The 69,666-nt window shown below is 41.2% G+C and overlaps 1 protein-coding gene across 1 annotated transcript; it reads left to right on the top strand.

The window, feature by feature from the left end:
• The first annotated feature begins 43,709 nt into the window (after window positions 1–43,709).
• Window positions 43,710–63,264, top strand: LOC132820852 (chloride intracellular channel protein 4). Its single transcript, XM_060833197.1, has 5 exons — window positions 43,710–43,780; window positions 47,562–47,687; window positions 58,455–58,561; window positions 60,350–60,531; window positions 63,103–63,264. Exons 1-5 carry the CDS (start codon window positions 43,725–43,727, stop codon window positions 63,262–63,264), a joined length of 633 nt encoding a protein of 210 aa, XP_060689180.1. The 5' UTR covers window positions 43,710–43,724.
• Window positions 63,265–69,666: the final 6,402 nt, after the last annotated feature.

The following is a 69,666-nucleotide window of genomic DNA, read 5'->3' as shown; positions in this document are numbered from 1 at the left end:
GTTTGGGTGATTTTTGAGTGATCATGAGTAATTGTGTTTGCTAGTCTGCCCCAACTCCATTTTTCCCACAGGCCCCATTATTTATATTGAGCGATTTTCTAGTAAGCAGCGGCACGGTGGCTCAGTGGTTAGCACTGCTACCTCACAGCATCAGGGACCTGGGTTTGATTCCAGCCTCAGGCGACTGTGTGGAGTTTGCACATTCTCCCTGTGTCTGTGTGGGTTTCCTCCGGGTTCTCCAGTTTACTACCACTGTCCAAAGATTTGCAGGTCAGATGAATTGGCTGTGCTAAATTGCCCATAATGTTCAGGGATATGTATGTTAGGTCCGTTAGTTAGGGGTAAACGTAGAGTAGTAGGGCAATGGGTCTGGGTGGGTTGCTCTTCAGAGGGTCAGTGTGGATTTGTTTGGCCAAATGGCCTGTTTCCACACAGTAGGGATTCTAATTATAAGTGAGTTTTCGCTGGAAAGCAACTATGGCATTAAAGGAGAACTACCTGTAATCCTGTCTGTCCTGATTTGTTTCCTCTATTCCCTGAAACTTGCTATAACCTTTGGCAACCTTCTACACTATCCACAACTCCACGAATATTTCCTGTCATCTGTAAATTTACTAAATGTCTGACTAATTGCCTTTTAAACATTACTACCATATTTGCTTCTACCACCTGCCCTGACTGTATTTTCTAGGCACTTACCGCCTTCTGTGTGAAGAAACTTGCCTCATATATCTCCTTTAAACTTCCCTCATTTACTTTAAACTTATGCTGCTGAGTATCTGACATGTCGAAAACAAACTCCCACTGTTCACCCTGTCCATGCCTCTTACAGTTTTATATACTTCTATTTTGTACTTCAATCTTTGACGCTTTAGTGAAAATAATTCAAGTTTTCCAACCTCTCCTTTTAGCTAATGCATTCAATCAGGCAACCCTCTTTTGCACCCTCTATAAAGCCTCAACATTCTTCTAATGTGTGATGACCAGACTCCAAATGTGTTCTAACTAAAGTCTTACGCATAGAGTCACAGAGTCATAGAGATGTACAGCATGGAAACAGACCCTTCGATCCAACCCGTCCATGTCGACTAGATATCCCATCGCAATCTAGTCCCACCTGCCAGCACCTGGCCCATATCCCCCCAAACTTCCCATTCATATATGCATCCAAATGCCTCTTAAATGTTGCAATTGTACCAGCATCCACCACATCCTCTGGCAGCTCATTCCATACACGTACCACCCTCTGCATGAAAAAATTGCCCCTTAGGTCTCTTTCATATCTTTCCCCTCTCACTCTAAACCTATGCCCTCTAGTTCTGGACTCCCTAACCCCAGGGAAAAAACTTTGTGTATTTATCATGCCCCTCATGATTTTGTCAACCTCTATAAGGTCACCAGCAGCCTCCGATGCTCCAGGGAAAACAGCCCCAGGCTGTTCAGCCTGTCCCTGTAGCTCGGATCCTCCAAACCTGGCAACATCCTTGTAAATCTTTTCTGAATGCTTTCAAGTTTCACAACATCTTTCCAATAGGAAGGAGACCAGAATTGCTTGCAATATTCCAACAGTGGCCTAACCAATGTCCTGTACCGCTGCAACATGACTTCCCAACTCCTGTACTCAAATCTCTGACCAATAAAGGAAAGCATACCAAACGCTTTCTTCACTATCCTATCTACCTACGACTCCACTTTCAAGGAGCTATGAACCTGCACTCCAAGGTCTCTTTGTTCAGCAACACTCCCTAGGGCCTTACCATTAATGTATAAGTCCTGCTAAGATTTGCTTTCCCAAAATGCAGCATCTCGCATTTATCTGAATTAAACTCCTTCTGCCACTTCTCAGCCCATTGGCCCATCTGGTCCAGATCCTGTTGTAATCTGAGATAATCCTCTTCGCTGTCCACTACACCTCCAATTTTGGTGTCATCTGCAAACTTACTAACTGTACCTCTTATGCTCGTATCCAAATCATTTATGTAAATGACAAAAAGCAGAGGGCCCAGCACTCCACTGGTCACTCCCCCAGTCTGAAAAACAACCCTCCATCACCACCCTCTGTCTTCTACCTTTGAGCCAGTTCTGTATCCAAATGGCTAGTTCTCTCTGTCTTCCATGAGATCTAACCTTGCTAATCAGTCTCCCATGGGGAACCTTGTCAAACGCCTTATTGAAGTCCATATAGATCACATCTACTGGTCTGCCCTCATCAATCTTATTTGTTACTTCTTCAAAAAATTCAATCAAGTTTGTGAGACATGATTTCCCATGCACAAAGCCATGTTGACTATCCCGAATCAACCCTTGCCTTTCCAAATACATGTACATCCTTTCCCTCAGGATTCCCTCCAACAACTTGCCCATCACTGAGGTCAGGCTCACTGGTCTATAGTTCCCTGGCTTGTCTTTACCGCCATTATTAAACAGTGGCACCATGTTTGCCAACCTCCAGTCTTCCGGCACCTTACCTGTGACTATCGATGATACAAATATCTCAGCAAGAGGCCCTGCAATCACTTCTCTAGCTTCCCACAGAGTTCTCGGGTACACCTGATCAGGTCCTGGGAATTTAGCCATCTTTAACCATCCCAAGACGTCCATCACTTCCTCCTCTGTAAGCTGGACATTTTGCAAGGTACCACACACAGCTGTAACACAACTTTTATTCTTATGGCCTTGGCTGATGAAGGCAAGCATGCTGTACACCTTCTTTCCCACCTTATCCACTTATGTTACCACTTTCAGGGAGCTATGGACTTACATCCAATATTCCATTGTATATCAATGCTCCTAAAGATCCTATTATTTACTGTACATGTTTGTCTTGCATTTGACCTCCCAACATGCATCACCTCACATTTGTCTGGATTAAATGCCAGCTATCATTTCTCTGTCCAACTTTCCAACTGATCTAGATCCTGCTGAATCCTTTGATAACCTTCCTTACATATCCACTGCTTCACCAATCTTTTTGCTGTCTGCAAACTTGCTAATCAGACCACCTACATTTTCATCCAGATCATTTAATAATATTACAAACAATAGAGATCCCAACACTAATTCTTGTCAGCACAGACCTCCAATCAGAAAAATGGCCTTCACAACTGTCCTCTATCTTCTATGACCAAGTCAATTTTGTATCCACATAACCAACTCACCGTAAATTCCATGAGACTTAATCATCGGGACCACCTTACCAAGAATGACCTTGTCAAATGCTTTAATAAAGTCCATATAGACAATATCCACTGCACTACCCTTATTAATCATCTTCATCACTTCCTCAATGTAGTGATTGAAACCAGCTAGATCTTGTTGATTATGAGATCCTTGATTGGGGTTGTTAACTGGGGCCAATCAGAAAAACCCTGGCTGACCAATATAACCAGGAGATTTAGAATCTCGTCAGTTCAGTGAACTGTGCATAAGTAAATAAAGGGTCTCTTGATGTTGGGATACCAGCCTCTGTGCAGTTATTTCACTCAAAAGAGTCAGATTTGTGAGGCATGACCTCCCCTGCACAAAGCCATGGCAACTATCTTGAATAAGTCCATTCTTATCCAAATGCTAGTAAATCCTGTCTCAAAGAATTCTCTCTAATAATTTCCACTGATATAAGGCTCACCAGTCTATAATTTGCTGGATTATCCTTGTTGCCTTCTTAAACAAAGGAACAGCACTAGCTATTCTCCGGCCTTCTGGGACCTCACCTATGGCTAAAGAGGATGCAAGAGATCTCTGTCAATGCCCCAGCGATCTCCTCCCTTGCCTTCTTCAGTATCCTGAGATAGATCAAACCAGGCCTTGGGAATTATCTACCTTAATTTTTTTTTACAAGGGAATCAACACTGCTTCTTTCTCAATATCGACACATCCTAGAATATGAACATGTTGCTCCCTAAACTTATTAACATCCATGAACTTCTCCTTGGTGAATATAAATGTGACATACTCGTTAAGGGCCTCATCAATTCCTCTGGTTCCATACATAAATTCCCTCCCTTGTCCATTAGTGGACTTACCCTTTTCCTAGCTATATCCTATTCCTAATAAATGTACAAAATGCCTTGGTTAGTTAGATTAAAACCTCTGTTAGCTTAGAATGTGCGCAGATATATAAAGAGTTATTTTGTGTGCGTGCGTACATGTATGTGTGAGAGTGCGTGCGTGTCTTTGTATGTGTGTGCGTGTGTGTAGATAGTTACATGCAACGCCCGATTAGTGTGTGTGCACCCAGTTACATTAAACGCTCAATGTCTGTGCAATGCTAAATTAAACGCCCAGTTGTTATGTGTGTGAATAGTCATATTAAATGCCCAGTTAATGTATGTGGGTAGTTACACGAAACACCTAGTTAGTGTGTCTGTGCACAGTTACGTTAAAATGCAGTTAATGATTACACTTTTATATTAAAGAAAGAACATAAAAGACGTATTTATATTGTACTTTTCATCAGTACCAGTTATCTCAAAGTTATAGTCAATGAGGTACTTTTGAATACAAGTCACTGTTGTAGGAGCTTCTCAGCAGCTATTCTTCACACCGTCATACCACACACACAGCAATGTCATACTGGCCAGCGGAATCTAGTTTTGTGATGTTGATTGGAGGATCAAAATTCGCCACACCCCAAGAATAACTCATTTGCTTTTCTGTGGAATGATGTCATAGGATCTTTTACATTGACTAAAGCAGGCAAATGGGCGTCAGTTTACAATCTCTTCAGTGGGTTGGCAACTTTGACAGTGTAGCACTCCTTTAGCACTGTAATAAAGTCAGCTTTGATGTCTGTGCACAAATCCTGGAATTGAACTTGAACCCAGACCCTGTGACTCAGAGGTGCAAGTGCTTTGAATTGCACCACAACTGCAACTTCAAACAAGGAATTCGTGTACGCGTGTTTATGTGCACGATTACATTAAATAATAGTTAAAGCATACGTACATAGTTGCATTAGACACCCAGAATGTGTATGCTGTTCCATATTCTATGAAGGACCACAGTGTGTTCCTGCTACACGTTCAATTTGTTGCTGTCAGTCATTATATAAATTTTATTTTTGCATTCCTCATTGCAATGCCTGCAATTTTTCCTGAAATTAAAATGCTCCCAGTAAAATGCAAGCTGTTCCTTGCAAAGAGGACAGCACAGCTTGGTAACTGACCTATCCAAAATTAAAATGTGCCTGGCAATTTGGAAATTTGCATCAATAAACAATCAATGTCTTCTGGTGTCCATTGGTTACAGAATGGAAAGAGGAAGGCATAAGAACATCTAGAAATGTTTCAAAATTTTTTGATAAATGTTGTTAACTAAAATGTACTATTTCTGTAATATGAAAAAGATACAAATTAAATTGAAGAAGAGAAAATATTTCATGCCAATGTCAACTGAGAACTGAGCTGCATGTAGAAATTCAGGGGGAAAATAGAAAAACAAATAACAAAAACAAGTAGTGAGTATGAAAAGAAACTGGCAGCAAACATAAAAAGGATACAAAAGTTTTCTTGAGGTAAATAAGTAGCAAAATGGCAGTGAAAAGAGGAGGAGTGCTATTTAGGTGCAAAATCACGATTTACAGATTGAGACATGGCTCAGGTATTAAGATAATATTTTGCGATTAGCTTTACTAAGGAAGAGGATGCTATGCAGATTGTGGTGTAACAGGAGTAGTTTGAACACTTGAAACTTTTAGTACTGATAAGGAGGAGGCACTAGATAGTCAGTCTATGCTTAAAGTTGATTAAGTACCAGGACAGGATGAGCTACATCTAAGCACACCAAGGGAAGTGAAAGTGGAAATTGTGGAGACAGTGAGCATAATGTTCTGGTATTCCTTCAACTCAGGGTGATACAAGAGTACCTGAGAAATGCAAATAGCACTAATGTTTGTTTAAAAAGGAATTTAAGGATGATTCCAGCAATGAAACACTTAACTAGTGGGGAAACATCTAGAAACAATGATTTAGAACATAATGAATTGCTACTTGGACAAATGCAGATAAATGAAGGAAAGACAGCAAGGGTTTGTGAAGAGCAAATTATGTCTAACAAAGTTGTTGGGAGGTTTTTCATGAGGGCAGATTCATGAAAGTGAGTCCAAGGTTGAGAAACTTGTGTTGTGTAGCTAGATTGTAAAAATTAGGACTATTCACTTACAAGAGGAGAAGTCTTGGAGAAAATTGGATCAAACTCATCCAGGATCTGGATAGAGTACATTGAGAAAAGCTGTTCTAACTCATGAAAGAGGCCAGAACAAGAGGTACAAATTTCAAGTAATTGGAAAAAGAAATAACGGAGAGATGAGGAGAAACTTCATAATACAACATGAGGTTAAAATCAGATTAAACTACCTAAGAGTATCATGGAGGCAGGTTCAATGGAGCAATTAAATAATGATCTGAAAAGGAAGAATGTGCACAGTCAAGGGGAGAAAATGGGCAAGAGATATGAGTAAATTGTTTCTTTAGAGAACCAGCCCAGATACAACTGCCTGAATAATCTCTTTCTACATTATAACAATTTTGTGATACTGTCATCATATTTTTCCAAACAGACCATGTTGGAACATATAAAGCACATACCAATGCTCAAAGTGTTTACTGATGAAAGGTTTGAAGGTAGAAGGCAGAGGGTGGTGGTGGAAGGTTGCTTTTCAGGCTGGTGGTCTGTGACCAATGGTGTGCCACAAGAATCAGTGCTGGGTTCACTGCTTTTCATCACTTACATAAATGATTTGGATGTGAATGTAGGAGCTTTGATCAGTAAATTTGCAGGTTACACCAAAATTGGAGGTGTAGTTGACAGCGGTGAAAGTTACCTCACAATGCAAGATCTTGATCAGATGGGTCAATGGGTCAAGGAGTGGCAGATCGTTTTTATTTGAGATAAATATGAGGTAAGGCAGAAGTGGGTACTGCAGATGCTGGAGATGAGAATCAAGATTAGAGTGGTGCTAGAAAAGTACAGCAAGTCAGGCAGCATCCGAAGTCAATTTTCCTGCTCCTTTCGGACAAAAGCCCTTCATCAGGAAATACGAGATGATGCATTTTAGAAAGGTAAGTCAGGGCAGAACTTATACACTTAATGATAAAATCTTGGAGAGTGTTACTGAACAAAGAGACCTTGGAGTGCAGATTCATAGTTCCTTGAAAGTGGAGTTGTAGGTAGATAGGATAGTGAAGAAGGTGTTTGGTATGCTTTCCTTTATTGTTCAGTGCATTAAGTATAGAATTTGTGAGGTCATGTCGCTGTGCAGGACATTAGTTCGGCTGTTTTTGGAATATTCCATGCAATTCTGGTCTCCCTCCTATGGAAAGGATGTTGTGAAACTTGAAAGGGCTCAGAAAAGATTTACAAGATTTTGCCAGGGTTAGAGCATTTGAGCTATAGGGAGAGGCTGAATAGGCTGGTCTGTTTTCCCTGGAGTGTTGGAGGCTGAGAGGTAACCTTATAGAGGCTTATATAATCATGAGGGGCATAGAAGGGTAAATAAACAAGAACTTTTCCCCAGGGTGATGGAGTTCAAAACTCGAGGCCATAGGTTTAAGGTGAAAGGGGAAACACTTAAAAGGGACCTGAGGGGTACCTTTTCCATGCACAGGATGGTGTGGGTATGGAATGAGCTGCCAGAGTAAGTGGTAGAGTACAACATTTAAAAGACATCTGGATGAGTATATGAACAAGAAGGGTTTAGAGGCATATGGGCCAAATGCTGGAAATTGGGACTAGATTAATCTGGGATACTTGGTCGGCATGGACGAGATGGACCGAAGGATCTATTTCCGTGCTGTATATCTCTATGACTCTATGACCCAGTCATTCCTTTATTATAAGGAAATCTACTTTGGATGTTTATCTAGTGACAATTTGTTGAAGGATAATGCCACTGGGTTTATTTTAAGCATTGTAATTAATGTTTAAAGTCTTTTTTTTTGTTCTTTTTTATTGATATGCTTATCCATATAGGGTGTGACCTGTAGGATCAGAGATTTGTTATAAAGTTTGCACAATATAGTGGATTTTTTCAATGAATTTAATTGAAATAATATTTTCTGACAATCTTGCTATCTGGTTTGAAAATCGAATTTAGCTTCACGCCCCACAAGTTATGATGGAGTTGATATTAATTTATGTCTAAATTATGGCTCTTCATTGTAGCACCAAAGTAGTCTTAATTTCAGATACTTATTTTGGAATTATTTTTGTGAGATTTAGAAACATTTCACAGGAGCAAAATTGGCTCAGCCTGGCAGGGTTTTTTGTGACAGTTTTGTCATGCTTTTATCTGCATAATTTATCCCTAGTATCTTTCTGCCTCTCTTCATGACATTATGATTTACCAAGGTTGTAGTTAGTTATTCTATAGCTACCAGTCTTGGATTGGAATTTCTTGAATCCCGTGCTCACTTGGTAGAAGCAGAGATACAATTGATTTCAGATTATGGTGGCCTCATGGAGCCAAGAATCTGCTTGTCCCCTCCAGCTTAATCTGTGAAGTTTCTCTCACCACTGGGAGCCTGACATGTGCCCTCTCCCATGATTAAGTGGGCCTCATCATCAAGGTTCCTGCTGCAATGAGTGGTGCATTAAATCCAGCCTCATAACCTTAATGAAAGAGTGAAACTGCAGACGCAAAATTCTTGTCCGGGTAAGTCTTTATTGCATACTTCCTTAATGCTTCCATTTATTTCTTGTTTTTGTTCCTCACCTGAATATGAGGATTATTTTGAATACCTAACACCTTTGCAGTATGTCTGTGTCTTTCTTTTCAAAAAGCTAACAAAATAAAGAGAAACTCCAAGGATATTGTGATCCCATTATTTTTCAAAATATTCAGAATATTTTTTTCAATGCAGAGATAGTTGTTTTTTTAATTAAGGTTAATGTTTGATTATGCGCAGTTCACATCATCCACTGTGATATTGTCTTGGGCAGAGTAAAGAAGGAGGTCACAGGAGACAGACTTGGGACATGTATGCTCCTAACAGTCTGGACAGTAATGCAGGCTGTGTTCATGTACTCTGTAATAGTTGCAGCAATACAGTAACTTTCATATTGTTTACTCAGCAAGATTCTTCCATTTAAGTGAGAAGGATGGATATCCTAATCCACACTGGATTAATTCAGGCTCAAGGAGCCCTCACATAAAGCACCAATGGAAACAATATGTTGTGGCTCTATTTGCTTTCCAGTGTATTTTTATGCAAATCTGTGCATTTAGGCTTTTTATGACCTCACATGATTCCATCCACATGTTTAAATCTGGACAAAAGTTTCTCGAGGATTTCAATGAAGCAGGATATTTCAATCACTGCCTTTCTCCTAATTACACTCACCTTCCCCTTCCATCATCAATATTCCTTTAATTTCATCCGTGCACTAAAGGTCATTACAAGATAGGGATAAGATCGTAAGAACTAGGAGCAGGAGTAGGCCACTCCATCCCTTGAGACTGCTCTGCCATTCAGTGAGATCATGGCTGGTCCAACATTCCTCGTGCCCACTTTCCTACCTTATCCCCAAGACCCTTGATTCCAATACTGATCAATAATCTATCGCTGTCAGCCTGAAATTTATGCAAGAACTCTGCCCGCATAGCTCTCTGTGACAAGATGTTGTAAAGACTCACAACTCTCAGAGAGGAAATACCTCCTCATTGTAATCTTCAATTGGCACCTCTTTATTCTGAAACTTTGGTCTCTGGTCTGAGACTCTCCTATGAGAGGAAACTTCCTCTCAGCATTTATCCAGTTAATACCCTTAAGAACCCTATTTGTTTCAATTAGACTGCCTCTCATTCTTCTAAACTCCAGTGAGTGGAGTCCCAAACGGTTTAGCCTTTGCTCAAAATAACAATCCCTCCTTGCCAGAGATCATCCCAGTGAAACGTCTCTGAACTGCCTCCAATGAAATGGTATCTTTTCTTAAATAAGGGCACCAAAACTGTTCACAGTGTTCCAGATGTGGTCTCAACAGCACCTTGTACATTTGCAGTAAGCCTTCAACCCCCTTGAAAATAAAGGCCAACATTCCATTAGCCTTCCTGATTGTCTGCTGCACCTGTGTGCTAACTTTCTGTGTTTCATGCACAAGTACCCACAATTCCAAAGGTGTGCAGGATAGGTGGATAAGCCACAGGAAATGCAGGATTACAAGGATAAGGTTGAAGGGGGTGGGTGGGAGTGGTGGTCTGGATGGGTTGCTTTATGGAGTGTCAGTGTGAATTCGATAGGTCAAATGGCCTGCTTCCACACTGTAGGGATTCTAGGATTCTATGGTAAGTCCCTTTGTGTCACATGCCACGTGCACAATCTATTTCTATACCTTTGCCATTGCCATTCTGCCATCACTGCTGAGGATGTGCATAAGAAGTTCTGTTTTACCTTAATTAATATCACAGCACTTTTGAGCAGAAGCATAGCTGCACCTGCACCTGATAGGCCTAGATTGGGACTTTACCATGTGGTAATCTTGGTGGACATATGTCTTAAAACTGGTGAGACACAATGCTTCCTTTATGTACGGTACTGAGGAGAGTGGATTTCATGCATATTAACAAGTAAATGAATTATTCATCCAATGCAAGGTTGCAACTTTCCATGATCAATTATTTCTGTATTTGCAACACAAAGAGCATTGAATATAGATATAATAATCATCCTCTGCATTCAGGAGCAAAAGCCTCATTGTACAATGCTTGAGATAATGTCGCTGATCGAGGATTTTTCTGGAATTAGTTTTGATCTTAGTGTGGGCATAAAAGAGTGAGATGGTATAGCTAGTAAAACTGAAACAAATTGTTTGTCTTCAATCCACATGTTAGAATCAGATCATTCAAAACATTTTGTTTTGAGTGACTGTGCTGTCACTGATAATAGCATTAAAGATAGAACAACAACATTAACCATCCTAACACATCATGTACAATCCTGGCTAGCAATAGCAATGATGTATAATCCTGCAGTGTGATCTGGTAGATTCTGATTACATTTTTATAATAGTGATTATGATTACAACATGTCATAACATCATAGACATGGATTACATCGATTTTGTTACAGCTCATATTTGATATCTATCATGTAAATTGAGAATTAAGCAAAAAGCAATAAAATATCAACTGAAACTGCCCTATCAGTATTGATTGCTTCAGATCAAGAAGGTAGTTTTTATGGTTTAGTCCCAGACGGCTTTTAATAACTTGGACAGAATATTAAAAATCACACAACACCAGGTTATAGTCCAACAGGTTTATGTGGAGGTACTTGCTTTCAACGCACTGCTCCTTCGTCAGGTGGTTGTAAAGCAGGATCATAGGAGACAGAATTTATAGCAAAATATTATCGTGTCATGCAGCTGAAATGATATATTGAACAAACCTAGATTAGGTCTTTCAGCTTTTAGAATGGGAAGAAACTAGACTAAACATGTTGATCAACACTTTGGATCCAGTCCTTCAGAGTTCTCTTGGTGGTACTCTCATCCCACGTGCTTCTTGTGTAGGGGACTTCTGCTGCCTTCCAATGATACACAAAGCCAACACACCAGGACATCCCATCATATCGTGCATTGGGACCCTATGTGTGAGAACCTCTTTGGATATGTTGAAAGCATCTTGAAACATATTGTACAGGGGACCACCAGCTTCTGTTGCGACACAACAGATTCTTACAGAAACTCAGCACCCACGGATCAGTTGAACCAGAAACATTCCTCGTCACTATCCAGGCAAATTTGAGGTGAATCATTTTGGAAGGTCTAATTCTAGAGCAAACCATACTGTAAACGGAAGAGCCTTTAGGAAAAATTGATGAGCAGAGAGATCTGGGAGTTCAGGTGCATTGTACCCTGAAGGCAACTGCGCAGGTGGATAGAGTGGTCAAGGAGACATATATATGGTATGATTGCCTTCATCGGACAGGGTCTTGAGTATAAGAGCTGGCAAGTCATGCTAAAATTGTACAAACTTTGGTTTGATTGCATTTAGAATACTGTGTACAGTTCTGGTCACCGCATTGCCAAAACGATGTGGATGCTTTGGAAAGAGTGCAGAGAAGGTTTGCAAGGATGTTGCTGGTATGGAAGTTGCTAGCTATGAAGAGAGGTTGAGTAGGTTAGGATTGTTTTCATTAGAAAAAAGGGGATTGAGGGGGGAACCTGATTGAGGTGTACAAAATCATGAAGGGTATAGACAGAGTGAATAGAGATAAGCTTTTTCCCAGGGTGAAGGATTCAATAACGAGAGGCCATGCTTTCAAGGTAAGAGGTGAAAAGTTTAAAGGGATACACGCGGAAAGTACTTTACACAGAGGGTGGTAGGTGCCTGGAATGTGTTGCCAGCGGAGGTAGTAGAGGCAGGCACGGTAGATTCATTTAAGCTGTGTCTGTACAGATGCATGAGTAGGTGGGGTGCAGAGGGATACAGATCCTTAGGAATTGCTCGATAGGTTTAGACAATGGATTTGGATTGGCTCAGGCTTGGAGGGTCGAACTGTTCCTGAGCTGTAAATTTTCTTTGTTCTTTTCTTTGTTCTTTGTATAATGGATGTATCAGAACTCTACACTAGCATTCCCCACGATGATGGCATCGCGGCAACAGCCTCAGTAATTAACACCAACAACTGCTAATCTCCGAGCACAATCCTACAACTCATCTGCTTCATTCTTGACCACAATATTTTCACCTTTGACAACCAGTTCTTCAACCAGACACACGGAACAGCCATGGGGACTAAATTTGCACCCCAATATGCCAACATTTTCATGTACAGGTTCTAATAAGACTTCTTTTCTGTGCAAGACCGCCAACCAATAGTATACATTTTCTTCAACATTTTCTTCCTCTGGACCCATGATGAGGAGTCACTGAAACAACTACACAGTGATATCAACGAGTTTCATCTCACCATCAGACATACCATGGACTACTCTTTAGTATCTGTCTCATTTTTGGACACGTGCATTTCCATCAGGAATTGGTACCTCAGTACCTCATTGTTCCACAAACCCATGGACAACCTCACGATGCTAAACTTCTCCAGCTTCCACCCTAAACATATTAACACAGGCATCCCCTACGAACAAGCCCTACGCATACACAGGATCTGCTCAGATGAGAAGGAACGTGACGGACACTTGAAGGTGCTCAAGGAAGACCTCGTAAGAACTGGGTATGATGCTCAACTCATCGATCGCCAGTTCTAATGTTCCACAGCGAGAAATTGTAATGACCTCCTCAAGAGACAGACACAGGTCACAACTGATAGGGTACCCTTCATTGCCCAGTACTTCCTGGGAGCAGAGAACCTATGCCATGGTCTTCGCAGCCTGCAACACATTATCGATGAGGATAAGCACATCAACAAGACCTTCCCTACACCTTTACTTCTCGCCTTTAAACAACTGCCAAACCTTAAACAGATCGTTGTTCGCAGCAAACTGTCCAGCCTTCAGAACATCGACCACAACACCGTACAACATTGTCATGGCAACCACTGCAAGACGTGTCAGAGTGTCGACATGGATACCACATTACATATGGGGATACCCACCCACCATGTATGTAGCAGGTACTCATGTGACTCAGCCAATGTTGTCAATCTCATACACTGCAGGCAAGGTTGCCCCGAGGCAAGGTACATTGGTGAGACCAAGCAGATGCTAAGACAACAGATGAATGACACTTGCCAGACAGGAGTGTTCCCGCTCAGTCAGCAACACTTCAGCGGTCAGGAACATTCCGCCTCAGGTGACCATCCTCCAAGGCGGACTTCAGGATACACAACAATGCAGAGTGGCCAAGCAGAGACTGATTGCCAAGTTCGGTACCCATGAGGATGGTCTCAACCGGGACCTTGGGTTCATGTCACACTACAGGTGACTCCACTGCACTATACTCTCTCTCTCTCTCTCTCTCTCTCTCTCTCTCTCTCTCTCTCTCTCACTCACACACACACACACACACACACACACACACACACACACACACACAAATGTGTGAACACACAAATGCACACACACACACACACACACACACACACACACAGTCTTACATACTTACACACTCACACAGACTCTCTCTCACGCATAAGCTCGCTCTCATATGCATACACATACACCCCCACGCTCACACCCATCCAGGCATCCTCTCTCAGGCTTATACCCCATCACACTCACACACACTTTATCAAGCTTGCACACATGCAAGTACACAATCTCTCACAAGCACTCACACTCACATGCATGCACTCACATACACGCACTCACGGTATCTCTGTCTCCTGCACACACACAAACAAATAAATTTATGGGGTGAATTTATATTTACAGAATTCTATTTGCAGGTACATTCTCTTTTGCTCAAAAATGCATAACTTACAGGCAGGCAATCCATGTAATATTTTATAAATTCCACTTTAGAAATAGAACCAGTTTGACTCAAGATTGGGATACAGATAGACTTTAATCTCACACCTTTAATGCGTTGTCTGAGCTGAGATGGCACCTTTTATTATAAAACCTTAAGTTATCTCGAGAATGTGACTTAAAAGTTCTGGGATTTACATATTAAAGAACCGAAACTAGCAAACCCATTCTGAAGGATGAAAGACTTTGTCTAGATTTGTTCAATATGTCATTTCAGCTGCTTGACACTGTAATCTTTTGCTGTAAATTCTGTATCTGATGATCCTACAACACAACCACCTGAAAGCTAGTGCCCCGAAATAAACTTGTTGGACTGTAACCTGGTGTCATGTGATTTTTAACTTTGCCCACCCCAGTCCAACACCGGCTCCTCTGAATCCAATTTTGGTGTCAGTTGCAAACTTACTAACCATATCTCCTATGTTCACATCCAGAGCATTTATAGAAGTAATGAAAAACAGTGGGCCCAGGACTGATCCTTGTGGTACACCACTGGTCACAGGCCTCCAGTCTGAAAAGCAACCCTCTACCACTCCCCTCTGTTTTCTACCTTTGAGCCAGTTCGGTATCCAATTGGCTAGTTCTACCGGCATTCTGTGATCTAACCTTGCTAACCAGTCTACCATGAGGAACCTTGTTGACTCATTGAAACATTTCACTCTCTGTTGCAGGGTAAAGTGACCCACAGCTGCAGGCAGCAGCCTGTAATGGGTGATGATAGTGTTACAATAGGATAATGATTTGAAGAGTAAATGGTCATATTATATTGGCTACACCTATTCCACCTTTTATTAGATTAGATTCCTGACAGTGTGGAAACAGGCCCTTCGGCCCAGCCAGTCTACACCGACCCTCCGAAGAATAACCCACCCTCTGACTAATGCACCTAACACTATGAGCAATTTAGCATGGTCAATTCGCCTGACCTGCACATCTTTGGACTGTGGGAGGAAACCGGAGCACCCAGAGGAAACCCACGCAGACTTGTGCTACACAATCTGCAGGGGGAGATATGCTAGTTCCCAGAGATCATAGTTATGATGCCAGATCAAAATTGGTTGTATTTATTACTATCATGCAATGAACTGTTATCGACACAGCGGTGAGCCCCTGTGCTAGTTAATCTAATCTCCCAGAAGACCTCACCTTGCCTTGAAAGCTGTTAAAATGTGATTGACAGAGAAGATTTTATTGACAGAGAACTCCCAAATTCCACTATTTAAAGAAAATAATATCAAATTAATCTTTAATCTTAAAAGTGAACATTAAGCAACCATATTGTGTGCAATTCTGGTCTCCTTCTTATTGAAAAGATGCTGTGAAACTTGAAAGGGTTCAGAAAAGATTTAAAAGGATGTTGCCAGGATTGGAGGATTTGAGCTATAGGGAGAGGCTGAACAGACTGGGTCTGTTTTCCCTCAAGTGTCAGAGGCTAAGGGGTGACATTATAAATGTCTTACAAAATCATGAGGGGCATGTATAGGTGAAATAGACAGTCTTTTTCCTGGGGTGCAGGAGTCCAGAACTAGAGGACATAGGTTTAGGGTGAGAAGGGAAAGATATAAAAGAGACCTAAGGGGCAACTTTTTCACTCACAGTGTGGTACATGTATGGAATGAGCTGCCAGAGGAAGTGGTGGAGGCTAGTACAATTTAAAAGGTATCTGGACAGGTATGTGAATAGGAAGGGCTTGGAGGGATATGGGCCAGGTGCTGGCAAGTGGGATTGATTGGGTTGGGATATCTGGTCGGCATGGACAAGTTGGACTAAAGGGTCTGTTTCTGTGTTGTACATCTCTATGACTCTATAACTATTCACAATTCTAAGCCCCCCTTTTTCTTAACTGCCTATTACCTGCCTCCAACTCTATAATAATATACTGTTCCAATAAAACTCTTACTACAATTACATCAATTTAAGTTCGATACCATACAGTGTCGCCTTTGATGTCTGTCTTCTTCTGGCTGAAAATGTCCCTGGGCCGTCTTCTTCCTGTTTACTGTGAAGATGTTTCATATGAAAAGGTACCTTTGATAGAAAGTGTTCCTAAATTCTTGGCTCTCCATGGCAGTTGCTCTGTCTGATTTTCAAAATGCCTGCTTTTTTTTATTTCCCCAGCATTGGATAGTCTCAGTGGTTTGATGTTGACAAAACAATAAATTCAAACTCAATTGAGTTTTAGTATCTTGGGGAATAATTTAAACTAATTGCTAAAATTTAAATTTGTTGCCAAAACAGCAACCAACACAATCAGATGTTACATATTTTCAATTTTCCACTACACTCTGAAACTGTTTTCTCGTCGTATGACGCAGGTGCTTTTAAGCTCTCAGTGCAGAACAGCATTCACTCTCTCTTAAAGGTACAGTACACACCTTCAATTTCATAGCAAATTCTTCTAGTTACACTACACTCCCCCAACCACCCAGGCCATCCTTTAACTCTCCCACCCCATTTCTTGAAACCAGTCTCCCCATCCCTTATCCCTCCTAGCTGAGACCTTTGTTGTGGGTAAATAATCACAAATTACCTTTAATCCAACTACCTATTAAGAAATCTCACAGACAATCAAGTACTGAAACAATGATTTAACCCTTTTTGCATTTAACAACCAAAATAAGACACCTCAAGTAAGCAAGTTAAACCTCACAACCCAACTTGGCTATTACCCGATTGATGATGGAATCTGGCCAGGATTCCACCAATAGTGTCTGTCTCTGGATGTGTCCATGGTTCAATTCTTGTGCAGTTTTGTTTTTCGAAGTTCTGCTACTGACTGTTCTGGTGTGGATTCTTATACAATTTTCTGTCTTTCAAGTTTTTGGTGTGACATTATTGATGATTCAATAGATCTTTTCATCCCCAGCATTGATTATTCTTTCAGAAACCTCAAGTCCGTAAGATTACCTTCTTATCAAATTTGACTCCTCTATTCCTGTTACATTGGGGGTTAGTTTTTTTAAACACAATATTTCCTGCAATTTCCTCCTAAATTTCTTCTGCAGGCCAATCTTTATCCTTTGTGGCAATACAGCATCCAGTTTATCAAGCAGGTGCCAAAGCAGTTTTGTTTGTGTAATCGTGCCAAAACATGGCTAATTGCTTTCAATCTCTGTCTTTGTCCCTTTCACCTTGAGAAAAGTTTATTCCTGAAAGAGTTATTGCTGGTTCTTTCAATCCATTATCACACCTTTAACCAGGGCTCTTCTGTATAGACTCTATTGTGGTGTACCCTCTATCACTAATAACTAGATAGGCCCAGGAGACAGGAAAATGGAGGGTTGGTCACAGGAAATAACCTCAAATGTCTTCATCCAATACCACCTGCTGCCAGAGGCTGCAGATACCATAGGGCATCAGCAGTGGTCATCTGGGTGAATACCACAGGTACCATTGCTGCACGTCCATACACTACCAAGGAGACACCATTAGAGCAGCCATAACTGAGAGCATGATTGGGGGGAGTGGCTGAACCCATTGAAGATGGCAGTATCCACACATCTAATTCTCCTCCTCACATCCCACTTCACCCTCATCCCATGCATTCTTCTGATCTAGAAAATGCAGGATACACCTCTTCCACTGCCCTCCCCTTGCTACCCTCTGTCATTACCCTTTCAAAATCTCAAGGATCACAATCTGACCAAGAACTGGTGCAGGAACAAGAAATGGAAGAGAAACGAGAGTCTGACCTCTGAGCATGTGTAGGTACTCAATCTATCAGCTCAGATACTGACACTGTGCAGAGTGGTTTCAAGCAGTGGTTTCCAGATTTGGGTCAAGACCCCAATTGCAATTGCAGAAGCAATACATAAAATCGCAAACTCCCACCCCCCCCCCCCACCTCCCCCACCTCAATCTCTCTCTCTGTCTGCTAAACTGCAGCCTATCCGAGTACAATCCTCAGTGATGTGGAATGATCTGGGCTCCAACACCAGCCAGTTGCAGAACCTAACCTTGTGTTGTTGTTGCTGCTGCTTCCTGGCCAAGGTATTTTATGCTAGTCAGGAAGTGCGCTAGCTTTAGCTGCACTGGTTAAAGCTAAACAAGCTGGGTAAACTAATGGCAGTGACTTCTCTTGCTGTTTCCTGAGCCTGTCAAGCCCCAGCTATCCTTTAACCTTCCTGCCCCTGCTTCTTGAAACCAGCCTCCACCTCCCTCACCCTACCTTGCTGAGGTCTTGAGCCTTGGCTCTTCATCATGGTAGAACTGCCTGTAGTCCCAGCAGCGACCACCATTCCCAGTGGCGCTATTGGGAGCACAGAGTTGATGGCCATTTGTACAATTTTCTGTAGCAGGATCTCCTCCCCTCATTGGTGGAAATCTTGCCTTAAAGCAAGTAATATTTAACCGACTATTAAACTGCTGAGAAGCAGCTTTTTGGTTTGCAGGTGTTCACCCCCAAACCTTTCTGCTGACGTCTGTGGCACCTCATAAAATTAGCTCACAGCACTAAAAATCACTGAATTAGTCAGAGTATTTCATTTTGTCTGAATACCAGAGAAAATTCTCTGTGATTGCTTCTAATCCTTACTCCAGCAAGCACGCAAATATGTGGGCCATAATCCATTTATTGGTTTTTCTATACAAATTACGAAGAGATTAAGCCAACGTTTGAGGGTTTTCTTGTCTGAACATTTAACCATGAATGTGGATGATGTTCTGTTGAACTAGAGGTTGAAAGCTCATCCTGAGATAAATTTGCTACGTTAGTTTTATGTAAGCCACTGATCCAAATATTTTTGCAGTTGAACCTTGGATTTAGTGAGCAAGGAAGAGTATATAGTGCGTTGGTGTTGAGAATTTCATAATTGTATTCATGAATTCTGATAGGTTTCCTGTGACGTAGCTCCAAGTGAATTGGAAGTAATGTAAGGATAAGGGTACAGTATTCAGTGCCCTCAGGATATTTACATTGAGGGAACCTTGGGATCTGGGAATACAGCAGGCTGGTAGTATTAGGATGAGTAATATATGGAAGGAAGACTGGAAACATACAGAACAGATCTAGAAAGTTGTATTTGGTGATGGTGGCCTGGGAATCTGGGAACTTTGTCTTGATTCTGGGGTCAGGGTGCACTGGGAATGAATGTGAACATGGAAAAGGGGGAAACGCTTGGAAATTTGAATTAAAAAGGGTTAGTTTGAGACCTTGTTGTCCAGTTGGGAGGGAGGTTTTGGAGTGAAAGAGGGATATAGCAGAGTCAGGAGGCCTGATTAAAATGGAGTAATCAAAACCCGTCAACATTGTGGGTGGGAGAATTTGACCCAAGCTACCTTTGGGCCTTTTCAAATACAGTAATTGGATACAACCAACTCACCATATCACCATTGGTCAAACGCTTTTGTCTTCCTAACATTGTCAAAGTTAAAAATCACACAACACCAGGTTATAGTCCAACAGGTTTAATTGGAAGCACACTAGCTTTCGGAGCACTGCTCCTTCATCAGGCAATGACCTGGTGTTATGTGATTTTTAACTTTGTATCCCCCAGTCCAACACCGACATCTCCAAATCATAACACTGTCAACAATTCGTACCTTAATGTTTGTATTTGAAAGTGACAGAATAAATTTCTGCATGTGTGACTCATTACGTGAGCACGGAGAATCACATCTTCAACCTGTGTTTTCTATTTATTAAAATTAACTGGTTCCTTGTTGCTTTTTTAGCAATTTTTCCAACGCATGTAGCCATTAATAAGCACATAATTCCACAATTAACTGATTTTAAATAGTTCATTGTTCACAAGAGGGTTTATATCATTAAAAAATCAAACTGAAGCCTCAAAAATAGTTCAGAACTTACTGTCATCCTTCATGGAACATTGATCTGCCTACTTTCCCACTATTATGTAGCAATATATATGATCCTGAGAATTGGACTGGGATTCAAGATGTATCCACACGGTGCAGAGTGTGAGCCTCCTTTGTAATCCGTGGTAAGTCAATCAATAATGTCCCAAATGAGCAACAAAAAATAATAAGCTTTCATGTCACTGAAGTGTATAAAACATCAAAACGTTTTGATACTATGAAAGTGTTCTAGAAATGCTCACAATCCCTACATATATTTTCTCATCAATCTGTTCAGTGACATTATTACCATGATTCTGGGGCATACAGGGCCTGAACTCAGGTCTTCTATCACCAGAGGTCGAGGCATGACCACTATGCCACAGGAATCCCTTGACAATCGCCAATACACATTATTTTTCAGGAATGTCTTCAAAACATTAAGGTTTTGTATTGGTAAATATATCTATATGCACAGTCAGTGTCACTAGAGGGCAGACGCACAGTAGCTTCCATTGATAAACTGTACCAGCACAGGGGTACAGTAACATAACTGTTCCATTATGGGACTAGTAATCCAAAGGCTAGCACTAATGATTGGGAGATATGAGTTTAAATCCCACAACTAAAACTGGGACCTTAAGTTCATTTCTTTAAAGAAGTTCTGCAATTATAGGCTAATAGTGAATTAGTTATTAAAAATGCTAGCTCACTATGTCCTTTAAAATGTCCTTTACTGTCCTTTCTCTGATTTGGCCTATTTGTTTAATTACGAAATCAACGAGTGGTTGATTCATAAGTGCCTTCTGAACTTATTTAACAAGTCATTCAGTCATCTCATGGGGAGCTATGTATGGGTTGGCCATGCCAGGGACTTAAGAACTTCTGGGTAGCAGTTCAATTTGCCTGTTGAGTCAGCTATACCATCCTATTGGCTCACAGATGATGATTTACCTCAATGCTTTTTTCCTGTGCCAAAATCCTAGTTGCCATTATGTCAAATCTATCAATATTCATCTTGAACATGTTCAATGATTGAGCCTCCACAGCCTTCTTGGGTAGAGAATCCAAAGGTGACCACTCTCTGAGTGAAGAAATTCCTCATCAACTCAGACTTAAATGGCCTGCATTTAATTTTGAGAATATATCCCATAATTGTACTACTTAAAATATGAATATGTACAATTCCTCTTTCAAACAACTCGCAATAAGTTTCAGGATATTTTGCCAATGATTCCTTTTCTCGTGAAGAAGCAAGAATAAAGCATCATCAAAATGCCTCAATTCCTGTAAAAGCTGTACCTTCGTATCTACCATACCCTGTGTCGTGTGCTTTGCTAGTCGTCAAATGTTAGAACTTTGTGGGCAGATAGGGAAGTGATTGCTGGGCCCCTTGCTGAGTTATTTGTATCATTGATAGTCACAGGAGAGGTACCAGAAGACTGGTCATTGGCTAATGTGGCGCCATCATTTAAGAAAGGTAGTAAGGAAAAGCCAGAGAACTATAGACCAGTTGAGCCTGACATCAGGGATGGGCAAGTTGTTGGAGGGAATCCTGAGGGACAGGATTTACATGTATTTGGAAAGGCAAGGACTGATTAGGGATAGTCAGCATGGCTTTGTGCATGGGAAATCATGTCTCACAAACTTGATAAAGTTTTTTTGAAGAAACAATGAAGAGGATTTACGTGGGCAGAGCAGTGGATATTGTTTATATGTGATGCTGGAAAAGCACAGTAAGTCAGGCAGCATCAGAAAAGCAGGAAAATCGATGTTTTCGGCAAAAGCCCTTCATCAGGAATGAGGCTGAGAGCCTCGGGGGTGGAGAGATAAATGGGAGGGGGAATGGGGCTGGGGGGAAGGTAGCTGAGAGTGCAATAGGTGGATGGAGGTGGGGGTAAAGGTGATAGGTCAAAGGGGAGGGTCGAGCGGATAGGTGGGAAAGAAGCTGGACAGGTAGGACAGGTCATGAAGGTGGTGGTGAGCTGGGAAGTCAAAACTGGGGTAAGGTGGGGGGAGGAGAAATGAAGAAACTGGTGAAGTTCTACATTGAAGCCATGGGGTTGGAGGGTCCCAAGGTGGAAGATAAGGCATTCTTCCTCCAGCCATCGGGTGGTGAGGGAGTGGCAATGGAGGAGGCCCAGGACCTACATGTTCTCTGTGGAGTGGGAAGGGTAGTCAAAGTGTTTGGCCACAGGGTGGTGGGGTTGGTTGGTGCGGGTGTCCCATAGATGTTCTCTGAAGCACTCTGCAAATAGGCATCCTGTCTCCCCAATGTCGAGGAGATGACATCGGGAGCAATGGATACAGTAAATGACATGTGTGCAAGTGTCTGTATGAACTTCAGCAAGGCATTTGACAAGGTTCTGCATAGTAGACTGATTAACAAGCTTAGATCACGTGGAATAAATGGAGAACTAGCCATTTGGATGCAAAATTGGCTCGAAGGTAGGAGACAGAGTGTGGTGGTGGAGGGTTGCTTTTCAGACTGGAGGCCTGTGACCAGCGGTGTGCTGCAAGGGTCAGTGCTGGATGCACTGATTTTCATCATTTATATAAATGATTTGGATGTGAATATACAAGGTATAGTTGGTAAGTTTGCAGATGACACCAAAATTCATAGTGTAGTGGACAGTGAAGGGGGTTACCTCAGAATACAATGGGATCTTGATCAGATGGGCATTTGGGCTTAGGAGTGGCAGATGGAGTTTAATTTGGATAAATGTGAGCTGCTGTGTTCTGTTTGGGCAAATCATGGCAGGACTTAATGGTAAGGTCCTGGGGAGTGTTGCTGAACAAAGAGACTTTGGAGTGCAGGTTTGTAGTTCCTTGAAAGTGGAGTTGCAGGTAGACAGGATAGTGAAGAAGGCGTTTGGTATGCTTGATTTTATTGGTCAGTGACTTGAGTACAGGAGCTGGGAGGTCATGTTGCAGCTATACAGGACATTGGTTCAGCCACTTCTAGAATACTGCATTCAGTTCCCATCTCCCTGCTATAGGAAGAATGTTGTTAAATCTCAAAGGGTTAAAAAATGATTTACAAGGATGTTGTCAGTGTTAGAGGGTTTGAGCTGCAGGGAGAGGCTGAATAGGCTGAGGCTATTTTCCCTGGAGCATCAGAGGCTAAGGGGTGATGTTATAGAACTGTATAAAATCTTGAGGGACATGGATAGAGTAAATAATTAAGGTCTTTTCCTCAGGTAGGGGAGACCAAAACTAGTGGGTAAAGGTTTAAGATGTGAGGGGGAAGATTTAATAGGGACCTAAGAGGCAACTTTTCACACAGAGGGTGGTGCATGTATGGAATGAACTGCCAGAGGAAATTGTGAATGCTGGTGCAATTATGAAAATTAAAAGGCATCTGGATTGTAAATGAATCTGAAGGGTTTAGAGGGACATGAGTCAACTGCTGGCAAATGGGACTAGAATAGGTTAGGATAGCTGGTTGGTATATTACCAAAGGATCTGTTGTCAATGTTGTCCAGCTCTATGACTCTATGAATAAAGATATTCTCCTTATCCCCTAAATATCAGATCCCTTTTCTCTGAGACCGTGATCTTTATTTCTTGGGAATTCTCTATCAAAGACTATAAGGCCACAAGGTATAGGAGTAGAATTAGGCCATTCAGCCATTAAGTCTGATTTGCCGAATGATCATGGATGAAATATGTCACAACCCCATTCTCCTGCTTTCTCCCACTAACCCTCAATCCTCTTACTATTTCTGTCTTAAATACAGCCAATGACATGGCCTACATAGCCTTCTGTGGCAATGAGTTCTACAAGAGAAGCATCCTTACTCGCATCAGAAAGAAAATGTGATACAAAAAAATTAATCACTTTAAAATCTGAAAACGTAACAAAAGTCTACACAGTTCAGGTATGATCGATTCTAATCCTGGAGACCCCTTCTGTTATTCCATCTGTCCAATGGTTGTTGAATTGCTTAACAAAACACTTACTGAATTCAATATCCAATGTCTTTTTGTAAAAATGGAAATGAAGAACGAATTCTGATTTTAAGTATTTAGAAATTATCTTCTACAATGTCTTTGGCAATTATGCACAAACCACATCAAAAGAATGCGAGAAATGTTTAGTCATAAAGCTGTGGGAATCCACCTAACCCCACAGTGTAACCTTGGTAAATGATTGGTGGAATTGTCACCTCTAATATAATTTTTTGGGAGTTTTCATCAAAGTCGCAATGGGCTTGGCAAACCTGCTCCCCAGAGTCTTTCAATTGTTTCTTTGTTGATAAAAGGAATGTTTCTAAATGCAGGATCAGAAATGCTGGAATAGTTTGTAGAATGTGGAATGAGGGGAAAAGAATTATACAAACATGGGACCCATAAAGAATGGGTAATTTTTTTACATCTGATTTCCTCCATCATTTTATTTTGGTTCTCCTCTGCATTAATTTTTACTGTTATTGAATTTTTAAGGGCTTGTATTTATAACAACACCTTCATGCATGTTCTCCACAATTTCTATGATAGTATATTGTACTTCTCGGCTTTTTTTTATGCTTTGACTGTGTATCAATACGGTATAACAACTGAGCAATCTGTTTCAGTTTTTGTCCTTGGATTTAGTAAGTTTTGAAGAGAGGCGTGGGACTTGAAGTGAGAAGGGTCATTTGTTATGGTCACTAGATTTCCTGTAATACATTGTTTATGCTTTTGAAATGAATTGTTTCTCATTGACAACTACATTTTAATTGAAGGCATTTGACCCACTGACCTTCATTGGTCATAACATTGAGTATAGGAGTTGGGATGCCATGCTACAGCTGTACAGGACATTGGTGAGGCCACTTTTGGAGTACCGCATACAATTCTGGTCGCCTTTCTATGGGAAGGATGTTGTTAAACTTAGGAGAGTGCAGAAAAGATTTATGAGGATGTTGCCAGGGTTTGAGGTTTTGCGCAATAGTGAGAGGCTGAATAGGCTGGGGCTTTTTTCCCTGGAGTGTCAGACACTGCAAGGTGACCTTATAGATGTTTATAAAATCATGAAGACCTTGGATAGATTGAAAACCAAGGTCATTTTCCTGGGATTGGAGAATCCAAAACTAGAAGGTATTGGTTTAAGGTGAGAGGGAAAAAATTTAGAAAGGACCTGAGGGATAACTTCTTCACACAGACGGTGGTGCATTTTAAATTACAACATTTAAAAGGCATCTGGATGGTAATATGATTAGGAATGGTTTAGCGATATGGGCCAAATGCTGGCAAATGGGTCAGATTGAGATGTCTGGTCAGTGTGAATGCATTGGACCAAAAAGGTGTGTTTCTGTGCTGTGTGATTCGATGACTCTATGTGAATGCTGTGTAAATCAGATTTAGGGGATCCCAGTTACATCTTGCTCAATTAACTGTAGATGAAAGTGCATGGAGACAGAACAAGATTCTTGACCTTAATATTTGTGGAGATTTTACATCACTTGTTGTATTTAAATTTATTTCAAGTGACAATAGCAAATATGAAAGATGACCATTTTATGAAATTTGGAACTGTGTTACATATAAGCAATATGGGCTTATGTGATTAGCAGTCTTATCACAGACAGATTTTCTTCTGTGAGTTAATGCTGTTACAGCATGTGTTTTACTCATGTGAGGTGAAAATCTTTTTCATTTCTGAAACATTGCAAAGCTTGATTTTCATTTTGAATGAAATGATATTTACAGAACTTGATTTGTGCAAACTTGCAATGACAAACTTAATATGTTAGTGATGTCAATGCCTCTGTCTGAGTGAGGTTTCTGAGATGTTTTGTTGAAGGAGATCCCTGTGTTTTGCCAGGGTTTCATGGGGAGAGAGGGGAATGTCCTGAAAAAGCAGGGAGTTGGAAGGATGTGAAAACCATGGATGGAGTATCAGTGCCACAAGGATCGGTGCTGGGTGCTCTACTTTTTGTCATTTATAAAGATGATTTGGATGCGAGCATAAGAGGTACAGTTTGCAAATGACTCCAAAATTAGAGGTGTGGTGGACAGTGAAGAAGTTTACCTCAGACTACAACAGGATCTTGATCAGATGGGCCAATAGGCTGAGAAGTGGCAGATGGAGTTTAATTTAGGTAATGCGAGGTGCTGCATTTTGGGAAAGCAAATCTTAACAGGACTTATACACTTAATGGTAAGGTCCTAGGGAGTGTTGCTGAACAATGAGACCTTGGAGTGCAGGTTCATAGTTCCTTGAAAGCTGGAGTTGCAGGTAGATAGGATAGTGAAGAAGGCGTTTGGTATGTTTTCTTTTATTAGTTAGAGTATTGAGTACAGGAGTTAGGATGTCATGTTGCGGCTGTACAGGACATTGGTTAGGCCACTTTTGGAATATTGCATGCAATTCTGGTCTCCTTCCTATTGGAAAGATGTTGTGAAACTTGAAAGGGTTCAAAAAGGATTGACAAGGATGTTGCCAGGGTTGGAGAATTCGAGCAATAAGGAGAGGCTGAACAGGCTGGGGCTGTATTCCCTGGAGTGTCGGAGGCTGAGGGGTGACCTTATAGAGGTTTACAAAATTATGAGGGGCATGGATAGGATAAATAGAGAAAGTCTTTTCCCTGGGGTCGGGGAGTCCAGAACTAGAGGGCAAAAGTTTAGGATGAGAGGAGAAAGATATAAAAGAGACCTAAGGGGTAACCTTTTCATGCAGAGGGTGGTATATGTATGGAATGAGCTGCCAGAAGAAGTGGTGAAGACTGGTACAATTGCAACATTTAAAAGGTAAATATTTGGATGTGTATATGAATAGGAAGGGTTTGGAGGGATATGGGCCGGGTGCTGGCAGGTGGGACTAGATTGGGTTGGGATACCTGGTCAGCATGGACGGGTTTGGACCATCCAGATGGGTCTCTTTTCATGCTGTACTTGTCTATGACTCTATAATTTCCAGAAATTGAAAAAGAAGCTGGAGGTAGAATTGGCAGGAAGAGCGATGCCTAAAAGTCAGAGTGCTTCCAGACTGGGGCATGACCTTAGCACAGTGCGCCCTGTGTGTTCTTAATGAGATGGGCAACAAGTATATCACAGACATCGTGGTGCCAATCAACTGGACCTCATTTGCACTCCCAGAGCTAGCCTCCTCGGTTTGTGAAGGGGGAGAGCATTGATTGTTGTCTGAGATCTGCAGGATGGTCCAGGCTTGTGATTTCTGTTTGGAGCCAGGAAGAATCCTCTAGGATCCAAAACTTACCTTTTGGGCTGCAGCCTGTACCACTCTGTCCAAGAACCTCTGGTTTAACATTAAGTGTCAGGAGGGAATAACCACAGTATCCATGGTGCAAACACACACCTCCCATTTTTTAAAATCAGATATGCTCCCTGAATGTCCAAAGGGAGAATCCAAAAGTAATATAGCAGCTGATGCCTACCTGACATGAAATTCATGTGTGTACACCAGAGTAAAACTTCTAGTCTGCAAACTGAGCACAATGAGATCTTATTTCCAGGCCAGAATGTGGTGGAGGCATCATTTTGCTCAATGTTTATTGATGGAAAATGCAGCAAATAGCAATATTGCACCATACATATGTAGTAATATCCTCCTTAGATTCTTTGGAGATGCAATTAAATCAAAACATAAATCTTTCTTCATAATTGCGCTACCTCAGCCTAGTGTGTAGCCTAATGCCCAGAATAAATAGAGACATAGAAGTGTAGAAAGCAAAAACAGGAGTAAGAGAGTCAGCCCTTCGAATCTGCTTTATTGTTTAGTGTGCTCTTAGCTGATTATCACATGCAGTATCCTGTTCCTGCTTTCCCCATGCCCTTTGGTTACTTTAGCCCTCAGAGTTATGCCTATCTCCTTCTTGAAAACATTCAATGTTTTGGCCTCAACCACTTTCTGTAGCAAGGAATTCCGCAACCTCACCATTCTCCATGAATATTGGCACTAATGAACCAATAGGATGGCACAAGTGGGACATTGGATTCCAAAGATTCCATTAAGTTGAATTTTGAGCTTTGAACACCATTTGACCTTTTTTGAGAGTCAGAGGGCTGAGTTGAGTATGGTTGCCATTACAAAAGAGAAAGTGCTAGAAACGCTAAAACATCTTAAAATTGATAAATCTCCTAGCCCCGATGGGATATATCCTAGAGTTCTGAGAGAGGTGGCTGAGGAAATAGCGGAGGCATTGTTTGAGATCTTTCAAAAGTTACTGGAGTCAGGGAAAGTCCCGGATGATTGGAAGATCGCTGTTGTAACCCCTTTGTTCAAGAAAGGACCAAGACAAAAGATGGAAAATTATAGGCCAATTAGCCTCACCTCGGTTGTTGGTAAAATTCTAGAATCCATCATTAAGGATGAGGTTTCTAAATTCTTGGAAGAGCAGAGTCTGATTAGAACAAGTCAACATGGATTTAGTAAGGGGAGGTCATGTCTGACAAACCTGTTGGAATTCTTTGAAGAGGTGACAAGTAGGTTAGACCAGGGAAATCCAGTGGATGTGGTCTATCCAGACTTCCAAAAGGCCTTTGATAAGGTGCCACACGGGAGGCTGCTGAGCAAAGTGAAGGCCCATGGTGTTCGAGATGAGCTACTGGTATGGATTGAGGATTGGCTGTCTGACAGAAGGCAGAGAGTTGGGATAAAAGGTTCTTTTTCGGAATGGCAGCCGGTGACAAGCGGTGTCCTGCAGGGTTCAGTGTTGGGGCCGCAGCTGTCCACATTATATATTTAATGATCTAGATGAAGGGACTGGGGGCATTCTAGCGAAGTTTGCCGATGATACGAAGTTAGGTGGACAGGCAGGTAGTACTGAGGAAGTAGGGAGGCTACAGAAGGATCTAGACAGTTTGGGAGAGTGGTCCAGTAAATGACTGATGGAATTCAAGGTAAGCAAATATGAGATCTTGCACTTTGGAAAAAAGAATAAAAGCAAAGACTACTTTCTGAATGGTGAGAAAATTCATAAAGCCAAAATACAAAGGGATCTGGGAGTGCTAGTTGAGGATTCTCTAGTTGAGTGATTAAGAAAGCGAATGCAATGTTGTCATTTATCTCAAGAGGGTTGGAATATAAAAGCACTGTTGTGCTACTGAGACTTTATAAAGCTCTGGTTAGGCCCCATTTGGAGTGCTGTGCCCAGTTTTGGTCCCCACACCTCAGGAAGGACATACTGGCACTGGAACGTGTCCAGCGGAGATTCACATGGATGATCCCTGGAATGGTAGGTCTAACATATGAGGAACAGCTGAGGATCCTGGGATTGTATTCATTGGAGTTTAGAAGATTAAGGGGAGATCTAATAGAAACTTACAAGATAATACATGGCTTGGAAAGGGTGGACGCTAGGAAATTGTTTCCGTTAGGCGAGGAGACTAGGACCCGTGGACACAGCCTTAGAATTAGAGGGGGTCAATTCAGAACAGAAATGCGGAGACATTTCTTCAGCCAGAGAGTGGCGGGCCTGTGGAGTTCATTGCCGCAGAGTGCAGTGGAGGCCGGGATGCTAAATGTCTTCAAGGCAGAGATTGATTAATTCTTGGTGTCACAAAGAATTAAGGGCTACGGGGAGAATGCGGGTCAATGGAGTTGAAATGCCCATCAGCCATGATTGAATGGTGGAGTGGACTTGATGGGCCGAATGGCCTTACTTCCACTCCTGTGTCTTATGGTCTTATGGAGACTAAGTATTGGGACAGGAGTGTAAGGCATTGACTAACGCTCCTCCTGATTGCCCCCAGATAAGTTAAACTAGAGAGCCTCCCCTCAACCTGGCAGACAGATCACACTGGTTACTAAGTCGTCAAATCAGTCATTTTACCCCTCTGCCAGGAAGGCATATAAACAGGGAGGTTGGGAATTGAGGCCCTTGAGTGGCTTTTTAATTGGTGGCAGACTGAGGACCTCCAATGGTTCTTCCCATCCAGGACTTAATAGGTAAAGCGGAAGCAGAAGTTAAGTATCCCTCCAGGACTGACTTGTCCAATCATTTTCCATTATTGCCATCTCTGTTGACACCTCCACAATGAGGAATACTCTATGGCATTGCTTGGTGAGAGTATTGCAAGTATAATTACACAAAATGTATTGTGAACACATCCATGAAAGTATGATATCAACATTTCGTGAACCTCATTTTTGATTTTGAGGAATGGGTGGAATATCTAAGATGATGACCTCTGGTGACATGGATTTCCAAAATTAAGCTAAAACAACCTTATTAAATAAAAATAAAAAATAAAACTGTTGGATTTTCACAATTTCTTTATGTGGCTGATTGTAGCTATAAGGTGTGTTGGCAAAAAGAAGATGAATTTTCAATGTGTTTACTGAGGCATGTCCGAACTAGCATACATTTAAAATAACAGTGATCAAATTATATGTGACTTTGTTCAGAGAGTTTACATCATGTCCATCCGCTGAATAACACTGCTGACTGGGAATTTACGTCAAAAACTCACCCCTTAATCATACAGGCAAGAAATAATATCTAAGCACCGCTTTTAAGCTTTGCCAAAGAGAGAACAAACATTACAGAGTGCACAGTTTCTGAGGTGGCCGTGTTCAATTTGTCATCCTGGTTTAATAAGATTTTGATGGACTCATTGTCCGTCACTCTTTTACTTCTGCCATGGCAACATGTCTCCATTCAGCTCTATTAATGTCCCCTGTGATGGAAAGTTACACAATGGGATCGCATGACGATTGGCAGCTCTGGTCCGTGAAATTTGCTGTCGTCAAGGCAACGGTGGATAAACAGGAAATGTCAGAATTACCCAGTCTTGTATTTCTGGATTGTATTGATGATATGCTGCATCATTGTAGGAATCGCCAAGCCGGCACCAGGACTGCAGCCCCTTTGATGAAAACAAAGACCTCGCTTGACCCATTTTGACTTGCAATGTAAACACAAAGAACAATAAAAGGCTCACTTCACTCAGAACACACTTCGAGAATGGCAGCAGAGGCAGAGTGAGGAAAGCAGCATTTACATTGATGTCTGAATTTTTGAATTCCTTTTTGTACAATTGCAAGCCACAAGGCAATTAGAAGAAGACAGAATCACAGAATGTTTAAGACATAGAAGGAGACCATTAGGCCCATCACGCATACCAGCTAACATTCATTTTCCATCCCTTGTCTCGTTCAGCCCAAATGCAGCCACCCTGTTAGCACTCAGACTAAGGTGAACTAACTCTGTATTTATTGAAAGTCAAACTTGTGTCTTTTCCTTGTTCTGTCAAGTTCAGTTTTGACCTGATCCATTAAAGGGGTCACATATCAAATCATCAAAATAATGTAAATACCTTGAGTTCAGGAAAAGTCTAGCTGGGGCCATCAAACCAGCCCCACGCACATTTGAGCTGAAAATATGTTGCTGGTTAAAGCACAGCTGGTCAGGCAGCATCCAAGGAACAGGAAATTTGACGTTTTGGGCCAGAGCCCTTCATCAGGAATGAGGAGAGGGTGCCAGGCAGGCTAAGATAGGGAGGAGGGACTTGGGGGAGGGGCGACGGAGATGTGATAGGTGGAAGGAGGTCAAGGTGAGGGTGATAGGCCGGAGTGGGATGGGGGCGGAGAGGTCAGGAAGAAGACTGCAGGTTAGGAGGGCGGTGCTGAGTTCAAGGGAATCGACTGAGTCAGGGTGGGGGGAGGGGAAATGAGGAAACTGGAGAAATCTGAGTTCATCCCTTGTGTTTGGAGGGTTCCCAGGCGGAAGATGAGGCGCTCTTCCTCCAACCGTCGTGTTGTTATGTTCTGGCGATGGAGGAGTCCAAGGACCTGCATGTCTTCGGTGGAGTGGGAGGGAGAGTTAAAGTGTTGAGCCACAGGGTGGTTGGGTTGGTTGGTCCGGGCATCCCAGAGGTGTTCCCTGAAGCGTTCCGCAAGTAGGCGGCCCGTCTCCCCAATATAGAGGAGGCCACATCGGGTGCAGCGGATGCAATAGATGATGTGTGTGGAGGTGCAGGTGAATTTGTGGCGGATATGGAAGGATCCCTTGGGGCCTTGGAGAGAGGTAAGGGAGGAGGTGTGGGCGCAAGTTTTGCATTTCCTGCGGTTGCAGGGGAAGGTGCCGGGAGTGGAGGTTGGGTTGGTGGGGGGTGTTGACCTGACGAGAGAGTCACGAAGGGAGTGGTCTTTGTGGAACGCTGATAGGGGAGGGGAGGGAAATATATCCCTGGTGGTGGGGTCCGTTTGGAGTTGGCGGAAATGACGGCGGATGATACGCTGTATACAGAGGTTGGTGGGGTGGTAGGTGAGAACCAGTGGGGTTCTGTCTTGGTGGCGGTTGGAGGGGCGGGGCTCAAGGGCGGACGAGCGGGAAGTGGAGGAGATGCGGTAGAGGGCATCATCGATCACGTCTGGGGGGAATCTGCGGTCCTTGAAGAAGGAGGCCATCTGGGCTGTACGGTGTTGGAACTGGTCCTCCTGGGAGCAGATGCAGCAGAGACGAAGGAATTGGGAATATGGGATGGAGTTTTTACAGGGGGCAGAGTGGGAGGAGGTGTAGTCCAGGTAGCTGTGGGAGTCAGTCGGTTTATAGTAGATGTCTGTGTTGAGTTGGTCGCCCGAGATAGAAATGGAAAGGTCTAGGAAGGGGAGGGAGAAGTCTGAGACAGTCCAGGTGAATTTGAGGTCGGGATGGAAGGTGTTGGTAAAGTTGATGAACTGTTCAACCTCCTCGTGGGTGCACGAGGCAGCGCCGATACAGTCATCGATGTAGCGGAGGAAAAGGTAGGGGGTGGTGCCAGTGTAGTTGCGGATGATGGACTGTTCCACATATCCTACAAAGAGACAGGCATAGCTGGGGCCCATGTGGGTGCCCATGGCAACTCCTTTAGTTTGGAGGAAGTGGGAGGATTGGAAAGAGAAGTTATTCAGGGTGAGGACCAGTTAAGTCAGTCGAAGGAGGGTGTCAGTGGAAGGGTACTGGTTGGTGTGGCGGGAAAGACTCAATACCACCATATAATCCCTTGGAGGGAGGACAAGAAAATTGCAGGGACACTAAGAGAAAATACTATAGAAAATTTATTTTCAGTGCCCTCAGATGATCATCTAATGACAATAAGTACAGAGAGAAAAGTGGGGTTAAGGCCACAATCAGATCATGTTCTTATCAACCAAGAATTCCTCTTCCAAAGAGTGGCACAGTGGCTCAGTGGTTAGCACTGCTGTATCTCAGAACCAGGGACCTGGGTTCAATTCCAAACTCAGGTAACTGTCTGTGCAGAGTTTGCACATTCTCCCTGTGTCTGCGTGAGTTTCCTCCCACAATCCAAAGATGTGCCGATTAGATGGATTGACTATGCTAAATTGTCCATAGTGTCCAGGGATGTGCCATGGGAAATGTGGGCTTATAGGGATAGGGTTGGGATGCTAGTTGGAGGATTGGTGTGGACATGATGGGCCCAATGGCTTGTTTCCATGCTGTAGGGATTCTATGATGTCATTGTCAGGTGTAAGGGTCTGGATTCAGTTTAATAGGACCAGGCCATCTTTTTATCTTCCATGCTTGAATATCACTAAGCATTTTTGCATGCTAACTGTACAAAGGAAACTTTGTAAATTCTGTTTGTCCTTCTCATCCTTTTTGAAGCCTCTGATTCATTGTTTCAGTGCCTTCTCCAGTGTCGCTCCCTTATTGTTCAGGTGTATTGGACTACTCTCACTATTATCTAATCACAATCGGAATATAATTTACACTGGCCACTCTAGCTCCTTCAGCACCACTATCTCTGCTGTCAGTCAAAGAATATCCCAGCCATTTCCCATCTACTTAAAGTCCCTTGATGATAACATCCAAAGGCACAATATTGGTTACATGTGTAAATTGACAACATCCAGTTCCATCTCACCATCATCTCTCTTGACAACTTCCACTGTTAACAAATCTTTGGGCTGCTTATACTGGACATGTAGAAAGTTACCAAATCAAATATTTGGAAGTCTAAAGTTTGTCTATTTGTCATTTATATAAATGATCTGGATGTGGGCATAGAAGGACGAGTTAGTAAATTTGTGGATGACACTAAGGTAGGCAGAGTTGTAGATAGTGCCAAAGGGTGTTATGGGTTACAGACGGACATGAATAAGATGCAGAGCTGGGCTGAGAAGTGACAAATGGAGTTTAATGAGGAAAAGTGTGAGGTAGCTCACTTTGGAAGAAGTAACAGGAATGCAGAGTACTGAGCTAATGGTAAAATTCTTCGCAGTGTAAATGAACACAGTGTCCTGGTGCATAAATCCCTGAAAGTTACCACTTGGGTTGATAGGATTATTAGGAAGGCATATGGTGTGTTGGCATTTATTATTAGGAGGATTGAGTTTCGGAGCCACAAGGTAATGCTTCAGCTGGACAAGAGACTGGTAAGGCCGCACCTGGGGTATTGTGTGCACTTCTGGTCACCGCATTATAGGAAGGGTGTGGAAGCTTTGGAAAGGGTTCGGAGGAGATTTACAAGGATGTTGCCTGGTATGAAAGGAAGCTGAAAATGTGTTGCTGGTCAAAGCACAGCAGGTCAGGCAGCATCCAAGGAACAGGAAATTCGACGTTTCGGGCCAGAGCCCTTCATCAGGAATGAGGAGAGGGTGCCAGGCAGGCTAACACCCTCCTTCGACTGACTGAACTGGTCCTCACCCTGAATAACTTCTCTTTCCAATCCTCCCACTTCCTCCAAACTAAAGGAGTTGCCATGGGCACCCGCATGGGCCCCAGCTATGCCTGTCTCTTTGTAGGATATGTGGAACAGTCCATCATCCGCAACTACACTGGCACCACCCCCCCACCTTTTCCTCCGCTACATCGATGACTGTATCGGCGCTGCCTCGTGCTCCCATGAGGAGGTCGAACAGTTCATCAACTTTACCAACACCTCCCGACCTCAAATTCACCTGGACTGTCTCAGACTCCTCCCTCCCCTTCCTAGACCTTTCCATTTCTATCTTGGACGACCGACTCAACACAGACATCTAATATAAACTGACTGACTCCCACAGCTACCTGGACTACACCTCCTCCCTCCCTGCCCCCTGTAAAAACTCCATCCCATATTCCCAATTCGCTCCCAGGAGGACCAGTTCCAATACCGTACAGCCCAGATGGCCTCCTTTTTCAAGGACCGCAGATTCCCTCCCGACGTGATCGACGATGCCCTCCAACGCATCTCCTCCACTTTCCGCTCCACCGCCCTTGAGCCCCGCCCCTCCAACCGCCACCAAGACAGAACCCCACTGGTCCTCACCTACCACCCCACCAACCTCCGTATACAGCGTATCATCCGCCGTCATTTCCGCCAACTCCAAACGGACCCCACCACCAGGGATATATTTCCCTCCCCTCCCCTATCAGCGTTCCGCAAAGACCACTCCCTTCATGACTCCCTCGTCAGGTCCACACCCCCCACCAACCCAACCTCCACTCCCGGCACCTTCCCCTGCAACCGCAGGAAATGCAAAACTTGCGCCCACACCCCCTCCCTTACCTCTCTCCAAGGCCCCAAGGGATCCTTCCATATCCGCCACAAATTCACCTGCACCTCCACACACATCATCTATTGCATCCGCTGCACCCGATGTGGTCTCCTCTACATTGGGGAGACGGGCCACCTACTTGCGGAATGCTTCAGGGAACACCTCAGGGATGCCCGGACCAATCAACCCAACCACCCCGTAGCTCAACACTTTAACTCTCCCTCCCACTCCACCGAAGACATGCAGGTCCTTGCACTCCTCCATCGCCAGAACATAACAACACGACGGTTGGAGGAAGAGCGGCTCATCTTCCGCCTGGGAACCCTCCAACCACAAGGGATGAACTCAGGTTTCTCCAGTTTCCTCATTTCCCCTCCCCCCACCTTGTCTCAGTCGATTCCCTTGAACTCAGCACCGCCCTCCTAACCTGCAATCCTCTTCCTGACCTCTCCGCCCCCACCCCACTCCGGCCTATCACCCTCACCTTGACCTCCTTCCACCTATCACATCTCCATCGCCCCTCCCCCAAGTCCCTCCTCCCTACCTTTTATCTTAGCCTGCCTGGCACCCTCTCCTCATTCCTGATGAAGGGCTCTGGGCCGAAACATCGAATTTCCTGTTCCTTGGATGCTGCCTGACCTGCTGTGCTTTAACCAGCAACACATTTTCAGCTCTGATATCCAGCATCTGCAGACCTCACTTTCTCCTGGTATGAAAGGAAGGTCATACAAGGAAAGGCTGAGGGAACTGAGGCTGCTCTCGTTGGAGAGAAGAAGGTTGAGAGGTGACTTAATCGAGACGTATAAGATAATCAGAGGGTTAGATAGGGTGGACAGTGAGAGCCTTTTCCTAGGATGGTGAAGGCTAACACAAGGGGACACAGCTTTAAATTGGGGGGGTGATGGATATGGGAGAGATGCTCAGAGGTAGTCTCTTTACTCAGACAGTAGTAAGGGCATAGACCACACTGCCTGAAACAGTAGTAGACCCGCCAACTTTAAAGGCATTTAAATTGTCATTGGATAAACATATGGATAATAATGGAACAGTATAGATTAGATGGACATCAGATTAATTTCACAAGTCGGCACAACATCAAGAGCCGAAGGGCCTGTACTGTGCTGTAACGTTCTATGTTCTATGTTCTATAAAGTAATTAAAGTATTGTGAGCAATTTTGGGCCTCATACCTCAGGAGGGATATACTGGCCTCAGAGTGGGTCCAGAGGAGGTTCACGAGAATGATCCCAGGAATGAAAGGCTTAACATATGAGGTACATTTGAGGACTCTGGTACTTTCCTTTATGGAGTTTAGAGGGATGGGGATGGGATCTGATTCAAACTTACCAAAATACTGAATGGCCTGGACAGAGTGCATGTTGGGAAGATGTTTCCATTGGCAAGAGAGATGAGGACCTGAGGGCACAGTCTTAGAGTAAAAGGAAGAACCTTTAGAATAGAGGTAAGGAGAAACCTCCTGAGTCAGAGCTGTGAATCTGTGGCGTTCATTGTCAAAGAAGGCTGTTCTGGCCAGATCATTGAGTATATTTGAAACAGAGATAGATAGCCTCTTAATTGCCAAAAGATCAAAGGTTATGCTGAGAAAGCTGGAAAATGGGATTGAAAAACCTATCAGCCGTGACTAAATGGTGGGGCAGACTCGATGAGCCAAATAGCCTAATTTCTAATTGTTGTCAGTCTCTGCTTTAAGCTCAGTTCCTTGGACACCAACAGCATTCCCTTCTTTGGCAACTGTCTAAGATTAAACCAATTTGTTTTCAACCTTGCTTTCATATTTGACAATGATAAGAGCTTTCAACCATATATTCATCAGGAAGGGCTTTTGCCTGAAACGTCGATTTTACTGCTCCTTGGATGCTGCCTGAACTGCTGTGCTCTTCCAGCACCACTAATCCAGAACCATATATTCATACTATTGTTAGGACCATCTTTCATACCTCATAACAATGTTTGACTTCTCCCAGTCTCAGCTCATCTGCCACAGTGGCCTTCAGTCATATCTCTGTTACCTGTGGATTTGTCATTTTTAATGCATCCCTGATTGGTCTCCCATATCTAGTTTTTGTAAATATGATGTTACTCAAAATTGTTCACGTTTTAACTTACAGCAAAGTCCTGTTTCCCCATCACCTGAATGCTTGCTGACCGACATTGGCTCTTGATCAAGCAACATATTAATTTAAAAATTTTGTCTTTGTTTCCAAACTCCATCATGGCCTCAGCCTTCCCTATCTTTATTATCTTTTGCACAAATCTCAAGAAAATTGGGCATCTCCAATTGTAGTAACAACTGACATCTACCCTTTCAATTGTCTCAGTCTTCAAGCTCTATTGTGGTGTCCCTACACCTCAGTGCTTTCCTTTCCCGTGTTAAGACATCCTATCAATGTTATTCTTTGATCAAGGCTTTGGCCATCTGTGCTCATATTTCCTTGTGTAGCTTGGTGGCATACTTCGTAATGCTCCTATGAAGTTTGTTACTATATAAATGTGAGCTGTTGTTTCCTTGGAAGTACTACAAGTAGTAGTTGAATGTGCAAGAGTAGCATTATTCAAAACAGCATTCTTCCATGAGTTAGTTAGGTTGGCAGAAGGAATCTTAACTGTTGAATATGAGGTAAACAAAAGACTTGTTTTTTTGAAGCTATTAACATTGGTCGTGAGGCCTGAAGTTGTGGATAATAGAAGCTCTGTTTTTCTGTCTGTGTGTGGGAAGAGAGTTTAATGTAGATTTAGTCTCAGACTGAGAAAGTCTTTTAATGTAAACAAATAGCATTGGGAATAAGTCATCTGCAGTTTCAACAAGACATCTCTCACATTTAGAATACTTGCATGAATATATTCATACTGCAATATCCTCAAATCTTCTTTTAGTCTCATGCGATTGTGCAAATCACATTAAAACTTGTGCATGTTCTTTGAACAATTCTATTTGATCTATTTGCATTCTTGATATATTTGTTTGTAGTGCTTGGAAAGGCTGATCAACCAGTTGCATTTGCTAGGCTATTCCACTCGACATCATGTTTAAATTAACTGAATGGAGAATGGATACTGTTTTAATTTAAGTAATGACTTCACATTAAACGTTTAATGGGGCATATTAAAGTCTTTTCAGATAAGAGTGCTCAGAACAAGGGCAATGCACGAATTAATTTTGCTCCCTATGCTTTATACAGTGATTCTTGGTAACTTTGGTAGAACAGGAAGGAGAAACAGAGTTACAGAGTGTGACAAGATGAAGGTCATAAAATAAAGTCTAACTAAGTTGTGGCTTCGAGTTTCAATTTTTGAAGCATGTAGCGTCTTTTTAAATTGCTGTACTTTTTAATGTAACTGAACACCCATATTGCCTTTTGAATTATGGACCATCTCCTTGTGTCTGTAGATTTCAGAACACATTTGGATATGAATGGCATTACACTGAATTTTACAGCAGTGTGCAGTATAATGCATGTGTGGCATGGTATACATCTTTATTTTGTACACCCTATGTTGTTTGTCAGCATCAGGAGATGCACCCATGTAGATTGATATTAAAGGTATCTTTCAGGGTGTAGTTACATTTTCACATGTACCTGGTTGTGGGACATTGGTCCTACTCATAATATCAACCAGTAACTTGCATTGCTACAAGAGCACAGTTCTGTGCAGTGAGATTATATCAGCATTTAAACTACTGAGTATTATGGAACTTATGGATGTAGATAGTTGTGAATTAAATCATATCAAGACAAAAACTGGTCGTCCATGTCACTTTTGCATTCAGCTTTCAGTTGCAAACCTACACCTACACACAATAGCTTCGCATTTATTGGCGGTTTTAATTCAAGTTACACCCAGTGGATGCTGCCCGTGCTTTCTGCCAGAGCGTGTATGTGTCTCAGGCATGAAAGTGCACAGCAGGTCTCTTATTTTTCTGGGGCATTGTGTGTGACGTTGAAAGAAGTTTGAGTAATGGAGTTCACCATTTAAGCTAAAGGGACTGAATTGTATTAATTTACAGTGCTGCTTAAAAAGCCTGCTAGTTGTTTTGTCAGCAGTATGGCTGCAACTAACTCAGTACCAAGTGGACACACGTATCCAGATATTGAATTGTTTGTCAAGGTAAGATTGTTAATAAAATTATGATTTCCATGCATTTCAGTGTGTCAAACATATTTTAACGGCATAACTTTGTGTGTGTTATGTCAGACTTATTTCTTTGTGAACAATATCTCTGTTTCAGGATATGCCGCAACAGTTGTGTTATTCTTTGCTTTAAAATGAAATAATTGATCTTTGAAATGTTCTCTGAACTTAAGGAAGAAAATGTATTGCTTAATGGCTGCTCAATGATTTAATATTAAAATACTGAGGCATTGGCTTTCTGCTTTCTGCATGTTGAAAACCTGACTGCCTCCTTGTCTTTCTGTTAGTTCTTGTCTCGTCTGTTTGGTCTACAGTTAGTTTTCTGTGCAATATCTGACCATGATTCCTTCCTGGTTTACATTACGTTGGCTCTTTATTGTAACATGATTTTTCTTCTGAAGTGTAACACTGACTGTTTGAGCTCTAATTGGTGCTAAAGTGGTTCAAGTCCATGTATTGAAACTCCTGTGATTTGAGGCTACTTTCTGACATTGCTCCTTGTAATTTGAAACAGCCCCACATTAGGAAGTTTCTGAATTACATTATCATGGGAATCATGGCTCAGTTGTAGTTTGTACTCACTTCATTGATTCTCCTGCTTCTCGGACGTGCTGTGCTTTTCCAGTGCCACATTTTTCAACTCTGTACTCACAAGGTCCATGCCTAACTCAAGAATTTAAGGAAAAATCATGGTGGACACTTCTTTGTAGTACTGAAGGAATGCTGCACTGTCAAAGATGCTTTTTTTTAGATGAGATGTGAAACCAAGACTTGGTTGATTTTTCAGGTGGACATAAAAGATCCTTTGACATTTTTCATAATCAATTTATCCCTGATGAAAACATCACAAGAGAAAACAGACAATCTGACCATTACTATATTGCTATTTGTGGGAGCTTGCTGTGTGCAAATTGGTTGTGTCACAATCCCAGCCCGTGTTATTACCAGACAAATCAGACTGATATCTGACTTGATAGATTGATACTTTGTTTTCCTTTTGTTTTTTATGAGTGGCTTTCCCACTGAAATACGAACATATAATGCCGCAGATTCCATTTTAACAATAAAAGTAAAAAAAAATAGACTAAACCAAACTGTTTACATATGACAAAAGTTTAAAGAATTGGAAACACATGGTAAATATATGTCATTAATATCAAGAATATTCCTTTTCAGTATTCACACCAGAGAGTAAATTCCCCTCTCTATCACACATAAGGTTTGACTAAACAGATGTTTCAATTCCCAGTCCTTAGAATCTGGTCGTCTCTTTGTTGATCTTTCATTCAACTGAGCTTAGATTTTCTCAGCTTCAAATAGGCCCTTCACGTTTCTAACCAAACAGTTCTTGTATGGAACTTTTAAACTAAATTTCTTCAACTAAGGTAACCTATACCTTAACCATTCGAAACTATTCTTTCTCAGGAGCCAATGTTTTTGTGCATCCAGCTTCAGCCAAAATGTCTGAAAACAACCAGCTGAAACCCAAAAGCTTTTTTCTAAATGATGGATGCATCCTCAATCATAAAAGAAAACATTATCCAGAACCTTCTAAACTGAAAGCCTAATGTACTGCACTGTTTGTTTGTTCATAAACTCTCCAACGAAAACCCATCCCCATTACACAGCAGGAACTCTCTTTCATTTTTCTAAGATGAATCACAATGAATACCTACAATTTAATTATTAAATTTCCTCTGACAAAATCACATGCAACTATTTCAAATCCAAAAATCATACACCTTATATCATAACTGCTGTGTTTCTGATACTACATCAGTGACTATATTTGGATAAGTGCTCAACTGGCTTTGAAACATCTGGTGATCGTGAATAGTGCAATGTAAATCCATGTCTTTCTTTAAGCTTCATCATAAATGACACTTGTTTATTGGGAATGCAATATTAGTGTTAAATATCCTTAAACTTGTTAGTTATATAGCTGTATATTGGTAATCATTTATAAAAAGGTAATAGTCAGGTATAATTTATAAAAGGAAAGGAAGTAGTCTTATGTCATAGTACAGTGGGTACAACACATTACTCCTTGGAAAAATGCACCATTTTATTTAGAAATACCATTGTACTCTGTACATTGCACTCTAGAATGATGGTAAATAACAGCTTAACTCAAAAAATGTGAACTTTTTGAATGGATCTTGTATTCCATCAACATGCCTTTTGCATCATTCCTGTGTTGTTAGGGAATTTTCGGGTGAGGTTATTTGACTGCAAGTGTAGTTCTCCCCGGTAGCAGAAAAACCTGTTGAAGGTATCTGTGAGATGATGTGCACACAACTGCAGCTAACCAGGATGCAAATACAGCATGCAAATTTTCTTCTGTAGTAAAACTTCCAAAGATTTGCAAATCATTGGCTCTTACATTTTGTTCCATCCTTTGATAAATGCAAACGTTTGCATTGGAAATTAACATGTCTAGTAACTTGATGAAAGAAACATTCCTTGGTAGCAGGTAGATTGATCCTGCAGAGACCTGGTGTTGACACAGAGGACTGAATGGCTTTCTACTGCCCTGAAGCCATTCAGTGACTCGAGAAATGCTTCAGTTTTACTTTGAAGTAGTCTCACTATTTTCATTTTGGCAAATATCAGAATTCATTTAAAAGTTTTATGTATCTACAGCGAAATGAAATTTAATTGTTTAGGAATGCTGATGGCAACGACATCTTGCACCGATAAAGCACCTTTCATGGTGTTTCATGGGGCCACTACCAGAACAAATAAGAATACCAACAGCCTACACAAGGAGATAGAGCAAATCTTGATCAAAGGGGTTTTAGTATAAGGTCTTTAACAGTGACCTTGGTAGATTCCGGGACAGGAGGATAATGTAGATATAAGGAGGATCAAGGCATAGAAACATAGAAGACAAACAGGAGGCTGGAAGAGCACAGCAAGCCAGGCAGCATCAGGAGATGGAGAAATCAATGTTTCGTGTATTAATCCTTCTTCAGGACCCTTCCTACCCAAAATATTGACTTCTCCACCTTCTGATGCTGCCTGGCTTGCTGTGTTCTTCCAGCCTCTTGTTTGTCTACTTTGGATTCCAGCATTAGCAGGTTTTTTTGTGTCTAGGAACATAGAAAATAGGAGCAGGTATATGTCACTAGGCTCAATAAACCTGTTATGCCATTTAATATGATCACAGCCTCTCCTCCATCTCAAAGACATGTTTGTATTCTCTCCCTATACCTATTAAAGGCAGGGAAGGGATTCAAAACATTGATAGTAATTTCAATAAGAACTGGGATGTTTGATGAACAGGACTTGTTGCAAGTTAGGATATAGACAGCAGCGTTTTGTTTGAAATGAAAGGAAACATTTGCATTTCTATGACACTTTGCACTACCACAGCATGTCCCAAAGTGCCATACAGTTGACCAAATGTTTTTGAAGTGTAATCATTGCTTAAGTATTGGAAATGCAACAGTTAGTTCACTCACAGCAAGGCCCCTCAATCAAAGATAATGTTGTTGTGAGATTGCCTGAGGGAGACCTGTTGGTCAGAAGTTCTGGGGAGTGAAATATGGAGACTGGCCAGGAATCAGAGCTGGTTTTCAACAATTCCATGAGTCTTTTGCAAAATTGCCATTTCTTCTTCTGTGCATTGATCTTATTCAGCTGCACAATAGTTAATCATTAGTAATTTATAAATAAAAAGATGTCTTTTCAGTGGTACACAAAATCATTTTGGCAGAAAAGGTTCCTGCATGGTAAGAAATTTCAAGCTTTGTTCAGGCTTTTTATAAGTTCTCGATATTGTTGCAATCATTCACCTTATGAACAACTATTTCAAAAAAGGCAAAATGATTAGCGTTGACCTTTGTCAATATTGTGTTGTACAGGCTGGTGGTGACGGGGAAAGCATTGGAAACTGCCCATTCTCCCAGCGGCTCTTTATGATCCTTTGGCTAAAAGGCGTCATATTTAACGTCACAACAGTTGACCTAAAAAGGTAAAAGTTCTACAAACCTATATTTACCTTTGCTTTTGTTTTGCTAGATGGATTAAAAATTAAATGCCGTTAGAGATTAGTTGAAAATCCAAATTTGTTCCTGTGGAGATATATTGAACCTCAGCCCCTTGGAAATGGTACCATCTAAAATGATGTATTTTAGGATTAATGTAATCTTAGTTTAAAACACTTCTGCGACAGCAGATGTGCAGCTGACCACGAGTGCGCATTTCAGATTATCGCCTGTGCTCCCCGTGGTACAAATGAACACAGAGGCATGTTCAAGGAATACTTAGAAGTGTAGAATGCTGAGGAGACAACAAGGGAATAATGACTTTCAAAACTCTTCATCACTGAGATTTGATCATATTTGAGGCTGTGGAGGTCACATGACACCAGGTTATAGTCCAACAGGTTTAGTTGAAATCGCAAGCTTTTGGAATGCTGCTCCTTTTGTCAGTTGAAGGAGCGTTTGTCATAGAGTCATGGAGTCATAGAGATGTACAACACGGAAACAGACCCTTCGGCCCAATCTGTCCATGCCGACCAGATATCCCAACTCAATCTAGTCCCACCTGCCAGCACCCAGCCCATACGCCTCCAAACCCTTCCTATCCGACAAAAGAGCAGCGCTCTGAAAGCGTGTGATTTCAAATAAAACTGTTGGGCTATTACCTGAGATTGTGTGACATCTGACTTTGTCCACCCCAGTCCAACACCAGCACCTCCACATCGAGGCTACTGAAGACCATCTATTGTTTTGGTATTGAAAAGTCATGCTAAACCGTTATCAAATCATGCTTAAATGAGGGGAGGCAATATCCTAGTGGTGTTATCGCTTGCTTTATTAATCCAGAGACTAGATAATGTCTTTGGCTCCTTGGTTCAACTCCTGCCACAGCAGATGGTAGAATTAAAATTCAATAAATATAACTAGAAATTAAGAGTCTAATGATGGCTATGAGTTTACTTTACTAATATTCTTGAAACTGCCATGCTTACCTGGTCTGGCCTACATGTGACTCCAGACCCACAGCAATGTGGATGACTCTCAACTGCCCTCTGGACAATTAGGGATGGACAATGAATGCTGGCCTAGCCAGCAATACCTTCATCCCATGAATGAATAAAAAAAAGTATAATGCACTGTTCTGGTTTCCTTAACACATGAAAGGATATGGAGGAACTGAGGGAATCATGGAAATATTTACAAGAATAATACCAGAAATGTGTGGAGTTGGAAATGATTGACAGGCTGTCTTCTGTTGTATTGAAAATAGAATACTAGTGGTGATTTCATTGAAGTTTTTAAAATTATGAAATGTTTTGTGAATTGGATGCATGCATAATACTACCGCTTATGCAGAAGAGGTTGTCAATACATTCGAGCAGGAATTCAGAAGAAATTATCTCCACTCAAAGAGTGTTGTTAGGGACTGGTAGCGTTTTTGTTTAAAATAGAGGATCCTAGTTACCTATCAAGAGAATAAAGCCACAAGATTCCACAGTTTTGCACAAAGTAATCACCATAATAATGTTAGAATAGCAAAACTATCTCCAATATACGTACAACTCATACTCTAACATTCAGAGTTAATGTTAGGTAAATATGCGTCACAGATGATCAATTGAAGATGTGCTCAAAACAAATCCCACAGATATTTCAACAATCCATCCAATGAAACTATGGGTCACCAGTTTTATTGAAATGTTCTCACCTTTCCAAGGGATATCTCACCTTCACAAGGGATTTAAAGTCTTCATTTCTGAAAATTCCAAACTCAAAAGCCATTTCTTCATATAGATTGTCTCAATGATTGCTCCCAATCTGATATTTCAAACTTTTCTCAGGAGTGTGATTCCACTGGATTTCTGAGATTGCAATCCAGTGTGTACTAGTGGACATGCTCCCAACTCTTTTGCTGACAACTAAGCTGAGCCGTGAATTTCTCCAGCTCCAAATGTTCACAGCTGCACCGAGCAAATATTGCTTGTGGACTTCTTTCACCCACACTCTCCGTTGCACTGAACAATTGATGATTCTCAGGGTTTTTTTTAAGCCTGGCTGGATGAATGCCAGTGCTTTTCCTGAGACTAAACCCTAATTTCTAGCCACATTTACTGACTTTCAGGCTACCTGATCCCTAATTGCTCAGACCGTGATGCAGCAGCAGATTTATAGAATAAGATCTCCTCTTCCTGCTAACAATCCCCTACCTGCCGAACCTTTCACCTGGCGGAACTTTTGTGATTATGATGGTCCCGTGGTCTGATTTTTGTGCCAATCCAGATCCTGTGCTTGCACTTTGTTCATTCCTCAACCCTGCAGATGCTGCCCTGGAGAGGAAGTTGGCCAAACCCTTTAGATGTTTTAAACAATGATATCGAACATATGCAGCCTGAGATGCACTGCTCTGCGCCTGTGCTGAAACTCTGGGGGACCATAGTCCTCACCCTTTCCCAGAGGAATCCGCATCTGAAAATCAGGTAGTTTAATTTTGTAACAGTGGTAAGAATGTGTAAATTGCATCCTCAGGATATGATTGAAGCAAATAGTATAGGTAGATTTCAGGGGAAGCTGGGCAAGCATTTGAGGGAGAAAGAAACAGATAGTTATGATGGTTGATTTAGATGAGAAAATATAACAGCAGGCTTGAGTGGACAGGCTGGACCAATTGGCCTGCAAAACGCAAACAAGGTGGATCCTACATGTGATTCCAGACCCATAGCAATGTGGATGACTCTCAACTGCCCTCTGGACAATTTGCCAAACAATGTAAAATAAAATTCTTTTCATGGGATTCTCTGGCTTGGCCAGCATTTATTGCCCATTTGTTTAGCCCAGAGTCAACTACCTTGCTATGGCACTGGAGTCACATGTACGCCAGATCAGATATGAAAGGCAGATTTCCTTCTCCATATGATATTAATGAACTGGATGTGTTTTTGCAGTAATGATTACTGTAAATCCTACCATTAGAACCAAATTTTCATTCCAGATTTTCACTGAGTTCGAATTGACCGTCTGTGCTTTCCTTCCGCTTGCGCACAACATGTTTTGCACTGATGGCATTATTCCTGAGAAGAACTTTGAACAATTGAATTGTACACAAATCACTTCTCACATCTCAGTCATTTAATGTTACTTTAAATCCTACGTTATGTGTAGTCTACATGAGATTCATATCTTTTGAATTATTGAATCATTTGTAATTTGTTTAGAGCAGAAATGGTGTTGAATTTTAGGGAAGACCACACATTATTGTACTTTGAATGTATGCCCGTGCTGCCTTTCAGATTTTGACAGTTTTCATTGCACATTTTAGGCACCTATTTTGAAAGCTTGAGTTACATAAACAGAGATAAGTTGTCACTAGCATGCTTCTGCAGTACCTTGTTATATGGCAGCCTGCTTGCAAAGGATAGTAGTGACATCTAGTGACTAGAATTTTTTTAAATGAAGTTATTTTGTGACTGGAATCTTGTCAGCTGTGTATTTGTTCTCCAGTTATTCCTCCACACTTTTCATTCAACTTTATCTTTTTTCCACTGCCTCTTTAACATTCAACAGTTTCTCTTCCTTTAATATTTCGTTATTAATTCTGTGAAATACTGTGGGCAATTGTACTATGTTAAAGCCTCATCATTTTTGGGAAGATTGGATTTACATTGCGCAAATTTCCTTGTGGCATTCAATTGCAGCAGTAGTTTTTAATTTTAAAGTATAAAAGTATAAAAATAAGAAGGTCCTTTAACTCTTGCCTTGACTTTATCCATACAGGAAGCCTGCCGACTTACAAAATCTGGCGCCTGGCACAAACCCTCCATTTCTGACCTTCAATGGGGAAGTCAAAACAGATGTGAACAAGATAGAAGAATTTCTAGAAGACAAATTGGTACCACCAAGGTATGTTTTTGTATGACTGTGCAGACAATCAATAAAAGTGGCAGAATATTCAATGACATTTAACTAGATAGTCAAGAAAAGTCCCTCGGGGATCCAAGATGGTGGCGACCCAGCAAGTCTGAGTCTATAGTGCTCTTCCCAAGACATGGGTAAAGTGGGTCACCCACCCTCACCACACTCACCAAATCATTCATAATAGCTGTTAAATTTAAATAGTTGCTTAGTATTACATTTAAATAGTCTAATATTTAGTGAAAAATGACCAAAGGGAAGGGAGCCCGCAGCTCTCAACAAGCAGGACCCCCTCCCCCACCCTCCCCCTCTTCAGCTGCAGCAGAGGCGTCCACAGCCGCCCCGGGGGACTTACCGACGGTAACAAGCCTTGTGGAGATGATCACCAAGCTGGACGTGAAGATCGATGCCTTTATCGAAGAGTCCCGAAATCGTTGAGAATCACTCTCGGCCGCGCTGCAGAAGCACGGCCGAGACACCCAGGAACTTGAGCGCCGAGTCGGAGGGCGGAGTTAAAGGCCACGACCTCCGAGACTGCAGCTCAATCGGCCGCGGATCAGGTCCGGACTCTCGAACAGCGAGTCCGGGCCTTAGAAAATCATATTGATGACCTCGATAATGGAGGTTGTCAAAAAAATATTCGTTTGCTGGGCCTTCCCGAACGGGAAGAGGAAGGCCAGCTTGCAGCATTCCTGGAGCAGTGGCTGCCACAGCTTTTAAATCTGCATGCTGGATCAGGCCAGGTAAGGGTGGAATGGGCCTACCGGGTCACAATACGTGGGCCTGGCTAGAACCAGCGCCCACGCCAGGTCCTGTTCCAGCTGCAGAGCTATAGGGAGAGGCAGATGCTCCTAGAAGCCTCTAGAAATCTTGGAAAAGATCCCCAAGCCATGATCTATAAAGGATCCAAGATCATGCTATTCCAGGACTTTTCCCCAGCTCTGGTCCGAAAGAGGAAGGCATTCGATGAGGTGAAGAAGCGTTTAAGGGACTTAAATACTCAGTACTCCTTACGCTATCCAGCGACGCTACGCTTTAACCACGAAGGATCCATATATAACTTCGGTTCACCAGAGAAGGCTAAGGAATTCTTGGACTCTCTTAGATAAACTGTAAGAGATAGTGGATGTTGGTTTGCCTTTTCCCCCACTTTGGTCTATATAACCCCCCTTTTTTTGTCTCTCTTTTTTCTTACCTTATTATTTATATATTATCATGGGGGGCGGGGAGAGGGATTTGATTCCCCCCCCCGCTTGGGGTTGATTTCTTTTATAACTTTGTGTATATATGTGGGTATGTATGTATGTATATGTATGTTGGGGCGTTTGGTTAATGTTGGTGGGGAGAGGTGGTTACCTTATTCTATTTTACCTCTGTCTTTAGGAGCGGGGTTATTTCTCCCCTGTTACTTTGTATTATTATATTTAATTATTACTTGTTGAGATTGTAATTTTATAGTTATATATTTATATATGGTATTAACATTCCCAACTATATCCAGGTGTTGGTGTGAGCGGGGGTAGGGTGCTCACTGTTAACTCTAGCTTTGTATTATATTTGAATTTTCCTCATTTTATTGAGGAGCACCTGGGTCAAGGGTGGGGCATTGGTTGGGAGAGGATAAGATGGACTTTTGGAGAGGAAGTGACACTCCCTGGGAACAAGGGGGAAAATCTCCAATTAGGTACGTTTTATATTTTTTTTATTTAGAAATAGTTTTTTATTATACTGTTGTGAGTGTATTAGAGAGCCTTTATTTTTGTAAATTTTATATGCTCTATGCTCGGGATGTTCCAGATAGGGTTTCCCCTCCCGAGGGGTCTCGGATTTGCCCAGATGATTATGGTTGATCAGTCGGTTAAGTGGTGCACCTGGAATGTCAAGGGGAGTAATTCACCAGTCAAAAGGAAGAAAATATTATCAAATCTTCAGAAAGAAAGAGTTGATATAGCTCTCCTACAGGAGACACACCTGTCGGATAAAGAACACTTAAAATTACGACAGGGTGGATTTGATCAGGCCTTTTTTTCTTCTTTTAGCTCAAAAAGTAGGGGAGTTGTTATTCTTGTTCGGAAGAATTTCCCTTTCAAAATCCTAAATAAGATAAAAGACGAATCTGGACGATATATTTTGATTAAAGCCCTCATAAATGGAGAGGAATATGGGATTTTAAATTTGTACTGCCCCCCGACACACCCCTTTAAATTTATAACGGAAGCTTTTTCAAAACTGATGGCCTTTGGTGCCCGTCATACAATTATAGGGGGAGACTTTAATTGTATTATGGATCCAGAAATAGATAGGATTCCCAAGAGTGCTGCCGGAGTATCTCTCAGATCTAGACAACTGGCGGATCTGAATAAAGAATTAGGATTGGTAGATGTATGGAGATGTCTTCATCCACAGGGCAGAGATTTTTCTTTCTAATCTAATCCACATAAATGTCATACTAGAATTGATATGTTTTTTGCCCCCTCGATTTTTAAAAATTCTATATCATCCTGTAAAATAGGTACTATAGCAATTTCCGACCACGCTGCTGTATATATGGAAACTAAGGCTAGGAACAATGGGATATCCGCTCGGCATTGGCGTATGGACCCCTTCCTCATAAAAGATAGTAAATTTGTAAAGTACTTCTCCCAAGAATTTAAAACTTTTTTAGAAATTAATTCAGGAACGACTAGCAACCCATCAATGATGTGGGAGACCATCAAAGCTTATGCACGAGGTTTGATCATTACCTACTCAGCGACCCAGAAAAAATTGAAGGGAGAACAACAGCGTCTGCTCGAAGCTCGCTTAAAAGCAGCTGAAACAGCATACGCTGATAGACCTTCTATTATAAAATTGCAAAAGATTACGGCTCTTAGGACAGCTCTAAACACTACGCTTACTCAAACGGCTAAGAGGGAAATATTATTTGCAAAACAAAGGTTATATGAATATGGCGACAAACCGGGTAGATACTTAGCATTTCTTGCAAAGGAAAAGAAGGCCCCTCAGACTATTACGTCTATCAAGGAAAGTACAGGTACTTTGACTCATGATCATAAAAAGATTAATGCGATCTTTAGAGAATTTTATTCTGAGTTATATAAATCGCAGGATTGTGAAGATAGGACTAGGAGGATGCAGTCATTTTAAAAAAATTTGACCTTTCCGGGCTTGACTCCGGAACAGGTATCGGTCCTAAATGCACCTCTAACAATCCAAGAAATACTTGATGCAATTAGGCAACTCCAGAGCGGAAAGGCACCGGGCCCAGATGGTTTTCAAGCTGAATTCTATAAAGAATTTACAGAAATATTGGCTGATCCACTTATGGACATGCATAACTATGCATATAGTCAGGGCTGTCTCCCGCCTTCGCTGAAAGAGGCAAATATCTCTCTTATCCTTAAAAAAAGAAAAGATCCAGAAGACTGTACATCATATAGACTAATATCCTTGCTAAATGTAGATTTTAAAATCCTCTCTAAAATGTTAGCACTGAGACTAGAGAGGGTACTGCCACATATTATAAAGGAGGATCAGACGGGATTTATTAAGGGCCGTAGATCATCCAATAATATTAGAAGGGTTTTGAATATGATTCAAGCCTGTCATCAAGGAAAGATACCAGGAGTAGTAGTTTCATTAGATGCAGAAAAGGCATTCGACAGGGTTGAATGGTCATATTTGTTTTACACATTGGAAAGGTTTGGCGTTGGACAGGTGTTCACGAAATGGGTCTCAACATTGTATAGTGATCCCAAAGCAGTTGTGGTTACCAATGGATTAGGTTCGGATAGCTTCAGTGTGGGTAGGGGCTGCCGTCAAGGATGTCCTCTCTCGCCATTGTTATTTACGCTAATAATTGAACCACTAGCAGAAGCTATACGGACTGATCCTAATATAACGGCCCCGAGGATTGGTACAGGTAAACATAAAATTACCCTATATGCAGATGATGTTCTTTTATTCCTCAGTAATCCTCTGATGTCCGTACCTCATCTAATCCAAGTTAATAATACATTTAGTGCATTCTCAGGCTATAAAATTAATTTTTCAAAATCAGAGGCTATGCCAATGGGTGGCCTGGCTATGACACCTCACTTAGTGGACGGATCCCTTTTTCCCTTTCGTTGGTCCCTGGAGGGTTTCTTATATTTAGGTATTTTTATTACTCCAGTATTTGGTCAGTTGTATAAGGCTAATTTTGTGCAATTACTGGAAAGGATAAGGCAGGACCTCCAGCGATGGGGAGACCTTCCAATTTCCTGGTTGGGTAGAATAGCACTAATTAAAATGAGTGTTCTGCCCCGTCTCCTATATCCTATGAGAATGCTCCCGGTGATGCTGCCGAGGATGGCTCTACGTAAATTATATGGCTGGCTGGGTTCCTTTATTTGGAATCATAGACAGCCCCTCATTAAGCTGAAGAAGCTACAGCTTCCACAGGCAAGGGGAGGACTGGACTTCCCAGACCTTAGGAAATATCAGTTAAGTTCCCTATTAAGTTACATAGCTAATTGGGTCTTGTCTGATCCACAATCAATCTGGCTGGACATCGAGGCCTCTCAAGTAAAATACCCACTTATTAACCTCTTATTTTCAGATAAGAGGAAAATCATTACAGATCACTGTAAAAACCCCATAATACTAAACACAATTAAGGCTTGGAATATAATGCGGCAAAATGAGGGTAATTTACATAAATCATCCCCCTATGCACCAATAGTAGGAGCATGGGGATTCCAACCGGGGTTTACAGATGCCACTTTTAAACTCTGGAGATCCAGGGGTATCTCATGTTTAGGGAACCTATTTAAAGATGGGGTCCTGATGTCTTTTGAACAGCTACGTCAGAAATTCGGATTACCTAATGGAGACCTCTTTCGATACTTCCAAATTCGAGATTATATACAGAAGAAGACTACGTTATTAGATAGTCTTTATAAATCAGATAGAGAATGTAATGTCCTACGACCAGTGGCGGTATACTCCGTCAGCACTATTTATCATTTACTACATGATGAAGTATTGGGAGATATGGACAATTTGCTTAAAACATAGGATCAGGATTTGGGACTAGAAATATCTATAGAAATGTGGAATGATATTTGGGAAAATGCTAGAAGAATTACTATCTGTAACAGAACCCAGGCTATCCAGCTGAAGATACTTCATAGGGCCCATATAGCACCTGCTCGATTGGCAAAATTTAAGGCAGGAGCATGTCCAATGTGTCCCAAATGCAAAATAGAGGTGGGCACTCTTGTACATTGCCTATGGACTTGTCATAAGATCTGTAGATATTGGACTAAAGTAGCAAGTACCCTGACAGAAATTTTAGAAACGGAAATTAGAGTGGCCCCTATATCTCTCCTTTTGGGCTTTTCGAACTTTCCCTCCCTGGATATGCACGGGAAGAGACTGTTTTCTATTCTCTCTTTCTGTGCAAGGAAAAATATTTTGGTGAACTGGGTGGCTGAGGGCCCCCCTGGACTTTCAAATTGGCACAGATTAATTATGGAATATATTCCCCTTGACTTCCTGACAAGTATGGTGCACTGAAAGACTGAATTATTTTATAAAATATGGCAGCCCTTCTCAAATTACATAAATGCAGATATTTCGGCCATCCTAACAAGGGCTTTTATTTAATGGAGATTACAAACCTGGCTGCTCCGGGGCCCCTTGGGAGAGGAATCCCGCACGAATACGGGTTTTATTACATTTGATGTTAATACATTCTGAGCATGTAAGAGACTTAAGTATACACTCTGGTTAGTTGTAGGTTAGATTAGTAGAAAGTTGAATTTTGTTTTTTTTTCTATTTTGGTTTTTTTTTCCTTTGTTAAATTTTGATTATTGTATATTTGATTTAATTGTATATCAATGTTTGTATTTGAGAGTTTTGTTTATTTTTGTAAACTTGTAAAAATGTTAAATTTCTAATAAAAATATCTTAAAAAAAAGAAAAGTCCCTCAGCCCGATTTAGTGAAGCTTATTTATAATACATTAAGGCCTGAATCTTCAGATATGGATTGGAATCCCTATTTCTGACCCAGATTGGATTACATGTTGCCCACTTACCTTTGGTGCAATTTTTCAGTCAGATATCTGGGCAAGGGACCTTCACAGCCAAAGCACTGTAGATGGTTGGGGGTCTACAACCATTGTCATAGGTTCAGGATACAGGTAAGGCTGTTTTGGACTCAGATGAAGAAACATTTCTTCAAAGAATAGTGCACCTCTGGAAGTGAGATAACGAGAATCCAGAAAAAGTATATTCCTGTCAGGGTGAAAGGAAAGGGTGATAGGTGTAGGGAATGCTGGGTGACTAAAGAAATTGAGGGTTTGGTTAAGGAAAAGAAGGAAGCATATGTAAGGAATAGACAGAATAGATCGAGTGAATCCTTAGAAGAGTATAAAGGAAGTAGGAGTATACTTAAGAGGGAAATCAGGAGGGCAAAAAGGGGACATGAGATAGCTTTGGCAAATAGAATTAAGGAGAATCCACGGGGGTTTTACAAATACATTAAGGACAAAAGGGTAACTAGGGAGAAAATAGAGCCCTTGAAAGATCAGCAAGGTAGCCTTTGTGTGGAGCCGCAGAAGATGGGGGAAATACTGAATGAGTATTTTGCATCAGTATTTACTGTGGAAAAGGATATGAAAGATAAAGACTGTAGGGAAATAGATAGTGACATCTTACAAAATGTCCATATTACAGAGTGGAAGTGCTGGATGTCTTGAAACGGGTAAAGGTGGATAAATCCCCAGGACCTGATCAGGTATACCCGAGAACTCTGTGGGAAGCTAGAGAAGTGATTGCTGGGCCTCTTGCTGAGATATTTGTATCATTAATAGTTACAGGTGAGGTGCCGGAAGACTGGAGGTGGGCTAACGTGGTGCCACTGTTTAAGAAGGGTGGTAAGGACAAGCCAGGGAACTGTAGACCAGTGAGCCTGATGTCAGTGATGAGAAGTTGTTGAAGAAAATCCTGAGGGGCAGGATGTACAAGCATTTGGAAAGGCAAGAACTGATTAGGGATAGTCAACATGGCTGTTTGCGTAGGAAATCATGTCTCACAACCTTGATTAAGTTTTTTGAGGAAGTAAGAAAGAGGATTGATGAGGGCAGAGCGGTAGATGTGATCTATATGGACTTCAGAAAGGCATTCAACAAGGTTCTGCATGGGAGACTGATTAGCAAGGTTGGATCTCATGGAATACAGGGAGAACTAGCCATTTGGATACAGAACTGGCTCAAAGGTAGAAGACAGAGGGTGCTGGTGGAGGGTTGTTTTTCAGACTGGAGGCCTGTGACCAGTGGAGTGCCACAAGGATCGGTGCTGGGTCCTCTACTTTTTGTCATTTACATAAATGATTTGGATGCGAGCATAAGAGGTACAGTTAGTAAGTTTGCAGATGACACCAAAATTGGAAGTATAGTGGACAGCGAAGAGGGTTACCTCAGATTACAACAGGTTCTTGACCAGATGGGCCAATGGGCTGAGAAGTGGCAGATGGAGTTTCATTCAGATAAGAGCGAGGTGCTGCATTTTGGGAAAGCAAATCTTAGCAGGACTTATAAACTTAATGATAAGGTCCCAGGGAGTGTTGCTGAGCAAAGAGACCTTGGAGTGCAGGTTCATAGCTCCTTGAAAGTGGAGTCACAGGTAGATAGGATAGTGAAGAAGGCATTTGGTATGTTTTCCTTTATTGGTCAGAGTATTGAGTACAGGAGTTGGGACGTCATGATGCAGCTGTACAGGACGTTGGTTAGGCCACTGTTGGAATATTGCATGCAGTTCTGGTTTCCTTCCTATCGGAAAGATGTTGTGAAACTTGAAAGGGTTCAGAAAAGATTGACAAGGATGTTGCCAGAGTTGGAGGATTTGAACTATAGGAAGAGGCTGAACAGGCTGGGGCTGTTTTCCCTGGAGCATCAGAGGCTGAGGCTGAGCATAGAGGTTTGCAAAGTTATGAGGGGTATTGATAGGGTAAATAGGCAAAGTCTTTTCCCTGGGGTTGGGGAGTCCAGAACTAGACGGCATAGGTTTAGGGTGAGAGGGGAATGATATAAAAGAGACCCAAGGGGCAACTTTTTCACACAGAGGGTGGTACGGGTATGGAATGAGCTGCCAGAGGAAGTGGTAGAGGCTGGTACAATTGCAGCATTTAAGAGGCATTTGGATGGGTATATGAATAGGAAGGGTTTGGAAAGATATGGGTCGGTGGGACTAGATTGGGTTGGGATATCTGGTCGGCATGGACGAGTTGGACCGAAGGGTCTGTTTCCATGCTGTACATCTCTATGAATCTATTTGCTGTCAGAGAAAGCTGTGGAGGCCAACTCATTGAATATATGCAAGAAATATTTAGATAAGCTTTAACTTTCAGGCAGAGGGCCGGGAATGATGGGCAGTTTTTGTTATCCAGGATTTAGAACAAGTTTTAATTTCTCTAAGTTTCCCTAGGTAATTGTTCCAGCAAATGAGGTAGAACTCTCCACCTTCTCTGGCTGTATTCCGGGACTGGAGAATTTTTCAAAGTGTTCCACTCAAAGGGTAATTGCCCATCGGACATTTCAACATTCCAGGCAATTCTCATGGAGTCAGTTGCGATGCAACTTGTATGGAGGTTATTGTGGAAGTAATGTATTTAGCTTAGTGTTGCGATGTGTGCTAGGGATCATGTTACAGGGCTCCAGTAACAGATAATGGTAATGCATTGTGATAGGTTAGTTAAATCACTGGGAGCTAATGCTGAAGAAGATGGTGTTGTAATATGACAGGTTAGGTTTGATGGAGGGAACCAGTGTGGCAGATGATTAGATTCCCTACAGTGTGGAAATAGACCCTTTGGCCCAACCAGTCCACACCGACCTTCAGAAGAGTAACCCACCCAGACCCATTTCCACTCTGACTAATGCACCTAACACTATGGGCAATTTAGCATGGCCAATTCACCTGACTTGCACATCTTTGGACTGTGGGAGGAAACCCATGCAGACACAGGGAGAATGTGCAAACTCCACACAGGCTGGAATCGAACCTGGGACCCTGGTGCTATGAGCTACTGTGCTGCCCATCTGTGCCATGATTAGTTTAGAAAGACAAGCAAGCCAGCATGATTGGCTATGCTATTATCTGATAAGCACGAGACCAACAATTTGACATTTTTATGGCTGCCGCAGCTTTAATTTTGCAAGATTAAAGTTTAATTTTGTGAAGGATTTTCTGCGTCTCCTGGTAATTTTCTATAGAACATTGAGTGATTATTCCACCACACTTGTGTCCAATCCTTATATGTAACTCCAATCTACATTTCGGCAATAGCTGTCTACCGAAACAATTAGGTCTAATTGTTTGAAGCATAACAAAAGTCATTCTTATATTAAGTCCTAAAGGGGCAAAATTTTGCTCAACTACGAGTATCCAGCCTGGTTTCTGCTTGCTTCAGCTCACCATGTTATACCCCTCAGTTGCTGGAAGTACATGCCACTAATGATACTGAGAAAACAACGAGGGCTAACGATCTGTCTCCTCGACCAGTTAATGTGAAGGATTGGGAAGAGAACAATGGAAAAAAATGAATTGGAATCAAACGATATACAGAAAGAAAGATTGGGTAGACAAGATCAGGTATTTAGTAATGTATAATTTGGAGTTTGTTCCAGTCAAATGAGGAGGGTGTTGCTGGTAAGGCCAGCATTTATTTCCCTTCCCTAATCGCCCTTGAGCTGAATGGTTCACTCAGCTCTTTCAGACAGCGATTATGAGTCAACCACATTGCTGTGAATCTGGAGTCACATGTAAGGATAGCAGTTTCCTTTCCTCAGGGGACATTAGTGAACCAGATGGGTTTTCCCAATACAGTCATCATTAGATTTAGGCCTTTTTAAAATTATCAGACCATTCCAGAACATTACCTGGACTGACTGCTAGATTAATAGTGAAGTGATAATACCAGTAGGCCACTGCCTCCCCTTCAAAGTTGTAGAGGAGTTCATTCTTTTTATGAATAAAAGGAAAAAAAAAGGCTTTTTAAAAAATCACCACCAGAAATCTGAAATCACCTTACACCAATGTACTTCTAAAGTAAGTTCACTCTTGTATCATAGCTTACATGGTAACAGAAGAATAAATCCCACAAATAGCCGTGTAACGAACTGATAAAACTCAATGGTTTAAGTTGTACCTTTTCTGGGTCAGACAGGATCACTGACATTGCACTATCAATTATCACTTTGTTGAAAGTATGAGCTTGAATTCTCCACAGCACATTTAATTATTGAGTAAATCCAATAAGCTCTTAAAAATAGTGGAGAGGTTAAGGACAAGATGTCACTTACAGAAAGCAAATGGTAGAGAGTGGAATAATCCATGGTGTATCCCTTAATCCCCTGAAATTGCTGGTCACTTCATGCATTAATAGCAGTGTATGTCATCAGCCCAGCATTATTTTTCTAGAAAGATTTAGTCCCATGAAATCCAAGCAGTTTCTTACTGTGGTATTGATGCGGGTATGCTGTCAAATTCCCATGTTCAGTCACACTCACATTAGAGATATTCTGAGTCCCAATATAAAGATGCAGTGACCAGCATTCTGGCCCCTCATCGTTGTCCAGTGACTTCTTTGCTGGAAGTTCATTGAGTGAATGGTTATGCGTTTGGATGAAGTTCTTAACTGGTAAGTAAAAATGTTACCAAAACGTTTGTGTTTTGAAGGAAATGTAAGGACAACAATGTGTTTTTCCAGGTATCCAAAGCTTTCTGCCAGACATCCAGAATCGAATTCAGCAGGAAATGATGTATTTGCGAAGTTTTCAGCATATATTAAAAATGCTCGGAAAGATGCAAATGAAAGTAAGTAAGACGATTACAGCCACAGAGAAGAGATATTGAAGACATACTGCTTGTCCGTCAATACTTGTAAATAGGAAAATCAGCATGTGATGTTTGTAAAAGACATTTGGATAAGTATATGTTTGGAGGGATATAGGCCAAAAGCAGGCAGGTGGAACTAGTTTAGTTTGGGATTATGGTCAGCATGGACTGGTTGGACTGAAGAGTCTGTTTCCGTGCTGTATGACTCTATGATTCTGTAAAACCCCTCTCCCATCACTTATTTTTCTTTTCATTTGACTACAGCTGCTCACTTGCATCCATTATTTCTTAATTTGATAAAGAAAACCAGAGAAGTAGATTTGAAGTATGTTTTCTGTTTTGAAGGTGCTGATGCATAGAGCACATTTTTAGTTCAGGTATCCACACCCTACTCATCAGTACTACAGGAACTGGAGTGGGCCATTCAATCTCAGCAGTCAGCTTTGTCATTCTAACATGGCCAATCTGCGCCTGAATTCCATTTACCTGACATAACTCCACATCCTGTGACAGATTCCCCAACAAACATTCATTAATCTCTCTCTCTTCAAAGTCCCAATTATCTCAGGATCAATACCCTTTTGGGGGAGAGCTAGGCATTCTTGTAGATAGTCATGACTTATGTTAGATGTAAAGGAAAATACATGTGCTCTTACATTGTATGTTACGCAATGACTTTTAATTCCGACCTCAGTGGAGCAGAGCCTCTGCAAGTACTTTCTATCTGTTGGATCCAAGCAATCCTCATGTTCTCCTGGAAACATTAGAGAAAGGGTGTAAACAGTAGTAACAAACAAAGGTAGGCGAAAGGATTTCTAATTTTGCAGTCTCCCCTACTTATGTTGAAGGTTGTATTGATCCTATAGTCTAGCACCTGGCAATATACCTTCTGTCTAAAGGTGCACAGACTCTTGAAAGCCACTGGATGACCAACAACATTGATGAATTAAATTGCTTCCAACCCTTTTACACACAGTAAAAGGCATCAGTGTCCATTGTTATTGAGTGTCCTTCTAGTAAATGATATTCCTACCCTTGCTCTTTACTTCTTTGGAAAAACATTGACTTCTGCATGGAATGTGTTTGTTCTTGTTTGATTCCAATCTCATGGTTTTAGAGTATCTGGGGTTTGTGGACAGTGCCACCAAGTGGATAAAAACATCTGACAGCACTATGTCATATTTCAGTATGATTTGGACTATAACCTAGTGTTGTGTCATATTTCAATATGTTTAGAAGTACATTACTGATCACTGAATATGATGAAGTTTACTGTTCTGTCCAGCTCTGAGTAGCATCTTCCTTTGATAATATGAAACGATAAGATGCTGGGCCAGTGGGCTTGAAGTGGTATTTATTGGCTGGTGTCAGAGGACTATTGTAGTGCAGAATTAGCATTATTGGCACATGTACTGAAATGAATACAGTGAAAAGTTTACAAGTTGCCACTCATGTCACCATCTTAGATACAAAGACACCTAGGTACAGATTCTTAAGTACAAAAATATAGAGGAAGAGATGGCAGAAAATAAGCAAATAAAATTGAAGGAAAGAAAAGATGATCAAGAATGAAGGTGGTCAAGATTATTTAGGAGAAAAATAGAGAAGAAAGGAACAGAAAATCTGAAACAAGGAGGGAAGCAATTCCTTTACATTTATTTCCCAGAGATGGGGAACTCAACAGTGAGCAAGGTTCTCACTGAGTACACAGAATTTCTTTTTCTTCTTTTCTGATGCTTAACAATTACTTTTCTCTTGTTTATTTAGGTTTGGAAAAGGCTTTACTGAAATCGCTGAAAAAACTAGATGATTATTTAAACGCACCTTTACCTGAAGAAATTGATGCCAATAGCACGGAGGAAAATATTTGTTCTAATAGAAAATACCTAGATGGAGATTATTTGACCTTGGCAGATTGCAATCTCCTTCCAAAGCTTCACATTATCAAGGTTTGTTTTGATTCTAATAAATACTCCATGACTGTTGAGTGGATATATTATGATTACAACAGTCTCCAGTGAGACAGCACCATTTGTTATTTCAGAAATAAATTGAGCTTGAAATTTTTAGATAGTACAACACAGAACAAGATTATTCAACACACTTAGTCCATGTCAGTTCTTTTGAAAAGAAGTCTGGTTAATCCTGCTCTTCTGCGATTTCATGTAAGGTCTCCAAAACAAGAGGGAAACAATATAAAATTATACCATGGCATTCCATTCTTCCTGTTTTTCCATTTCTGTTCAGGTGGTGCCTCCTATAAAAGTGTTTCTGAAATGTCTTCCCTTCTTTCCCAACACAGGATTCCTCCCCCTCCTTCATGTCTGATCCATTTCAAACGCTTCTGCTCTGACCCCTTGCCATCCCTGACAGAACCACAGTAGGGTTCCCTTTGCCCTCATTTTCCACCCCACCCAGCCTCTGTGCTCAAAGGATCATCCTTCACTATTTCCGACACCTCCAGCAGAATGTCACTCCCAAACGCATCTTACAATCCCAACAGTGCAGAAAGAGGCCATTCGGCCCATCGAATTTGCACCAACCCTCTGAAGAGCATCACAACCAGACCCCCCCTCCCCATCCCATACCTGTAACATTGCAGTTACCATGGCCAATCCACCTAGCTGGCACACCCCTTGACATCTTGGGGCAATCTAACCTGGCCAATCCACCTAACCTGCATATCTTTGGACTGTGGGAGGAAATTGGAGCATCTGTCAGAAACCACACAGACATGGGAAGAATATGCAAATTCCACACAGGCAGTCACCCAAGGCTGGAATCGAATCCAGGTCCCTGGCACCATGAGATAGTAGTGCTAATCACTGAGCCACTGTGCCATGTCTCCTGTCAACATTCAGAAGTGACTGTTCTATCTGTGACATCCTGGTCTATTCCTCTATCATTTTGAAACCATGTTGCCTTTCCTTGTCACTTTCCCAAGCAACTGTGAGAGATGAAAGACTTGTTTTTTTCACCTCCTCTGTCCTCATCACCTATGTTGTGCTTCCAGGTGAAACAGTGATTAATTTGTACTTTTTTCAAAGTGGTCTACTGTATTTGCTGCTCACAATGCAGTCTCCCTCAAGCTGGAGACACCAGACACAGAATTAGTGACTGCATGGTGCAACAGCTCTACTTAATACATGAGTATTACGTGAAGTTTCTCGTTCTTTGTCATTTTAATTCACTATCTTGCTCTCATGCTCTGATCTGTGTCCTAGGCTGTTGTCATGTTCCAGTAAAGCTTAGTACAAGGTGGAGGAACAGCACCTCAGCCTCCAGTTAGACACTTTTACATGTTCTTAAATCCTTCAGGAGCAAAATTGCGAGTAGTAACTTTAGAGCATGAACTCAGTCCTCATTTTGATCTTTTTTTTTTGCCATTTGTTGATTTTGGTATTTTTCACATTTTCACTTCCAATACATTCCATCATTCTGCCATTCATATTCACTCTGGACAAATGTTTTATATCTTTGCTATAATGGTTAGTGCATCATTTGATTTTTATTTCATCACATCTTTTATCATTTTAAATTTTTTTTGACCTCTACATTATCGCAGATATTCCCTTCTGCGTTTCGTCCCTTCTCACCTCCTCTCATCAGATCGCACTCATCACTTTTCTATCTTCCTTCAGTTCTGAAGAGCAGTCATATTCAATTCAAAATATCAGTCTTTGTTCTACTCTCCCAAATGCTTTTGAGGCAGGGGGTCATTTGTGAATTTTAAGGCTGCAATTGATAGATTTTGCTAGCTCAGAACACGAAATGTTGGCAGAACACCAATATTAGTTTGAGATGCCAAAGCACTTAAAGCAGATTAGAATGGATTGGGAACCAACAAGTGTAGAAACAGATCATCTAAGATCTAATTGAACATAGAACATAGAAAAATACAGCGCAGTCCAGGCCCTTTGGCCCTCGATGTTACAACGATCCAAACCCACCTAACCTACACTAGCCCACTATCCTCCATATGCCTACCCAATGCCCGTTTAAATGCCCATAAAGAGGGAGAGTCCACCACTGCTACTGGCAGGGCATTCTATGAACTCACGACTCACTGAGTAAAGAATCTACCCCTAACATCTGTCCTATACCTACCACCCCAACATTTAAAGCTATGCCCCCTCGTAATAGCTGACTCCATACATGGAAGTAGTGGTACAGATGTGAGGGGCTGAATGGTCTGCTCCTAACTCTATTGAATACAGCATATAAAGCTGTCATCAATGCAGTCTTGATGAAGTTGCTAAATGTAGGAATTTATTGTGCTATGGGCCCCAAATATATTGAGGAACTGCTTTAAGATATACCTAGGCACATTTTAAACTACACTTTGTTAAGTCTGCACCGCTGTCCCAGCAGTTTGGGATGTGACCTAGCTAAAAGGAATTCAATATCCCTCAGGTCATTTACATTGTAACAGCCGATTTGTTTTTGTTACGTTAAGCTGTATTGCCTGTATGTCAAGAATATAAATCAAACAAATGTTTTGTCTCTTTTCCTTTGTTTAGATTGTAGCAATGAAATACCGAAACTTTGAAATCCCAAAGGAAATGACTGGAATTTGGAGATACTTGAACAATGCTTATGAAAGAGAGGAATTTGTAAACACGTGCCCTGCGAATCGTGAGATTCAGATTGCATATTTAGATGTTGCAAAGAGAATGAAATAAGTCCATTACTGTAACTCAGAATGTATATATGACGTTTTAGGTGTCAGAGTGCAGTTTGTTACTAAATAATCAGTCAAAGTCATTCAGTTTCTAAAATGTTGAACAGTACTACACATTTTTACCCTTTGCATTTGGAAGATAATTAATGATGACCAATATGCAATAATTACGCTTAATGCTAATGTTCAGTTTATCATTTTATTGAAAAGGGGAACAATTAAGAGAGATGTAATACTGGCAGAAATACAAGTAAGAATTTGGAATGTGTAGCATTACCCTAATCAAAAATGTGCTAGTGAAAACTTAGCATCTTAGGAGCAGGACTAGGCTATCTAGCTCCTATTCTGGATCAGTGGTGCTGGAAGAGCACAGCAGTTCAGGCAGCATCCAAAGTGCAGCGAACTCGACGTTTCGGGCAAAAGCCCTTCATCAGGAATAAAGGCAGTGAGCCTGAAGCGTGGAGAGATAAGCTAGAGGAGGGTGGGGGTGGGGAGAAAGTAGCATAGAGTACAATGGGTGAGTGGGGGAGGGGATGAAGGTGATAGGTCAGGGAGGTCTATCTAACTCCTAGTTCCATTATGGAATGAAAATATAGCTGATCAATAACTAATTTCATACCTCTGCCTTTGGCCAACATCCTTAATACATTTAATTAACATTTAAAGTTAAATAATAATCCTGTCCACATGCACTTAGCCCTTTAGTTCCTTGGAACTACACTGCCATTCAATAGGATCATGACTGACCATCTACATCGGCCACACCTTCCAAAACTGTGTACATATCTCTTGATTCCCTTAGTTTTCAAAATGTTGTCAATCTTTGATTTGTATATATTAAGTTTTGAACATGCACAGATCTCTGTCGTAGAGAGTTCTGGTGCAATGTCTTAGGCATGCAAAGTGTCACAGTTGCAGAGACCATTGACTATGACAGAAGATGTATCACAAAGAAGTGACTCATTCATGTTTGATGAGTGAGTGGTTCATGATACTCAGGCTTAGCAGGAGTTTGTGATTGGTAGATTGAAGACAATTCTAATTGCAAACTACATACCAGCGGTGAAACCTAACATTGCCTTCAATTCATGTTCAAAAAAGACCTTCTGAAACACATGGTACCTGGATTGTCAGTAGTGTGGTTGTACCATGTTCTTTAAAGGACTAATTAAAGCATTGTTTTACTCAGCAACTAGTTAGATTGATAAATTCTTGATCTCGCAAGGAATTAAGGGCTATGGGGAGAGTGCGGATAAGTGGAGTTGAAATGCTCATCATTAATGGCGCATAATTAAATGGTGGAGTGGAATCGATGGGCCAAATGGCCTTACTACTACTCCTATGTCTTATGATCTTATGGATAATCCTCAATATCAACCAGCAAACCCAACCAGAGCATTATTATATTGATAGATTTTCAAAGTAGAGAATACCACTGATTGTATATGCTTGTTGGTAAATATTTTGCTTATCAAAGAGGGGTTATTGTTTTATATCTATTTCATATCAAACTGTATGGAACTAATGCAAAACATATGTTGTCCTTCTCTGCCAAAATCCAGAAAATGCAGACGGCCTTATTCTGCAGCAAATCAAACATGTGCAGCTCTTCACACAATGAAGGAAGATTAGAGGGCGGTGGAAATAAATGATTATATATTGAAATTGTGGTTGATGATAGCTCTGACCCCAAATCACTCCCCTCCTGTCACAGTAGCCTGACAGCTATAACTCAACAGGTTATCGAAAAAAAATTGTTATAAACAGTACTTTATCGGATACTATATTGTATATTTGCAGACCAAATCTGCAAATCGGATCTTTTAGCTTTAGATAACATTATGGAACAGAAAGAACCCAATGGACCAATCCAACCTCATCCCATTTTCTCAACCTTGATCCATAGCAGTTGCAACCTGTGGAAGATGAGAGGATATACATAGCCAATCAGTGGTAGATCATTGAAGGCTGGGATTAGATATATAAGGAATTTGTTTCATGGCCCAATGCTGTCGGAGATTATAATTGCTGTTAGACATATTTAGAGTGATGGAAATGCCATTAGTTTTACCTGTATATCTGAGGTAGACAGTGTGTATTTGATTTAGTTTACTTTAAAATAATTTTTACTTTATGTTCCCATCAAACTGATAACATGCTAATTGATAAATTGAATGTTGAATAAATCTTATTTTTCTTTTGCACTTCTGTATTTGCATTTCATTTTAATTTCTCCTGTTGAAGTTTGTCATGTGTGTGTTTAATTCTGATTCTTCTCACCCTCTGTAATCTTCCCAAATTTCTATATCCTGTGCAAACTGTGAGATTTTACTAGGTGGGTGTATACGTTGCTAATAGATTACCTGCAAAGATGGCATAACCTGGTGTGTTTGAGTTGTTTTGATTGGTTTACTTTGCTGCAGCATCAGTTAGGAAAAGTGAGGACTGCAGATGCTGGAGATCAGAGTTGAGAGTGGGGTGCTGGAAAAGCATAGTAGGTCAGGCAGCATTCAACAAACAGGAGAATTGATATTTCGCGCATAAACCCTTCATCAGGCAGCATCTGTTGTCACTTGAATGAAGATTTACAGTGGTTCAAAACAGATGTTGACCTGAGTTGCTTTGATAGTCCATATAAGCACCTTTTGGAAAGCATCCTTTATACAGCTCATTGTTATATGAGACCAAAAAAATGAACATGAACAAGAAGGATATGTCTAACCTTACTTGCCTGGTAGAAAACTGATTTAGGGTCAGGTACCAGTGTTATACGATACCTGGGTTTTACCATTGACAGACTTCAGTTGGTATTTTCTTCACACTTTTCCCAAGACATTGATATCCTTCCTACAATTCTCAAATGTTAAGAACTTCACCCAATACTACAAGGAAGGACAGAATGTAAAATATGCATTTTGCAAATTTAATTTTGCTTCCTTGTCTTTTTTTTAATATTCGATGTCTTATGACATACTCTGTGTGATTTATACATATAGGTATCAGTTATTTTTGATTTTTTAACTTGTGGCAAATTAGGTTTGTTGTGTATCTGAAGGGATTTAATGATTAACTTTAAGCATTTCTGTAGCCATGGTGATTTTTAAAAGTAATTTGAGAGAGGTAGTTTCTAGGATTGAATGTGAATTTAAAAAAAAATAGTTTGCTGATGGGAGATTTGGGTCTTTTTATAAGCTTGTGGGGTATAATCATAGTATGGAGAGAAGCCGTTCAGTTTTGTTTTTAGCTGATGCAGAAGTCTTGGCGGAAGATGGAAAAAGGAGAGAAAAGGAGAAATAATGTTGCTTTGTTAAAAAATATATTAGTTTAATTTAGGTAATAGATGCAGACCAGCTTAAAATCTTAGAATCTTAGAATCCTGACAGGAAGTAGGGATTTTAAAATTTTAATATTTGAGGTAAAACTCTGAAAGGTTATTTGAAGCTGAAAAGGTTTAAGCTCAGTTGCATGAAGGCTCCAGGAAGATGATATCAGATTCTCCAGACTAAGTGTCGAAGTCAGAATTACATTAAGTCCAAAGAGGTGATGGAAATGAAGATCTCTCTTACGTGAGTACTGTAAAGGGAGTGTTTGTGGATTTGCAAAAACAATTTTTAAGGACCTATAAAGGAGAGTTTTTGGATTACTGGGATTATCTTTCTACCATATGTTTCAAAATATTTAAATTTGTGTATAAATAACTTGGTCCATTCTGTTTTATCTTTATTTCATTTGTGAAATAAACTTCTGATGCATTGTTAAAACCAAATTTGCAATATTGCTGGTTTATTTTTCAGTGAGAGTTCACCTCGCTAAAACCAATAAAACTAAGTTTTACCAATCAAACCAGGTTTCAGTTTGGGACTTGGCTAATGTCAGCTGGCATCATAACAGCCCACAAGTTAAAGAAAACTTAGAATAGCATTTGCTATTTTTATAGATTTTACCACCAACACTCCTGCTTTTTTAAAGTATAGATATTATCATGACTCCTGTGTATCTCCACTCTATCACGGAACTTAACATTTGAGAGATATTCCTCTTTTCCTTGTTTTTCTTCCCACTGCACGTTTATAAGTGTTAAACTATATCTCCCTCCTAACTGCTCAGTTTGCAAATTATCTATCACCTTCTGCAAGTTTTCTCATTCTTTGCCATGTTCCCTCAGAAAATTAAATTTGCCAAGTGTTTTGATACTAATACCTAATAAAATGGGTCCTTAAATATTTGCTCAATGTAATAAACATCCATTTCCACCTAATCTTTGCTTTCTTATCTCCCCCATTAATGGAGCTGTAGTAGTCTGAATAATTTTAAATGGCTTAATTGTAATGAAGAGTTATGTGGATCCTGTTAAATATCTTCAGAAAATTAAAATAGATAATATTGAATGTACATAATATATTTTGACAATGTACCTGATCATATGACTCTGATATCAGTAAGAGACAAGACACCAGTTTAGAATGAGTATGTGAAGGGAAATGATCTAGTAACCACCACCAGAGAACTGCACTTTATGATCTACAATGGACAGATTTAAACAAAGGAGTAATGAGGAGTTGAGGTCCTGTACTTAGAAATAAGAGGTGAGCAGCCTCAGGATAGTGTATGTGCAGACATGCACAGCCTGATATAATTCACACTGGTATGTCAATGCACAGGTTGTAGTACTGACTTAAAGTGCGAAGTATGGCAATGTACACTCAATTTCCTTTCTAACATTAAGAAAATTAATCAAGTAAATCCTGCCCTTTACCGACCCTGACTTGCCATTGACTATGTTCACTAATTTATAGCTTAGATTTCAGAGTAAATGCTGTATTTAGAGGACCAGTTAGCTCAGTTGGCTAAGACTTTGGTGTAGCATGATATCTACAGCATAAGGTCAAATACTGCACTGAAGGAGATAGTTTGTGAGGTCTCTCTCCTTACCTTACCCTATGATGATGTACCATGGTTAGCATTGTTGCTGAAATGTAGCAAAGGGCGAAAGCAAAGAAACACCCTGTACCAGTCGTATCATGTGCAGCTGCCAAGCTACACAGACATCAAGGAGGCTATGCGTCTTTGTGACAATTCAAAAGCAGCTGAGAGACTGGGAGCAGCAGCACACAACTTCCCTCCAGTGTAAACAAATTCCTTAGTGTAGATTTAACTGTAAGAAGTGTGACCTTTGAATCACTGACAGCTTGAACATACTTGAACAGTGAAGGGTCTATCACTGTTACTAAATATGGTATTTGGTAACCTTTGTTTTATCTGCTAAGTGATGCTTCTTAAATTGTAATTAACATTTTACCAGAAATAAATTTTCACATTTTAGTACAATTTTCTTTGGAGTGGGGAGAAAAGCTTTTGATTTATTTTTTTTAAAATCCTACTCTTATGTTGTATTTCACTCTTCTGAATGTAAATGAAATTATACAGATGTAGGCAACAAATAGATTATCTTAGGTGACTCGAATTATGTATTTCTGCTAGGAGAAGTAGTAAATGGAGTTGATGTGATAGTGTGCCACATAATAGCGAGGCAAGGAATGGGGAGAGATATCAGCTGAACGCGTGGCTGCAAGGATGGTACAGGAGGGAGGGTTTCGCATACTTGGATAATTGGGTCTCGTTCTGGAGAAGGTGGAACTGTACAAACAGGACGGTTTTCACTTGAACCAGAAGGGTACTAATACCCTGGGTGGGAAATTGCTGGTGCTATCTGGGTGAGTTTAATCTAGCTCAGCAGGGGGATGGGAACCTGAGGTGTAGTTGCAGTGCATTGGGGGATGAGAGTAGGGAGGACAGGGACAGGATTTCAGGGTCACAGGAATGTGCTGGCAGACAACAAACTGGTTTGAAGTGTATCTACTTCAAAACCAGAAGTATCTGAAATAACTTAGGTGAACTTGCAGCATGCATAAGTACCTGGGACTTCAATGTTGTGGCCATTTCGGAGACATGGATAGAGCAGTGTGAGGAATGGATGTTGCAGGTTCCAGGGTTTAGATGTTTCGTTAAGAACAGGCAAGGCAGTAAAAGAGGGGCAGGTGTGGCATTATTAATCAAGGATCGTATAACAGTGGCTGAGAGATCTTTTGACGAGGATTTGTCTACTGAGGTAGTGTGGATTGAGGTTAGAAACAGGAGAGGAGAGGTCACGCTGCTTGGAGTTTTTTTATAGGCCTCCGCAGAGTTCCAGGGAGGTAGAAGAGAGGATTGGCAAAATTATTCTGGGTAGGAGTGAAAGGAACAGGGTGGTCATTATGGGGAACTTTAACTTCCCCAACATTGACTGGAAATGCTATAACTCTATTGCGTTGGATGGATCAGTTTTTGTCCAATGTGTACAGGAGGGTTTCCTGACACAATATGTCAAAGGGCCAACAAGAGGGGAGGCCACACTGGATCTGGT

The sequence above is a fragment of the Hemiscyllium ocellatum genome, chromosome 12, assembly GCF_020745735.1.
Source record: "Hemiscyllium ocellatum isolate sHemOce1 chromosome 12, sHemOce1.pat.X.cur, whole genome shotgun sequence".
NCBI classification, from domain to species: domain Eukaryota; kingdom Metazoa; phylum Chordata; class Chondrichthyes; order Orectolobiformes; family Hemiscylliidae; genus Hemiscyllium; species Hemiscyllium ocellatum.
Note: the sequence above shows the minus strand (reverse complement) of the source record. Positions and strands in the feature narration are given on the sequence as shown.

What these genes read in the sequence shown, in the direction of transcription:
- LOC132820852 (XM_060833197.1), top strand. Translation starts at nt 43,725, where the DNA reads ATGATCCTTTGGCTAAAAGGCGTCATATTTAACGTCACAACAGTTGAC. An exon ending in ACAACAGTTGACCTAAAAAG is followed by an intron (nt 43,781 to 47,561) that starts GTAAAAGTTCTA and finishes TTATCCATACAG; the next exon opens with GAAGCCTGCCGACTTACAAA. An exon ending in GACAAATTGGTACCACCAAG is followed by an intron (nt 47,688 to 58,454) that starts GTATGTTTTTGT and finishes GTGTTTTTCCAG; the next exon opens with GTATCCAAAGCTTTCTGCCA.